The following is a 59605-nucleotide window of genomic DNA, read 5'->3' as shown; positions in this document are numbered from 1 at the left end:
TGCACGAATCGTTTCGGAATATAATGTTCATGTAAGTACGAGGTCGAACCCATGAGAGTTGACTAACATCAAAAGAAACTATTTCAAACAAAGCAAGAATATTCTAACCTAGTTCCAAATATTTGATGAGATTTTGTTTTAAAAAAATAAAACACAAGTAATAAAAAGATTTAAGATTAAATATAAAAATTGTTTTCAAATGAGATATATAAAATAAGATTATTAAGATTTTAGAATCCACAAAATGCAAGTTCAATAGTATTTATAAGTATATTGATTCCCAAGTTTTAATATAGTTGAAATAAATCACACTATATATTTTTTCAAAATATATTTTCTATTCAAGCACAAGTTACTCTTTAAAAAAGGTAGGACTTTTCTTCACTTTTATAAGATATAATTTCTAAGCATTAGTTGTGTTACAACCTAATGAAACTACAAAAAATCAAAGAGATTATGTTTAGGCAAAATATGATACTTATGCTCTAAGAATTAGATGTGAACAATTTAATGAAAAACATTTAATCAAAGAATATCATATTTTTTTTGCATAATGAAGAACTAAGTGTAATATGCTTTAACACTCAATAATAGATGAAAAAATGCATATCATTGATAGAAAAATCCATAAACAATGTTACACAAATGGGAAATCAACATACAATAAAAAATACTATCTAGTTACATTTTGCTTCATCATCATCTTAATAACCTTTGAAAAAGATTAGAAGCTCATAACTAGATAAAAATTACAAAATAACATACTTGACATGCTCTTCAAAAGATGAAAATGGTAGAGATAAACTAGTGAAAAGAAGAGAGAAAAATGTGTAGAAGAGGTTGAAAAATATCAAGAAGAAGAGCTCCCCAAATGGTCTTACAAGACTCTATTTATAGGCAAAATGTGGATATTAAATTAATCAAATTAAAATAAATAAATTGATTAATTTAATTGTGTTGGGAAGTGGTAGGATAAATAGAGTAAGTGTAAGAGTATTGGAAAAATGAAATGTTTGGTTGGGTAAAAGATTAGTGAAAAGCTATGGTAAAAAAAATGAATTAGGAATATTTATTTAGGTGAGAAAAATAGGGAAGAGTGAATTGATATTTAAGTGAAAAATATTGGGAATGAAAAATGTGAATTTTGATCTTAGTTTTATGGCTATTGGTTTGGTTGTCTTGGCATGGGGCTGTGTCTTGGCTAGGCTGAATTGGTGTGGTCTTCGGAAGGCTGCAGAGAAAAGGAGACCGAAAATGGGCCTGGGCTTGAGTGATGTGCTGAAGGGGGATTCAGTTGAGGCTTCAGTGATTAAAGGGCCAGGCAAATCGGGCCCAGGCCTGGGAGTTGGGCCTTGGCTTCATTCGGATTGATGGAGAGGCCCGAGTGGCTGGCGTTGGAGATTTTGGAGGCTGGTGCATATGCTGATGTTGAGGAAAGTGGATGATTCGGCTGAAGCTGACAGCTGGCGAGGAGGTAAGTTGATGCACATGAGTTGGAACCTTGGGCCTGGCTTGGGCTGCACTTGGGCTGGAGCAGTGGCGTGGAGCATCAGGCAGGGAAGGGGCGGACTGGGCTCGGGCCGTGGGCCTGGCAGGTGGCCAGCCGAATTGGGCCTTGGGCAGAGTTGACAAATGCCACTTCTTTGCTTTTCCTTTACAAAAATATCATTTTTTTTCACCAATCTTCTTGTTTTTCAAGAGCAAAAAATTCCCTATAAAACAAACATAAATTAAATTAAAACTAAATATTTTCAATAATGAAATATACAATAAAAGTTCAATGAAAATATTAATTAAAATTTAATTTACTTAAACATTTAAGCTCAAAATTGCATAATTTTTACACCTAACTTAACAATATTAATTTTAAATAATTAAGCCATAACATTTTACAATAATATAACAATAAAAATACACAAAAATCTATAAAATTAAAATAAACCTAATAAATTCAAAATTACTTAAAAACTTAATAAATCAATTAAAAACTCAAGAATTAAGCAACAATTAGCACATAAAAAGTAGTAAAATAACTCTATTTTGTAGAGTTATCAACACACAAATTTATAGAGGTTCGAACTTCCTCCACGATAGTGGAGAGCCTAATCCTCTTTGAACTCCCTTAGGAATTCTCTTTTACTATATCAATGGCAATGTATTACAAATTGTAGACAATTACAGAATTACAGAGATTAAAAATGGTGTCAAACTTCTCTTGGATGAGTCTTGAACTGAAGAAGCACCTTCAAGACAGATCCTCTTCTTTCTTCCTCTTCTTGATTTAGTTCTTCAAAGTTCCTAGAATTTTTCTCCCTCAACCAAGTGATATACCCTCACCATACGATAATCTCTCCTCTCTCTCTATCTATGTTTTTTCTATCTCTGTATCTTATATATTTAGACTTTATATATACATATATATATGGGCTACCACAAATCGGTAAGCCTTTTGCAAATAATAAAAAATATATATATAGTTAATAAACTAACTTGATCAAGTCATTGCTGAAGTGTTCTTGCCCCATTGGTCTTATTTGCCATGTCATTAAAATCAAATTGGTTTTATTTAGGACTGATTTTTCAACATGTTTATATATTCTTTTTCTTTGTTGAGTTGGTCAGTTGTGTTATTGGGATGTTTGTTGAGTTATCAAAATTTTGTGTTTGGATTTTATTTAAATTTTGTAAAATTTTTGTCTATGAACTAATTATTTAACTTGAGTTCATTGCACTATTTCGCACCACAAATAAGTGCAGTGTGGTTTGTAGTTAATGCAAAATAAATGAACTAAGTGGTTAAGATTTTTTCTTCACCGCACTTTATGGGTTAGTGAATTTTTTCACATTTTCACTGCTTATCTACATCGAACTCACCCTTACTTACAACTATAAAATGTTATAAAAATATACTTGTCTCAATTTTCAAAATAAATAAGGGATTTTTTCTGAAATAAACGAAAAGTACTAAAAAATATCATTTTTACTATAGCACGAATTTTTTTACATTTGTACGGAGCAAAACTTCAAAATTACAGAAATAATACTTGCTCTTTCTCTCTCTCGTAGGCTGCAATTTGTCCTCTCTCAGGCGGCACCCACAATGATTTTCGCCTGAAACAACATCCAAACTCAACCTCAAACAACAACAAAACCACTGACCAGACCTCTCTCAGGTGACCCATGACGATTTCGATTTCAAACAATAGCCAAACTCGACATGAAACAACAACAAAACTACATAGCATTTTGATATGAAACAACACCCCAACTACAAACGATCTAGATTGGAAAAGCAACACAACAACGACAACAGATCTCGATATGAAAAAAAAATCACAACTACAACCCAATCTCGATTTGAGAAAGCAACAATGTCAAAACACCATAGCTACCGGCGATCTGGATCTGACGGCAACAACAGAAAATCTAAAACATTGTTGCTTTCGGGTTGTTGTCATGTTGTGTTGACGTTGTTATCAATGATCCTAGCATACAACCTGCACAGATAAGTAGACAATGCAAGATCAATACAAAATCAACATCAAGTAAAAAACGATCTCTAATGGTGATGGTGTTGTTGTTGTGAAAAATTGAAGAAGAATAAGAAGAAGAAAAAATGAAAGAAAGAGATGGAGAGAGAGAGAGAGTGTTTATGTTGCTTTGTGTTGATGTTAGTTTTTTTTTATATATTTTTAATAGTATACTGTGTTGATTCAGTGTTGAGACAGTGTTGCTGAAACTGAAATACGAGACAACACTATCAAAACGTTAGAGAAATGATCAAACAATTCAACATGAATCATAAAACAAGACGTAAGCAATAAAACAAAAACATAAAACGAATCATCAGCATGAGATCAATACGAAAACAATAGGAAAACTGAAAAATAACAAAATAAATCGAATCAAATGCAACAACAATAACAAAAATAAATCAAAAGATGAAAGCATCAACAAAACAACTTATAAACAACTAAAGATCAACATAACCATTAAAGATCTAGAGAAAAATTCATTGAGTCATAACACCCAGATCAACATAAGTAACACCAGAACAACAACAGTCCAACAATAGAAAAGTGAATAAGAAATTAGTCTATCTTTCACCTCTAGATAGTCAATAGTAACACAATAACATAGCACACAACATGAATTAGTTCATGAATATGAAAAACAACACAAGATAAACATTAAGAGAACAAAAGCTAAAATAAAAAAAATGAAAAAGAAACATTAAAAAAAACAATAAACGACACAAAGATATTCGGGATAACAACATGCAACATAAACTTAAAACCAACAAAATGACAACCATATCTTTATTTGCAAATGGAGAATGAAAACAAGAGCATCATTATTGAGCAGTAAGTGTTTGAAGATTATGAGATAACAAAAAAATACATATATTGATCTTAGGAAAAAAGAAATAAGTAGAAGATAAAAAAATGGAGAAGATGAACAACAACTAAAATGATTATTCAGTATAAGGTAATGTTCAAGAAAAGAAATCATTGAGCAGTAACCATCATGAAGAATATGAGATAAAAAATATATTGATTTTCGGAAGAAGAAGAAGAAAAATAACTAAAATGAGTACTAGGTATAGGATAAAATGCAAGAAAAGAAAAGGAAAAAAAATTGATTAAAGGTGTAGAAAAAGAAGATGATGTAGTGACTTCGTCAAAGATAGTGAAGTATTGGGTATAGGTACATCTGGCTTCCATTTACACTAAAACATTATTTTATTAAATTACATTGTACACTTCTACTAATTAATAATAATTAAAAACGATGATGATGATGTGATCGTGTAGAAATAAAAAAAAAATGATGAAAAATAACCATTAAAATAGATGAGTGTAGGAGAGAGAGTGTTTGAAAATAATAAAAAATGAAAAAGAAAGATAAAAATATAAGTAGAGTAGATAAGAAAGAGAAAGAGTGTAACAAAAAAATCTGAAAAAGCCTACAATGAATAAGTATACCGTATTTTTTAAAAATACAAATCAACAAAATGTGTAAAAGAAAAATAAAAATAGTAAAATTGTAAAGTTATCCACTTAAACATAAAAATGTAAAAAATGGTCAAATTTACTCATTTTGGGTAAAAATCTCAACAAATAACCCTAAAACACCCCTATATTTCTGACTGGGATAGGCCCAGCCCACTGTTCCAAAAGCCCATTAATGAGCCCAATTTGATTTCGGGATTCTACACTGCTCTGATTCCAGCCGTATGCTAAGCTGCTTAGCTTTCTCCCCTAAACGAACTCACAATCTCAGTCTCAAACCAATCTAATCTCTCTCCCTCTCACTGTTCGGTAAGCCATTTTTCTAATCAATTTTCCCTCTCTCATTTACTGTTTTCGAATTCGTTTTTTGATCAAACGATTCTCTGAAATCTTGTTCATTAGGGTTCTTAATTTCAATTTCTGAATGCTCGATAGTCAACATATAAATATGTGTATTATTGATTGCTAACATTTTTCACTGATCGACAGAAATGGCGTCGAGGATTGCTGCAAGATTTGTGGCTCGGACTCAGCGGAGCTTCTCAGGCAGTGGCAAAATTCTAAGCGAGGAGGAAAAAGCTGCTGAAAATGTTTATATTAAGGTCATTTTCGATTTTATTTTCATTTTTATCAATGCATTTTCCTTATAATGTCACTTGGCAAATGATTTATAAGAATAATTTTTATGTGAATTTATTGACATTGTTAGTATCGCTCTGAGTTTCTTTACTGTATCAATAGTAATTTTTGGCCAGAGCATTCGTACACATTGGATAGTCTTTTAGTTCATTTGATTGATAAAGGAGAGTTTTCGATGAATAAGGCAAGTGGGTAGATGAGATTTCATATCAGTTAATATGTTCTTGAAATTTATAGGCATATATATATATATATGTGTGTGTGTGTTTCTGGTATTTTTAAACAAATTTTCTCCCTTATTTTGCTAACTAATTTGAACTAGATAAGCTATGAGCTAAGGGGTCTAATGATAAATTAGCATACTTGTTGAGGATTAAGAGCTTTGGAAAATGAAATCTTATGATTGACAGTTTTGATGAATCGTCTCATATGTTGAATTTAATAGTTGGTGATATTTGCCCATCAGAAATGCGTTTTAATTTTTTTTTTTTGTGTGTGTGTTGAAAGAGTGTCTGCGACTTCAAAGTTTAGTTTACTGTAGTTATTGTCTTCTTATTGTTTCTGTATGCTCTTTAAATTTCAGAAAATTGAGAAGGAGAAGCTTGAGAAGCTTGCTCGCAAGGTACGACTAATCTATGGCTTACAATTTACTTGTGTACTTTTTAATGTATCATCTGCCATGTCAAAATTGGATGTAGCTGTTCTAATTTAGGCAATAAGTTTTGTTGGTTGCTGAATGGAGAAAGAAAAAAAGGGTTTATCTAATTGCTTTCACAGTTGAGAGAACATATAGTCTGTTCTGTCTTGACTCTTGGAGGAACTATTTATTTAGTGCTTGTATTTATTGGTGTTCCAGAATTAAACATTGAACATATGACATTCTCCTCTTCTAGAATTTGAATGAAAGATGTGAATGCCAATTATTCTTTTGACACTAATTAAACACCAAATTTTCTTTCGTTTATCCTCGAGGCGTTGTTAAAACCCGATTTTGTGAGGGCAAAGACTAGGAAAAAGAAAGACGAAAATGTTTCTAAAATGTTCTTTGGAAGCTTTTCTCGTATTTAATCTATTTGTAGAAGTTCTCACTACTATAAAATTACATCAAATTGAACTCACTCTTTCTGTAAGAAAATTCTCTTTTTTATTTTTAACCAAACAAGAGAAAGTAAAATCCCTTGGATATAGTTACATAGCCTTAGGTCCTTAGTTGCCTTCTTACTTTTCCTTTCAAGTATATCACTATTGCCCTTGACTTCTTGTGATTTCAAGTCATGCAAAGGTCAAGTTCACTCTTCACACCTCAGTTATTGCTTTTCTTTGAGCTTATGCTAAATGATTCGAATCTTTGCAGGGACCTAAACCAGAAGAAACAGCTACTGCGAGCTCTGAGGCGGCAGCCAAACCTGCTGCCCCGACGACCTCTGCTTCTGGAGAATCAACTCAAAAAGTATCAACCGACAAGAATCGGAACTACGCTGTTGTAGCGGGTGTAGTTACCGCTTGTGCTGCTCTAGGATGGTATCTCAGAGGCAGTGAGAAGAAGAAAGAAGTGCAGGATTGAGAATGATGTGGTCTTGTCTTTTGATTAATTACACAATAACCACTGCAAGTCATCTCTTCTGGTTTTGGAATTGGAAGTGGTAGACTCACAATAAACCTGACTATATCTTTGTTGTTCAATAGATATATTGAGTTGCCAATATATCATGACCTTTTTTTCTTGTCTATTTTTGAAAATATTTTGATTTGAGTTGTTGAGTTCAGATCAGCTAGGGCTAGTGAAGTCAGTTCATACTATAATGAGGTATAAAGCAGCATATGAGAAAAGTAAGAAAGAAAGAAAATGAGGGCAATTTTGGAAATTTTCTTTCTTTATTTAGAGGAATGGATATTAACAAATACAATTAGTGTAGTTAATTTGGTTAAAAAACTCAACTAGGAATTTGCCACGTAAATATCCAAATTTTGCAAAATATAGCATTTAGGATTCAAAACTATTTTTGTACTAAAAAGAATACCTAAAGTTTACAACTTTTATAATTTAATTGGTCTAACTTATTATTTTTAAAATGGTAGGTAATCATTTGGTACCCTGGGTTTTTGCAAAGTATCATTTTGGTATGCTCATATGGTACCTTGTATTTTAAAATCGTACATATTTGGTACTCTAAACTCAAATTTAATTAATAAAATTTTACCAATTTAATCAAACTGTTGTCAATTATGTAAGTTCCAAATTTAAATTTAATTACTTAATTACATATAACAAATGACAGTTTTATCATATTGATAAATTTTATCAATCAAATCTGAGTCTAGGGTATCAAATATGTATAATTTTAAAATACAGGGTACTATATGGGCATTATTGAAAACAAGGGTATCAAATATATATAATTTTAAAATACAGGGTACTATATGGGCATTATTAAAAACAGAAGATAACAAAATGATACTTTGTAAAAACATAGGGTACCAAATGAATAAATTCCCTTTTTAAAATGATAAATGTCAACTAAAGATTATATGAAAAACTATTTGTAAGTCATGGGAAGTAAAATATTTAGTTTAGGAAATGGCTGTGCTTAGGATAAACTAAATTGATGTTTCTTAATATAATTTTACTTCCCATGACTTACAAATAATTTAGTTTAAAATTTAGAAACATAAACTAAATTGATGTTTCTTAATATAATTTAATATTGAAAAATAAAATATTTTAAAAAACAGCCATTTCCTTCTACAATAATCTGAACCCCTCTATACAACTAACAATAATAATTACAAACCATTAGTATTTGTTATTTATATAAAAATGATTTATAAACTAGTAATAATAATAATAACAATTAACCATAAGGCACTAATATTAACAATAATGACAATAATAATTTTTACAAACCATTAAAAAAAAACGGTTTACAAATTAATGATAATAATAATAATTCAACTTGTACCATAACCAATAATAATAAAATTAAAATGCTTTACAAATAATGATTACTAAGCACGAGACATTACTATTAACAATAATGATAATAAATTTTTTTACAAACCGCAATTATGTAAATAAAAACAGTTTACAAACTAATAATAATAATAATTTTTCGTATGTATTTTACTTATTCAAGAGACAAATCAATAAATAAACAAATTATTTAGTTTGGAAAATGATAGTCCAAATGTTCAAATGTATGTTTCTAATTAGTACTTCATAAAGTACAAATTGTACAAACATACAACTTATTAAAATTAATTTTTCATTTTGATTATTTTATATAAATCAATTCCATTCCTAACAATTTCTTTTTTAATCTTTTTTTTAAGAGATAAGTTGAAAATTAGCCAATTTAATGAGTTCTTAACTAAAATTACTTCATAAATATTTTTAGTTTAGTTCTACTCATTTTTATCAGAGACAATTCCAAAAATACTCTTGACCACATGGTTCTCTTCTAAAAATAGTATCCACATATTATAAGGGTATAATAAGTATATTAATTAAAATAGTGAGTATTATAGTAAAACTTAAAAATTGTAGATTAAAAAAAAAAGACTTACCTAAAAATGACTATTGAATCTAATTTCTACTTTTTTTTAACAATGCATGTGTTTACGTTATTGTAACATACATGTCAAGCATAATATTTATAAAAAAAAATGAAGGAATCTTTGGTAATTTTAGTCTTATTCCATAGCCAATTTGTTTATGTATTCCCCACATTAACATAACACTTTTTATTTACTGCAAATTATGATTTATATTATGTCTTTCACTGATCTAAATTGGTATAAATTCGAAGCACTCATATTATAAAAATCATTTTTTTAAAACTATAAAATTAACCATTCAAGCAGGTAAGAAAGCACATGAATATTGAAGTTCATGTCAAATTAAAGACTGTCAATGGTGAAGAATATCCACTATTATAGAGTGAGCAGACAATGCTCATTGGTCAAATCCTTCATAATATGAAACAAAACATAAAACATAGTCATAAATGATTGGTTTCTGGTTTGTTATAATTTAAACAAGTACAAATATATAACAACAAACAATGTCGCTTTTTTTTTTAGAAGGGTTTATACATTTTTAGACTTTGTGTTTTGACTTATTATCTATTTGGACCCTTTGTTTTGAAAAATTATTGTATTTTGTAAAATTGTTCAAATATGCCCCTAAATCTGATTTTGATGAACAAAAAATTGAGTATAACAACACAGTTCTTAGGCAGAATGACTATATTTTTATTCTGAGTTGTTAGTTTGATGAATTATTTGTGATTTTAGTTCAAAAAACTTTGATCAAAATCGGGTTTAGGGGTCTATTTGAACTATTTTAGAAAACACAAGGTCCAAAAAATTATTTGTCAAAACACAAGGTCTAAACAGGTAATGAGACAAAACACAAAATTTAAAAAAATATAAACCTATTTTAGAAATATTGTTTAGGGTTTACCACTATAAATAGTGGCATTTTGATGTAAAGAGGGGTGAAATAGTGTAAACTATCTTCTTTAGGGTTACTTAAAAAATATTGTGTTTATTATTTTTTCTTGATAGAATTTCGTTGACGAAATTTGTCGTCCACGTATTCAAATTCGGGTAACTAAATATGTTATAGATAAATACATTTAAATAAATATCTTCTGTTGTACTTGTTCAACTAAACAATATTAAATGAATTAATAAAGGTTAATTAATTCGAATATAGATTTTGATTCACACTGGTCGAACTTCGAGTACTAATTTAGGAGCTTTTATTATCTACTCGAAATTCACAATGAGTTTGGTTACCAAGCCACATTCGTGTCCAAACTTCTTTTCGATATTGTTCGAGACAATCTTGTGCTCTTTCTCAATCGCTCTTTCTCCACAAATTGGAACAATGCACTAAGTTTTAAGTATAATAATATGCTTATAAGATGTAGTGATTCAAAAAAAAGAAGAAGAAATTATTAGAGGTAAAACTATTTCAAAAAAATATTTGTTTTCTTCCTAAAGCACCTTAAAAATTTAAAATAAAACAACTCTCTTTATTTTTATTCTGTTTTTCGTTACAACAAAATTTCATTGAAAAAATATAACATATTACATGAATATATAAAAATTCCTCCCATTAAATAAGTTTTGTTCATAAAAAAAATGCATAATTAATATATGAAAATTATACCTTAGTGACACCCTTGGAAATTCCAAACTAAAGATTATTTTAAAACAACTATCTTTATTATTAAAGTAAATGACGACTAAAATAATCAATGTTTTCAAAAAATTGTATTTTCGGCAACTATATCAATAAGTGGGATTTACTGATAATAATAATGAAAATAGAAGATTGACACGGGGATTTTACGTGGTTGGGGCGTTAACTAGCCTTAGTCCACGAGTCTATATTATTAGAGCTTGAAGAAGCTTTTACAATGGAGTTTTCTCTCAGTCTCTTGACAGAGTTTCTATCTTTTTCTTGTGAATTCGAGAGCCCGTTTACAGTGCTCTGTAGCTTATATTTATAAGCTGATGGGAATACCAGACCTGGGCTGGATCAGACCCAGGCCCATCGGGGAAACGGGTACCAGCGGCCTTTCTAGTGGAGGCCCAATATAAAAAAATACAAAATACACGAAATTCAAACCAGCTAAGGCCCAATAGGTTGACCTTAGAACTACGTCTCGCCCGACAAAACGACGCTTTAGTTCTGATCACTTCCAGTCACGAGGCTGATTCAGGAGACAAGACCGGTCAGAGTACTTGGCTGCGCAGTCCTGACACATCAACGTGCGATCCCGAGGTGACCTTTTCTGCAGGCGAAAAGTGGGGACAACGCCCACGCGAAATGAGGCGGCTTCAGGGTCCTTGACGCTTGGCCCCTTCGACTGGGGATGAGGTGATCCAGGTTCGTTTACCGTTGTCCCGCTCCATTTACCATAGGCCCGGGCCGTATCCGGGTCCGGGACCAGGGCGCGTAGGCCGCAATGGTCCGAGCGCTCTGGGCATCGCCCGGACCATCCTCGCTGAGGACGAACCCGGAGGCACATCCCGGACCCCTCTAATGGGCCCAGTCTTGAGTCCCCAGTCCATACCCGTCCCCTTGGGTACTCTCCATACCAAGAGACCTTGGGCCGGGCCCACGTACTGAGCTGGCCCTCTGACAGCGGACCCAGACGAAGGCCCCGAGCCCATGCAGGAAGTGGGGATAACAATACTTAATATCTTCAAAATGTTACACTTTTATACTAAAAAAAAAAATTTAGCAGTAAATATACCTAATGTTTTTAAAATGTTGCACTTTTATAACATTTTGAAGACATTGAGTAGTATATTTACCAAATTGAGTATCAAATTGCGATATTTTGAAAGAGTAATGATACATGCACACACAAATTACACACAAACACTACACACACTTATGTGACAAATCATTTTAACAATCATATTTATTTAAGATGACCCCACTAAGTAAAAATGATTTTGCCTTGTGTAGTATTTGTATGTAATTTGTGTGTGCATTTATCATTACTCATTTTGAAAACATCAAGTATAGACATTTACTCTTAATATTATGGGAACGACTACAACGTATCTCATTTTTTTGCAACACCGGTGCATCATTTTTCTATTTTCGGCACCTTGATAAATATAATCCCAAATTTGTTTATATGACAGTGTACATTGTAGGTATTTAGAATATCATGCAAATTTTGAATAGTTTACGAAGCCGAAAACAAAGTTCAAACTATCAAATTTTACACGCGTACACAAAAAACCAGGCACGCGGGCAACAGATAGTTTTAACCTTGTTTTGGTACCATAATTTATTAAGAATTTTTTGAAAATTTGTAGGATGTTCTAGATAGCTATAATGTATACCATCATATAAAAAAATTTGAGATTATAACTATTCAGGTACCGAAATAGAAAAATAATGTACCGGTGTTGTAAAAAAAAGATACGTTGTAGTCGCTCCCATATATATATATAGGCTTCTTGGCAAAATGACCTATTTTTTAAGAGTAATGATATGTGCACCTAAAATATGCACCTAAACATTACACACAGTGACGTGTCACTGCTTTCTAAAACAGTGGGTCTCACTTTTAATAAATGTGATTGGCTAGACTAAATTGTCACATCACTATGTGTAATGTTTGGGTGTATATTGTGGGTGCACATATCATTACTCATTTTTTAAAGTCATTTTGCACTCTAGCCTAATTTTAATAATTCTTTGCAAAATGATATCTCATAATTTAGACAACTAGTCGAAAATTTAGACAGGTGGTCGAAAAATTTAGGCAGCTAATCGAAAATTTTAGACAACTAGTCGAAAAATTGTCGAATTTTAGACAGAGTCCATTTTACAAAAAATTATCAAAAGTACAAAAAATAATCAAAAGTAAGGCAGAGTACAAAACCACTAAAAAAAAAAAAAAAAAAAGAGAGAGGCTATTTTCAACAATTTTCACTTATCCAATTGTCTTGTACCTTTTAACTTATTTTAGTTCCAACTTAAAACAAATAAAGAATAAAATTTTAGATAGAAAAGATAGATAAAATTTTTTTGGTTTGATTTGAGATTTAATCCTAAACCCTACAAATAACACCATATCCCTCTTTCTCTTCTTCTTCTTCTTCTTCCTCACCTCAAGGTCAACCCTGAAGCCACCGCTCACTCCCTCGCTCTCGCCCCTCGCCGTCTACTGGTAAGAGCACCTCTTCAAGCTCTCCTCGTCGTTTCCTTACTCTTCAAACCATTATCGTCTTACACTCACTCACTCACTTATCTACAAGTACAACAAGAATTACTTTTTATTTTTGGGATACAAATTTTCTGGGTTCCTATATCGTTGAATCAATGTTTATTGCGTGGTAGTGATTTTGTGACCCTCGTTGATTCTAAGTTATTTGTTTGTGACATAGTTTGTGATGGTTCTAATGTTGGAACCATAATGATATATACAAGAATCTTTTCTCATGTAATGCTAATTGGTTTTTATTGACCAAAGTTTATATATATATTTTTTTTTTGGGGGGGGGGGGAGACCATTATTGCATAAGTTTAATGAACAAAGAAAGAAACTATGCAAATTCAATGCTTGTATTGATGGCTTTGCTTTTTCTTTCAATTTTGTACACTATTTTTCTACCTGTAATTCATGGATTTTAGCACAGGTACAGATTGCCACCCCTATTCAATTTATGCTCTTAGAGCAAATGCAAATGTTTGAGATTATTTTTATTGGGCTTATTCGTTTTCTTACAAGTACCCACTTAACTTCTCTCAGGTAATTCCAGTCAAACAGAAATTCACAGCTGTGTTGAGACATTTGAGTACCACAAAATCGTGTGGTATGGCAATGGAGGCCGATGGAACAAGTGGCTCTCTTAGTTTGCTGAAGCAAGGAGCTGAAGCTGTGAGTAGTTGTAAATTGATGAAATTACTAAAACTTGTTTGAGGAACTGTGTAAAATGAGGTCCAAATACATGTCATGATGGTTGGCTTCTTTTCTCATGCTTCTGATCTTACCCTTCTGTTTGTTTGCAGAGAATTTTCGAATCAGATTTTGTGGGAAGGAGGTCGATAATCAAGGAGCGCTTCTCAAAGAAGTATAGGCATCCATCTTTGGATTTAAAACTTACTCTTAAGCGCTTGAATGCAGTTAGTTTCTTTTTCTTTTTACTCTCCTTTTCTCTCTTATTATGCTCACTGTTCTAGTCTCTTTAGTGTTGATCTCCACATGTAGTTATTGACAGTTCAATACTTGTTTTGAAAATATTTACTAATTAAAGCTACATTTGGTTGGAAAGTAATAAAAACAGAAGAACAGGAATATATCATTGGTTTACACAATTTACAAACACATTGGTTTTGAATTGGAAATCAAAGAGGCTTTACATGTTCGTGTAGGAAGCTAGGTGCATGACGAAGGCACGCCGACTTGGGGTCTATACGCCATTGTTGTTTTTTGTGGACCCTGTTCTACACACTCTCACATTTGAGTATGTAGAGGGTCCTTCAGTAAAAGATGTATTCCTTGAATTTGGAGCGCATGGTATCCGAAAAGAACAGATGGATGATATTGCGAAGCAAATCGGCGAGGCAATTGCCAAACTACATGATGGTGGCTTGATTCATGGTGATTTAACCACATCAAACATGTTAATTAAAGGTGTTACCAATCAGCTGGTAAGTTTCTTGAGATATCTTTATTTAATTATTAGTTCGAATGAGAAGAAAAATTCTTAATGTTCTTTGATATAAGGCTAAACTTGTTAAAATTTGTACCATAAACACAAAGTTCTTTTTGATAGGTGCTTATTGATTTTGGTTTGAGCTTCACATCAACCCTTCCAGAAGACAAAGCTGTCGATTTATACGTATTGGAACGAGCTTTGCTCTCGATGCATTCTTCGTGTGGGAATGTGGTAAGCCCTGGCTGTTGAAATTTTGTTGATAAATTGTTGCTTGTATGAAAACATGGCCTTTTAAAACTACTTTTATAACAAAAAATACACACATATATATAAAGGGAGCGACTACAGTGCATTACCTTTTTTTGCAACACTGGTGCATCATTTTTCTATTTTCAGCACCTGATAGATATAATTCAAATTTTTTTTATATGACGTTGTACATTGTAGGTATTTAGAATATCCTGCAAATTTTCAAGAAATTCTGAATAGTTTACGAAGCCAGAGTTCAAACTGTCAAATTTTACATGCTTACACAAAAAAACAGGCACACGTGCAACAGACAATTTAGACCCTGTTTCGGTACTATAATTTATTCAGAATTTCTTGAAAATTTGTAGAATGTTCTAAATAGCTATAATGCACACCATCATATAATTTATTTTTTTTGGATTATAACTATTGAAGTGCCGAAATAGAAAAGGATGCACCGGTGTTAAAAAAAAAGATGCGTTATAGTCGCTCTCTATATATATATAACTAAACAAATCGAAAAATGCACTGTGTTTTCCCATACTAGAATTGTTAAAAGTGCAAATTTCTTCTGTAGATGGATCAAATACTCGCCGCATATAGGAAGTCCTCAAAACAGTGGTCATCAACATTGAATAAGTTAGCTCAAGGTGTGACTTTGATCCTTTGACTATATAGAGACTATTAAAATCTCAGTTTCCACTTAATTGGTTTCCTTTACTAATCCACAACTTCATACAGTGAGACAACGAGGTCGAAAGCGCACCATGGTTGGATGAGAAGCTTTGAAAACCATCTCGTGCATGTGGTTTGCTCCCACAAAGTCCGAGGTTCGAGTCCCTCCCGAGCACCTACATATTATTGCTGTAGTATTTTGGTCCCCAAAAATTGTAGGATTAGGCAGGAACTTAGTTAAAAAAAAAAGTTGATGGATCCTGTATTAACTCATTATCTTGAATTTTTTACGAAAGTTTTGTAAATCAACAGAGGACCATTTGGTTATTCTATTATGTGTTTTTTAATCCAAGGTGTGTGTGAGGATCATATTGGAAAAAAAAATGTGTTGTTGTATTATAAATTTGAGAGAATGCCTATGGTTCCCAACTTTAAAAACGAAACCAACAAATAGACTATTAGTATATACTATATAGTGCTGTTTTTATTAGTGCAAATGGAGTTCAACTAGAGAACATCATCAATTATGTTAAACAAACATGTGGAAAAAGGGGTGAATTGATGAAATCTAGTGGCTTTACCAAGCCAAATCTCATCAAGGACTTTGTTGTATACTTGACGTTTGGTTTGAGGTAATGGTAATAGTAATGAGATTTGATTATGAGTATTGATATGTGCACCTAAAATATGCACCTAAAATATGCACCTAATTATTACATACAGTGACATCACTGTTTTTTAAAACAGCGATATATACTTGACGTTTGGTTTGGGGTAATGGTAATGAGGTTTGATTATGAGTAATGATATGTGCACCCAAAATATGCACCTAAATATTACACACAGTGACATCACTGTTTTTTAAAACAGTGGGTCCTATTTTTAATAAATGTGATTAGTTAGGTTAAACTGCTACATAACTATGTGTAATGTTTGAATGTTTATTTTGAGTGCAAATATCATTTCTCATTGATTATAGTGTTTGGTTTGTTGTTGGAATGGATTGGAATCAATGATAATGGACAAAAATAACCCTATTTGGATAAATTATAAATGTATTTAATATATATTAAATATTCCATATATATATTCAATATCATATATATTAAATATTTAATCCTAATATATAATATATATTATTTAATGTATATTTAATATTAAATATATAATATATTATTTATTATATATTATATATATTTCTTAATCTTTAATATATTATTAGTATAAAATATAATAATTAATATATAATATTTAATACTAATTAAATATTATATATCTATGGGCAAAATTGACAAAAATGGTTGAAATGGAGGATTACTAAAGGGGAGATGAGCATTCCATTATAATGGATTCCAACACTCAAAATGCCAAACCAAACAAAACAAAGGAATGAGAACTTTGATTTCATTCCCATTCAACCAAACCAAACATGCCATTAACATTAACAAAGTAATGATTGGGATACACTCTTTTTACCCACTAAAATTAAATTTATTTATGATTGGTCAAGTACTATTATTAGTATAAATAATTCTCAATTAGGTGTTAACTAACTCAACTGTCATCTCGATGTGCCTATCATAAATAAAAGATAAATTTATATTCAGTACCATTTTTTGTATAATTTTGTTAATAATTTCTTTTTTTTGGACTTATATATATATATATATGTGTGGAAATTTTTTTATAAGGGCTTTACTTTAAGTCCTACTGGTAGGGCTCTCAGTGTTTACAACCCGCGAACAGTTTTCGGCGCAATTTTTTTTTATGACCGTGTATATTGTAGCTATTTAGAGCATCCTGCAAATTTTTCAGAAAATTCTGAATAGTTTACAGTACCAAAAACTAGATTAAAAAATTATTATTGTTATAAGAATATTCCGGTAATTTGGTTTTCAAGGATTTGGTGGGGAATTTTCAGAAATGATGCTTTTATTTATTTATTAGAAGTATCTTTTCTCCAAACATGTTGTCATTGATTTATGATTTTAATATGTAATATCAGTGTGAGGTCTATGCCCAAATTAAATATTGATTTGTGGAATTAGGTGGTCCTGACTTGTGTTTTCATGTCCAATTCAATTGGTTTTGTCAAGCCTTACTAACGTATACTCTAATAACTCTATTGCAGATGATTGATGGCTGTGTACCATTTTCACCAAACCAACTGTGAGCAATGAAGAGAAGAAGAGGATTCTTCATTTCGTTATTGTTGGTGGTGGCCCAACTGGTGTGGAGTTTGCTGCAGAGCTTCATGATTTAGGCTGTGTACCATTTCTATAGGCAGGAGGAGGTCATATTCTGGGAATGTAAGTAAAATTTGAAATCTAAAATACTCATTTCATTGAGAAAATAGTTGTCACTGAGATGATCATTCTCATTGTAGATCTATTATAGCACGTCTTTCAAGGCTGTTATATAATTTCCTACCTAAATGATTCTATTTAAGCAGGACCTGCTTCCAATTAGGGAGTGATGAAGCAAAAATTGATTTATAATGTAAAAATTGAAGTTAAAATACTTTATGAGTAAAGCATGTGATATGAATGCTTGAATCTGACAATAGATCTCATGGATTTGCAGGTTTGACAAAAGAATTACAGCTTTTGCTGAACAAAAGTTTCAAAAAACCTTAAACAAGTGTTGCTTCATTGAGCACAGGCTAATAGGCGAGCACGCGAGCACTGGCGACTGATGAATGGCTGCAAGTTGAGGGATGTGACAACGTATATGCCCTTGGTGATTGTGCTACCATCAATCAGCGAAAAGTCATTGTACCTACTCTTGTTTTTTCTTATATATCAAACAATCTGGTTGTTGCATTATTATCTTGAAGAGTTAGTTGTCATATAAGTATTGTCTTCTATAATTGTGTAAATTTCCAACACAATTGTATTATGCTTTTCCTACTCCTATGTTGTTTTTCTTCCATGATGGAAAAACGTAGTATCCTGTATTGATTTTCCTCGAGAAATTTAGTATAATTTAACCATCCTTTAACCGGAAGAAATACATTTGTCCATATTAAAAATATAGGCTTAACGATTAAATTCTGTTAAAACTGTTCCATGTGTTGATTCCATGTGCTCATTTTATTTTATTTGAGTTATGCATGTGAATTACGAATGCAACCACATGCAATCTAAAGCAACATATGGCTAGTCCAAGTGCAACACACTCCAACTCACTGCAACTCTTAATGTGAGTTGTCTATATGAATTACGAATGCAACCTAAAGCAACCAATGGCTAGTCCAAGTGCAACCCACTGCAACTGCAAATGTGAGTTATACATATGAATTACAAATGCAACCACATGCAACCTAAAGCAACCCATGACTAGTCCAAGTGCAACCCACTGCAACTCATAATGCGAGTTATACATATGAATTATGAATGCAACCACATGCAACCTAAAGCAACCAATGGCTAGTCCAAGTGCAACCCACTGCAACTCACAATGCGAGTTATACATATGAATTACGAATGCAACCACATGCAACCTAAAGCAACCAATGGCTAGTCCAAGTGCAACCCACTACAACTGCTAATGTGAGTTATACATATGAATTACGAATGCAACCTAAAGCAACCAATGGCTATGTAGCACCCACATTATTTTGATATAATATAGCCAATAATCATATGATTTCATTGCATTACATATCATACAATATGTATAATTTGAGCATATGCATATTCTTATAAGTGTTTTCATGTATAAGTATAAAAATTGTGTATGTGATGTCTATATGTATGCTCAATATTATTAACCTTGTGGCATTTGAGTTGTCTTTTATGGGTGTTTGATGTGCTCAAGATATAAGAAAGTATGAAAATATGGACAAGGCATGGAATTAAGTGATGAAAGTGAGATATAGAAGGCAAAATAGGTTAAGTAGTGAAAAATAGTACAATGTCGATTACTAGTATTTTGGTGTAAAATTGAGTATTTATGGATTTACCAAATGTAATCGAGGTATGATTAAGGTCTCATTGATGATCTAAAAATGGTTTTAGAACCATTGGATCAATTCTTGATGGGAGGCATACATAATCAGTGGTATTGATGCAAAGTCAAAACGAGCTTAGCATAAGTGCGCTACGCTCGATCGGGTAAGCATAACTATTGGGTATGAAGTCATATGGACCTAAGGTTTGGTGTGAGTGTTTTATACATAAGGATAATAGGCCTAGTAGATGATTAAGTCGAAATTATTGAAGTGATAAGGTTTTCATAAGTCAAAAGGTGAAATGATGAGATGAAATGTGTCAAATTTTGATACAATAAGGCTAAATCATTGAAAATAAGGAATTTTCATCAACCTTATCACTTTGCACGACCATTACTCTGAAAAACAGAGAGAAAAGAAAACCAAAAACCATTTATTGGCTGGTTTGAATAAATTCTAAGGAGATCCAAGTGAAAGCAAAGCCAAAGAAGTAGATTAAGCTTAGTTCTAGCCTTTTTATGGTAAGTTCTTGTACTTGGAAGTTAAACTATGTTTTTGAATTTTTCTGAGAGCTTATATATGGTGTTTTATCCTTTTTAAGATATTTCTTGAGGTTTTCAAGTGGTTTGAGGTTTAGAAAAGCTTGAAGAGATTGTTTTCGCCGAAAAGTTGCTCGGTAAGTGAATTTTTGTGTTTTATGAGGTTTTTGGGGTTCTTGGAGTACAAGATGATTTTTGGTTATTTGATTGAGTTTATAAGAGAGTATATATGTTTATAAATGTTTGAATATATGTGGAGACTCATTTAATTTGGGTGATGATCTAGGAGATAAGAATTTTATCAAAATCGGTATATGATAACTTTATGATGAATCATGTTGGTATTTGGGATATATGGTTATGGCAGGTTATTTGATGTTGATTATTGGTTGATTTTGACATTTGAGGATAGCTAAAATTAAGGGGAAACTCTGTCAAAATTTCTCCAAATGTCTAAGATAAATCTAATGCTCGATCTAGGTGGTTTAAGGCATTTTAGGCATGTTTTGGGTATGAAATTTGATATGATGTTTTATGGGTATTTTTAAATGAGAGTTCAATGTATTACTGCCATCATTATGATGAGAAATCAATGCCATTGTCAGGATAAGCACATCAATACCTAAGACACCACTTGTTACACGGTGAACTGTATTTTGGACAAAAGGTAAGTAAAGTACTCAACTGCAACACAAGAATTATGTGTTATGTGAAAGTATGCATTATATGAATATTTTGTGAGGAAGTGGTATTAACATACAGTGACACTTCATCATAAATTTGTATGCATGACATAATAGTGATATGGTAAATTATTATATGATATAAGATCATGCATGATATTATGATGATTAATTATATGATGCCTTTGCAAGTTTTGTGCAACATAAAAGAAAGTTGTTATAAGAAGTTTAAGTTCAGTGCCACTGTTTTGAAAAGGCAAATGAAAGTGTTAATAAGTGTAAACGGAGGCCTATAGTAGGCTTATAGTGGCTGCCCAATAATTTGGGCTAGGTTTTAGTGAACCAATTATATTGTTGCCATGTTTTCGTTTTTATTTCTCCTCCATATGAGTTATTGTTATATGTATTGACACCACAGTGCGTGGCCGCCTTAACTCTTGAGCCCGACGGGGCAACGATGGAATAAGGTTTTTAATGTGCCCTACTGTGGTGATGGCTAGCCGGAGGAGAACCCATGAGATTTTGTATTATATGTGTAACAAGCCCTGCAGGCATTGACCAATTCAAATAGTGTGCACAATATTAAGGGGCCCAAAATTTAAAAAGAAGTTGTGTATGTGATGGACCCAAAACGGGTATGTTTAAAAATTTATATATCGCAAGCGCACGAATCGTCCATATAGAATAGTGATCGTGTAAGCAAGGATGTCGAACCCAAAGGAGTTGTCTAAAATAAAAAATGAAACTATTTTAAGTCAAAAATAATAAATTATAACCTAGCTCCAAAGATTGATGAGTTTTAATATTATGAACATAAAATAAAAGATTGAAAAATAAAGCTATTTAAGAGAATAAAAATAAAGCAATAATGAGTTGAAAATAAGTGTTAAAAGAAAAGATTATTAAGATACTAGAATCCACAAAATGTAAGTTTAATAATATTTATTAGTATATTGATTCCCAAATTTTAGTGATAGTTAAAATAATTTAAACTATCATTTTCCAAAAATATTTATAATTTTAAGCACAATTTTCTTATAAAAAGATAGGATTTTTCTTTACTTTTCAAAATTATAATTTCAAAGCATTTAGTGTAAATCAATCTAATGAAATAACAAATAAATCAATGAACATTATTTATAAGGCAAAACATAATATTTTTGTTCTAAGCATGGATGTGTACAATTTAATGATACATCTTACACAAAGAATATTATGTATTTGCACTAATGAAAAACAAAGTTTAAATATGTGCTAACAATCCAAAATACATGATATTTAAGATGAAAGAAGATATTTGAAGAAGAAAATTCCATAAACTTTGTTGCACAAAATGGGAAATCAACATACAAAATAAACACTATCTAGTTACAAATTGTTTCATCATCACCTTAATAATCTTAAAAAGATTAGAAACTCATAACTAGAATAGAAAATACAAACAAAAAAATTACAAACATAGATAGGAAAATTTGGAGAAACCCCCAAATTTTTCCTCTAAAAATACATAGAAAAAAATAAAAAGAAGAAGAAGATGAAGAGAATAGAGAGGTTTTGAAATGTGTAGAGTTTTTGGTATAGTAACCTCCCTCCCAAATGGACACCACAAATCCCTTATTTATAGCAAAAAGTGATGATTAAAATAATCAATTCAAATTGATTAAATTAATTGAATTAATTATAATATGGCAAATAGGGGTAAATTATATGGTGTAATTATGATATTTTTGGGTAAAATATGTAGAAAGTGAGATAAAAAAATGGTATTTTTGTCATAGGGGACAAATGTGCTTTTGCACAATTTATGGGCTCAAGATAAATGAAGGGGCTGCTTTGTGGCTTGTGTTCAGGTGGCTGGTGGGTGATGGCCAAATGGTGAGCTTGGTGGAGATAGGCGCAGGAACTAAAGCTGGCAGGTGGCATTTGTGTCTAGGGTCTTCAAGTGGCATTTGATTAAAGCAAATAAATGGTTGAAGCTGGCTGAACGTGGTGGCTGGAATGGGTGCATGGCATTGGGCCTGGGCCATGCTGTTGGGCTGGCTGGATTTTGCTACTTCAGAAATGCCACATTCTTTTGTTATTTTTCACAAAAATGCCACTTTTTTCATCATTTTTCTTGATTTTCAAGAGCATAAATTTCCTACAAAATAAATATAAAATAAATTATAATATAATATTTTCAACTATAAAATAAATCAATTTAATTCTTTGAAAATATTAATTATAACTTAATTTATATTTTATATTTGAGTTCAATAATACAACATTTTTTTTCCACTAACTTAACAATAATAATTTAAATAATTAACTACAACATTTTACAACAAAATAACTATAAAAACACACAAAAGTATATAAAATCATGATAAGACTAATAAATTCAAAATTACTTAAAAACTTAATAAATTACTTAAAAACTCAAGAATTAAGCAACAATTAGCACAAAAAAAGTGGTAGAATAACTCTATTTTGTAGAGTTATCAGTATGTCCATTGATATTGAGTAATCATTAGCATTGCATGCATTACTTTGCTTACTGAGCTTTAGGCTCACAGTTGTCTTGTGTTGCAGGTAGAGAAAGAAATGTGTGAATGACATGAGGAGAACTGAAGCATGGTCCTGACCCTGATTTGTACATATGAACACATCGACTTTTTGTGGGTTATTTCAGTTATCAGTGAGATGTTTGTAATAAAGTGTGAAGTTATGTTTTGAAAATAAATTGGGTTATTTAATACTTATGTATAATATGTTTGAGACACAGTTTATGTTTAATGTAAATAATGTGAAATAAGTTTTCAAGTTTAAAAAAAAAAAAAATGTCCAGACTTCCGCAGTAATAAATTATGATATAATTTTAAAACGTAACACCTCAAATATGGTTTTAACTAAAATAAGTGAGGGTGTTACAGGCTAGTCCAAGTGTAACCCACTGCAACTCATAATGCGAGTTATACATATGAATTACGAATGCAACTACGTGCAACCTAAAGCAACCCATGGCTAGTCCAAGTGCAACCACTGCAACTTCTAATGTGAGTTATACATATGAATTGCGAACTTTAAAGCTCCAAAGTAACTTATATAGCGACCATTTTATGTTTGGAATTTTTTACTAAAATAAGAAGCAACTTAAACAAACTAAGCAACCTGATCTTATGCTACATAACATCTTAAAGAAAACTACAACCCCAAATGATGAAATTCGTGTGTTCTTCATATATGAAAATAGAGAAGAATTATTTTATATGTGACTGCTTTTGTTGCATATAAAAAAGCAGGTAAATTTTGTATATGTACATGATAAAATACGTGTGTTCTTCATATATGATGTATAAACAAAGATCAATATTGATAGGACATCAATATCATGATAAAAATATTCTAATTGAATAGATAGTGTACTAATTAATTTTGTAATTTTTTTTAAAAATGATTAAAGCATATAGACAACTTTATTCACATTCCAAACAAACTTTTTCCAGCACATATCATGGGCAAAGAAAAAATAATATTTTAAATTTGCAAGTTGCATGTAGATAATTTAGTACCATATCTTTGTGTGAGACAGACCGCAATTTTGCAAAAAAAAAAATGAAAGTTATGCATTAATGAATGATATTTGTATACATCGTATAAATGCATTAAATTTTTTTTATATATGTATTAATAAAAAAATCCAAAAAAAAAATTATTTAGTTTTCATTCTTATTATGTTAAATCATTTATATATTAATTTATTACTTGTATTAATAACTCCTAACATTTTTGAATAATTAAATGCAACATTTACAAAAGTAAAAGTATACACGTAAATTTCCTCATTCTTATTATCTTAAATCTTTTACATGTTATGTATTTATTATATTTATAACTCCTATTTTTTTTATACATATTTTTTATTCCTTTATCTTATAATGCTTGTTACAAAATTATACTTAAATAAAAAGCATATACATTTAGAGTAAAATTAATAATATAATGTCAATTATATAATGCTACTTAAATATTTTTTATGTATTGAAATTATTGTTTAAATTGTTTTTTCTTTTTTTTTTTGTAATTATTACATTTGTTGTATTAATATTAATTTTTTTTTTCATGTTAGACATAGTTTTTGAGTTTTGAAAAAACAAAATTAAAAGACCACTTGGTTAAAGTGGTTCAATTTCTAGTTAGTTATAGTTGCAAACATTTTTGTGATTATTACATTATAATTAATTAACATATGATAATATTGAAATAAATAATAAAAAACATAAGAAAATTCTAGGGTGCACCCATGTTTTTGGGAGCACCGGTACACCTTTTTTTTTTTTTTTCTTTCTGTTTTTAGTATTATAATGATTTTCGGCCTTAATTTTTGTTATGATAATGTATATTGTAGTTATTTAGAGCATCTTGTAAATTTTCAGAAAATTTTGAATAATTTACAATATCGAAAATATAGTTCAAACATGTTATCTTCCACGCGCATAAGAAAAATAATCATGAGTGCAACAGACCATTTGAGCATTGTTTTCGGCATTGTAAACTATTTAGAATTTTCCAAAAATTTACAAAATGCTCTAAATAGTTATAATATATATGGTTATAAAAAAAATTGCCAAAAATCATCCCTGTATAAAAAAACAGGGGTGCACCGGTATGCCCATTTTTAGGGAGTGCACCCTAGAAGTACCCAAAAACATGATTTATTTTATAAGAAATTGGTGAAAATGACATATTTTTTTTTTAAGTAATTTTGCACTCTGATCTACTTTTGATAATTTTTTGCAAAATAACATCTTTCTAAAATTCGACCAGTTGTCTAAATTTTTCGACCAGCTGTCTAAAATTTTTGGCTGGCTATTTGAATTTTTCGACTATCTATCTAAATTATAAGAGGTCATTTGGCAAATAATTATTAAAACTAGGCTAGAGTCTAAAATGACTTTAAAAAATAAACCATTTTGACAAAAGACCCTTTATTTTATAGGTCATTTGGCAAAATGATCTATTTTTTAAAGTCATTTTGTACTCTAATTTAGAGAGCTAGTCAAAAATTTAGATAGGTGGTCGAAAAATTCAAACAGTCAATCAAAAATTTTAGACAACTAATTAAAAAATTTAGATAATTAATCAAATTTTATACATATATTATTTTGTAAAAAATTATCAATAGTTTTGATTCGAAAAACCAAAAAAAAAAAAAAAAAAAAACCGTTATTTTCACTGGTTGCACTGTGGAAAATGTGATAATAAATTGTATTAATTAATTCCTTAATATATGAGAGAGGTAAACCTGATTCGCTGGGTTTTACACTCTCAAACTCAGCTACACAGTAGAGAGAGAGAGAGAGAGAGAAAATGGAGAAGGGGAAGAGAGAGGTTGTGGTTTCGGCTCTGCAATTCGCTTGCACCGACGACGTTCCCACCAACGTCGCCACCGCCGAAAGGTACCAATTTCAATTTCATGGGGTTTTTATGTACAAACTATTAAACCAAGCTCTCATGCCTTTGATGAGTCTTACTTGCTTTCCTGTCTTTCCAGACTCCCCAATTAAGTTTTATTTTTATTCTGGGTTGATCAAAAATGGGAGATTTTTTTTTATTGAAACTTAATCCCAGCTGCATCTGATTCTTTTCCACCCAATTCACGAGGTTCTTTCTCATACTCAAGTCATGTTTGATGATCAATTATGCTCTGTAAAGCTCATTTCCCATTCATCTGTAGTCATGTTTGGTTGGGAGGAAAGGAAAGGAAGGAAAATATTTCATTTTCATTTTCATTGCATTCTTTGTTTGGCTACTCTTATTAATAGGTTGGATTAGTAGTCATTTTCCCAATGAAATGACTTTTCCTCACTTCTGAAAAAATGGAAAATGGAAGAACAACCATTTCATTTCATATTAAAAAGTTGTTTTTTAATTTGTTTTTGGTTCTTCAGCTACTTGATGTGATTTTTCTTCAATAGTAAAGTGTGAGTGTTTTGGAGTCAAACTTATTGCCCTTTTCTTCCTTGCAGGCTTGTTAGAGCTGCTCATGCAAAGGGTGCAAACATCATTCTCATACAGGTATAAATTTATAATGTGTGGTTTTCATAAGCTTATTTTGCTCTAGATGTAGCCAATCAATAAAATTTCATCTAATCTATCTATTGCATTGAGTATTTAAGAATGCTTTACATATTTACAGCACCAGTTTGTAGATTTTACTCGCATAATTTGTCATATTCTCTTAGATTATATCGGACTTTATAGCATTATTAACTCTTAGAATTGATTTCATTTCGAATTCTAGGTAGGTTGTCTGTGGAAAGCTAATTAACCTGCTCATAGAAGAGGAGTGAGATTGATTTTAATTAATTTTAATTCTACTCCTTTGTGGTTTGTATTGGACATTGGGTGGAATTTTAATATTATGATATGCAGTGTTACCGCATTAGATATATTATACCCTGTTCACATTGCCCACAAAAATCAACTCTTTTCTTTTGTACATCATATGAACCACTTTCAGGATGATTTTACAATGTTATTATTTGGAAATATTGTGAGCAAACTCCATTAGCATTCGAGGGTCTTACTGATAAATGTTTTATGTTGATATCATAAAGACAACCAAATTCTGAATTCTTTGAGATGCCTGATTTCTTATATAAGGGTTTGGTTTTGCACATTGCTGCTGCTTGCCTAATTCTACTTGCTTAAATTGTGCATATAATTGCTCTGTGATAAATGTCTTTGGCTGTCTTTCTGTGACTTATTAGATATAAATCTCTGTTTGTTTAGTTTTGTAACCTCTACTTTTTGTTTATTGTTAAGGAACTTTTTGAGGGATTTTACTTCTGTCAAGCACAAAGAGAGGACTTCTTTACGCGTGCTAAGCCTTATAAGGGCCATCCAACGATTCTCAGGTAGAATTTACTAGTGATGAATTTCCAATATTTATATTTTTATTTTCTAAATGCTTTTGTTGTGCTATCTATCATATTGTGCTAGTATAATACTTATTCATTGGTGTGCTTTATAGGATGCAGAAACTTGCAAAAGAGCTGGGTGTTGTGATTCCAGTTAGCTTCTTTGAAGAAGCAAACAATGCCCATTACAATTCAATTGCCATAATTGATGCTGATGGGGAAGATCTTGGAATTTATCGAAAGTCTCATATTCCAGATGGACCAGGTACTCAAACGTCATTCATCATATCCTTGTATGTTTTCTATCTAGTTTGCTTACTGCTGGTGATTCTCTCCTACAGGTTATCAAGAAAAGTTTTACTTCAATCCAGGTGACACTGGCTTTAAGGTGGGTGCCAAATACAACTGCAAAGGGCAATAATTCTAATTGTTTTTTTTTTTTTGGTTTTTAGTGATTATGTTATCATGTGGAACTTATAGCATGCTGTTTGGAAACAGGTATTCCAAACAAAGTTTGCAAAAATTGGAGTTGGTAAGAAAATCTAATGTTTAGTTCTTCTTGAGATTTATTCTTTATCAGTATACAGTCTTCTTAAAAAACTAAACTCATAACTTCCAACTTTGAAGGATGCATATCTCCAGTTCTTATTGCATTTTTCACTACAAATATGCAATCTACACATAGCTATTAAAACAGTTGTGGATGGTATTGTTTTGTAGATATGGTTGTTCTTTTGACTCATTTCACCTGCAAAGCTAGTGATATGGGAAACTAACAAAGCTTCTGTATGTTTTGTCAGCAATTTGCTGGGATCAGTGGTTTCCAGAGGCAGCCCGAGCTATGGCTCTTCAAGGTGCAGAGATACTGTTTTACCCTACTGCTATAGGGTCGGAACCTCAAGATCATGAACTTGATTCTCGTGATCACTGGAAGAGGGTTATGCAAGGGCATGCGGGAGCTAATCTGGTAAGTCTTATAGACTGGTAATTTAACATTGGAATCAATTTAATAATTAATTTGTTTGTTTTACTTAGCTGACTTCTGCTCTTGTTTTCATGAGACTTAATTTCAAAGAAGCTTTTTTTTCCTTCTTCTTTTCTTCATCTTTTTCTTCTTCTAATTGTGAGGAATTCCTCGGCCCCAGATTAGCTATTCAATAATTCAAACCATAAAAACTCAAAGAAGGTGGAGAGATTTAACTCAGACATACTTTATGCTATGAATGAATTGCCGCTATTTGTGAATATTGTGCAACATTCTGAAAATATAATTCTAATATTGAGAAGGGAAAACTACATAGTCCCATCTATTTTCTCAAGACCACTCTCAATTTCCCTTTATTAATTTCTTTTTTGCTTTTGATAAAAATCAATATTTCTTACTAATAGAAAGAACATTACAGTAAGGGGACGAGACGTCTCAACCACACATAAATTTTGTAAATGAAGCCTAATTTCTTACCGAATCAGAAAACATTATATCCTGTAATCTTTATCATCCTTCCCATTATCATAAACAAAATTATTTATTCTTTGTAACCATGATTCTTGAAGAACCTTGAATTGGCAGTACTGCCCAATTGTACAAATTCTATATTTTCTTATGACCTTAGCAAAAACAAATTGCACAAGTTGTATGAGCAACTCAACGCAGCTTAAACAGGGACATTAATTTTTTCCATAATCTAGTAGAAAAAAGGACAATAATAAATGATCTGAGCCTTAGCTCTTTATGTATAGTGCACCAGCTTGGTTTCAAGACAAAACAGTAATTTCCGGTGCAAAACTGTGTGTATTTTCCTGAAGTCAATAACAGTACTAATACTAGCATCTTTGATTGTGGATGCCACCAATTAATGAGGGGAAAAAGGGACTTCAGTTCACATACTTGATACTTCTCTTCCATTAAAATAAAAAAAGCTATAATTAGTAAGTGAAATAAAAAGAACTATTTATGAAGTTTGGCTTATGGAATAGTAGTTAGTGTATTATATGATTACTTTTACACGGTCTAGAATTATTATGTATTAATTAAAGCGAAACAGAATCAAGTATTATTTTGACAAAATTATGGCATGTTGGCGTCATTTCTGTTAGAAAAATATGAAGCAAATAGGAATTGATTTGTTGTTAATGACCTCAGGTGCCTCTAGTTGCTTCAAATCGCATAGGCAAGGAGACAATTGAGACAGAGCATGGAAAAAGTGTAATAAAGTTTTATGGAAACTCATTCATAGCAGGTATCATTCATTGGCTTGTTGGCATTTGTAGAGTGGAAACACTTCCATTTAATTGCATTCTTGTGCCTTCTTGTATATTACATATTAACAAGTCTTCATACTTTAACGTCAGGTCCAACTGGAGAAATTGTTGCAACTGCTGATGATAAAGACGAAGCTGTTCTCATAGCACAATTTGATTTGGATCAAATCAAATCAAAGAGACACAGTTGGGGAATATTTCGTGATCGGCGTCCAGAATTATACAAGGTGCTACTGACATTAGATGGCAGCAATGTTTCCTCCTGATGACCATTTCCAATCAGTATGATGCCTATCTTGAAAATGATTAATGAAAGCATATTTTTTAAAGTTATCTTTGTCACATACTGCAGGTATGGGAAAGAGAAATATTTACAGATGCATGTAAGTCATAATGCTTGAAATGAATCATCAATAAACTTATTCTTCTCCCTTGCAATTGAGCTTGAGATCTGCAAGGGAGTTTTTTTTTTAAAAAAAAATTGTGACATTATTTATTTATATATCATGGTTGGTAGCAGTGGCCAAGCCAGAGTTTAAATTCACAAAGGGCGTAGAATCAATAAGCACACAGCATAAAGAATCTGTTATTCAGAATAAGGAATACAAAACCATACTTTTATTTTGGCATAAATAAGCACAGCAAACTCTGAACAAAGCACACCACTAAACAGCCACCTAATTTCCAACCTCAACAGGCTCGAAACCTTTGTCAACCGAAGCCTTGACCGCATCCAGGATCAGCTGTGTTTTCCTACTAATAGTTGGCCAGTGTTTCTCAGGTTTCGAGCCCTTTTTGATAGCTGTTACCAAATTAGAAAATTCTCTTACCATCCTAGTCTCCTGAGGGAGATCAGCAGTAATGATGTGCTTGCTTGGCCTTGGTACCCAACCAGTGACTAACTCATTGAACCCGGTTTCTGTGGCTGCAGAAAAATAGGCCTCGTGCTCTTGGTAAGGGATTACAAAATCATTAAGATGTAACGTACCTTTAGACCCAATAGCAGTGACGTCCATGGCCATGCTTGATAAGAAAGAGCAGTGAAAGGTTGCTACTTTACCATCTTCCCAATGTAAAGAAGCCCCACAAGCCAAAATCACCCCATGGTCATCAAGAACAGCGCCAGGCACAGCTACTACTTTTTTTGGTAGTTCATAATTAGCAGTCCATAGGATTTACCGGACGCAATACCACCCTGTATCCCCAAGAGCACCAAGAGCATCTAGGTCGGGCTTCACACGAATATCGTTCTTTAGAAAATCAGACTTGGCAGCGAATGTAAAAGTTGCATTTACCATCTTGAGCTGACCAAAGCGATTCGAATCGGAGAGGAAGTCTCTCATGGCAGCAGTCCTGGGGTGGTGCATCCACATGGTACCATCCATGAGCTGAACCCCACTAGATTCGCAGGCTTCGACGATAGTGTCGAACTCAGAGGCATTGAGGGCCACAGGCTTCTCAAGCAGAATGTGCTTCTTTTTTCGGGCTGCGAGGACGGCCCAATGGAGGTGGAGGCTGGTGGGGAGTGGGATGTAGACGGCGTCGATGTCAGAGTCATCGAGGAGGGAGTCGTAGGAGCCGTAGATCTTGGCGTGAGGAGGGAAGCCATTGGATGAGGCGAAAGCCTTGGCTTTGTCGAACGAACGGCTGGCGACGGCGTAGAGCTCGGCGTTGGGAGCGAGTGTGATGGCACGGGAGACCTTCCGGGCTATCTCGGCGCAGCCCAGAACACCGAATCGGATGGAGGGTTCGGATGACATTGGTGGTGGGACTGGGACTGGGAGTGGAGGTGGTGATCTGCAAGGGAGTTTTGACAACATTGTTGCTACATTTCAATCCTTAGTAGTACTGATGTGCACCACATTACAGTTCTTTTTCATTAGCTTACCAAACTTCAATTTGAAGTTTATAGAAAGTTACTTCTTGAGTGAATGGTTCCTGATTCATGTCCACTTGACATCCTTTTAATTGGTTAGCATGTCAACTTTGTGCCACTGTTATATGCAGTACATTTTCTCAAGGAACTTACACTGATTGAACTAGGTGGAAAGGAAGGCAATTAAACTGTTTGTCATGTAGTATTAGGTACAGTAGTCCTTAGTCCTATAATAGCGGTTTGTATATTGTTTTACACTTTTTCACTGTGGAAAATACACCACAGGGGTCTACTGGTGTGCTTGTAGCTATCTGAAAATGAGACCCTTTAAGTTAGTCAAACTAAATATATCATATTGAATGGCTGAAGTCAAATTATGCATGCAAGTTAGAGATATAGATCTAGGATTTGACTGTAGTAGTTTTGTTATGGTTCACTCTTTCAACAAAAAATATTCTATAATATAGGCCAGCAGCCTCAAGATGAATATCATTTTTGAATAACCATTGGGAATACGTAGTGCTATTAGCCAGCTCAGGTTTTGATTGGTATACCTATGCTGGAATAGGAGAGCCGCAGGAATGGACAACTCTTCTCATTTGGCATAATTGGCTTCAGTGAACTCCCTTTGTTTCTTGAGATCATGACAAAAATGGTGTGTCAATAAATTCCAACGACTTTGGGACAACTGTTATGTCTTATTGTGCCTTCTAGTGGGAGAAAAAGGAGAGGAAATTCCCTTGGTGCTCACAAAAAATGTCTTTCTACATCACTTAAAAACAAAAGCACATACATTCGTTCACTCACAGAGCATCTTTAAGATTATGATTTTGCTTTCTTCACCGGCCTTTAGGGACCATCATTATATAATTCTCTCTTTATTTTCTTTTAGCTTTTTCAAACGCCCTTTTTCAAACCCCAAAAAGCCACTCCATACAAAATGCATAATTCTTACTTTACCAAGGCATCAATCTAAATCCTTACACTTTCTCAGTGGCTGTTATTGTTGTCACGAAAGACAATGATAGTTGTTTCATTTCAACCCCTTGAGAAATGGTTTCAAGCTAAATTTTTTTTCTTTTGTAATAGGAAGGGAATTTAGTTATAGGGTATTTATTAATAGGGCGTGTTCATAAGATTCTGGCTATATAAATATATACAGGGAGTGACTACGCATCATTTTTTTTTGCAATATCGGTACATCTTTTTTCTATTTCGGCACTTAAATAGTTATAATCTCAAATTTTTTTATATGATGATGTACATTATAGCTATCTAGAACATCTTACAAATTTTCAAAAAATTTTGAATAAATTAGGGTACTGAAACAGGGTCAAAACTGTCTGTTGTAAGCATGTCTGTTTTTTTGTGTAGGCGTGTAAAACTTGACAGTTTGAATTTTATTTTCGATTTCGTAAACTATTTAGAATTTCTTGAAAATTTGCTGGATATTCTAAATACCTACAATGTACACCATAATATAAAAAAATTTGGATTATATTTATTTAGATGCCGAACAAAATAAAAAAAAGGATACACTAGTATTGCAAAAAAAAAAAAAAGGATGTGTTGTAGTAGTTTCTTTATTTATATATATAATTATTTTGATGACTTTGATTGAGATGATCTGACCCTTTATGAAGTATTATTGATACCCTTATCTCAGAACCCTCTAACAGTAGTTTCCATGGCTCTAATAGGTGCCACTTAGTTTCCTAAATCAGATTTTGAGCTGTCTTTTTCTGAGTAGTGATTTTTTAGTGCATAAAGTTGTGTGATTCCAGAACGTTACACGTGGAATCATTATACAGTAGCAGACAGGTGTTGGTTCACGTGTCACCCTCTTATTACCATTAATGTTATATTTTATTAGATTATATAGTACGAAAGTCGGTCTTGATATTGGGGACTGTTGTCACCATCTCAAAACATTATCTTTATCTTAGCTAAACCTTCATTTCTAAACCAAAAACATTGAACATTTCCCCCACAAATTGCTACTTTTTCTTTTAGTTTATATTAGGGTGCCATTTTTATCTATTTCAGCATTTAGTTCCTAAACTTTTGGTCTGATATTTGAAAATAAAACTAAAAAATTAACCACTACCCAATTTTCATTGTTGAAAGCATAATTTTCAGGTTCAATAGAAAAAGAAAACAACAGATTGTATTACCTTACCAGATCCAAACCAAATTAGACATGTCACAGAAAAAAGAAGAAGGGATTTTCACTTTTATTTCCTCTTAATTATTTGAAGAAGAAAACGAACCTTACATGGAAATCTATACTCCACTTACAATCTTTTTTGTACTGAAATATCCTTTTCCTTATTCATCTGTGGTGTGGCCTAATTCAGACCTTACATTCTCACTATCTTCATCAGCAACATCCTTACCACTCTCCTCTTGTTCATCATCATCATCTTCTTCTTCTTCATCTTCTTCTTCTTCGTTTTCGCCATCTTCGTCCTCCACAATTTCGTTTTTTGGCTGAACAAAATGAAGCTTCAGACGACCATCTTCCCTGCATGCATGCAAAAACTCCTGGCTTTGAACTCTCACCTCTTTCAACACAAACCTCCCATCTTGTCTATAAGACTTGAAGCAAATCCAAGGCTTCCCATTACTCTTGCTCAAACAAGATATCGGTGGCGGAAATCTTCCTCCTCCGGTGGCGGTGGCGGTGGTGGTTGTCATCGCCGTCATCCTCCTCGATCTCTGAACCATTTCACTGAAGTTAGTAGAATTCTCTCCAACACTCAATTCTTTCTCCACTGGCTTTTGCCCCTCATCCTTGTTATGATCATCATCATCGTCATCTTCTTCCTTTATAGAATTGTTGTTGTTATTGTTCTTCAACATCAAATCATCAACCTCACCGGAGCTCTCAAAACCAAGTCCCTCTGTACAAAGTTGCAGACTTTCGAAGCTCTTCAAGGAGAAACTGTCACTCTTTTTGTGAGAGCTTGTGTACTTTGATGAGCTTGAGAAAGAGTTTTCAAATGGTGATGAGGTTTTCTTGGATTTCGAGTCTAAATCTATCACAGAAGAGGATGAAGAAGAAGCAGAAGAAGAAGATGATGATGATAATAGAGAACTGCTCTCTTTGAAATGAAGCTCACCAAAGATTTCAGTGAAGGAGGATTGGTCAATGTTTGGCTTATTTACAGGCTTGATTTGGTTCCATGGAGAAAGGGATTCAAGAAGTGTAGGGTTTTCTGGTAATGGTTTTTCAAAGATGTGTTGTAGACTTCCACAGGCAGCCATGAATGGACCTCTCTCTCTCTCTCTCCCTCAAAAATGCTTAAAATTTGTTTGTATGGCTAAGCTAGTATAGCACTGTATATATGTGTAGAGATTATATGCACAAGAAAGTATTATATTTAATAATAATGATAATAAAAAAGATTGACTAGTTCATGGAGGTGGAGAGAAAGAGGCACGAGAAGAGCATGGTTTGAAAAAATCAATATGGTTGATGCTAATAAATGGGGTGAGTTGCTGTTTTTTGGGGTATATATGATGTTATCTATATATATATATAAGTTTATATATATCTCTTGGTTGGACTCCAATAATGATGGATGTATATATGGGTGGTTTTGAGCTACATGTCTAAATTTGGTGGTTGCAATTCCCTCTTAACAATTTTTAGTTTTTATCTAGTAGTATTTCTTTAACAAATATATAGATATATATATATATATATCTACTAGATACGAATGCATGTTTGTTTTGTTTTATTTATAAAATTTATTAATTATTTTTATTAAATTAATATCAATGTCATATAAATTTTAAATAAATATTCTAATTTAATAAAATAATTTATTTATTTTTGTTTAAATTTATGTTTGTTCTAGTTTTTTATAATTTGGGAGTGACAACAAGAGATTATATATAATATAATTCTAATAGGTGAGTTTAAGTTTAATTAAATTTTATTTAATTTGCAAAACTTATGATTTTATTATTTTTAAATAATTATTATTGTAAAATATCTAAAAAATATCATAATTTAATTTGTTTAATTATTTTTTATTTTTAAATAATTATCATTGTAAAATATCTAAAAAATATCTTATTTTAATTTGTTTAATTATTTTTTATTTTTAAATAATTATCATGGTAAAATATCTCAAAAATATTATATTTTAATTTTTTTTAATTATTTGTTTTATTTTATTTAAATTAAGTGTTACAAAGTACTGTTAAATATAAGAATATTATGTTAAATATAGAAATATTCCGTTAAAGTTAACATTAAAAAAAATAAAAAACCGTTAAAACCAAAAAAATTCGTTATCTACACACTTATTATATAGAAGAGATATAAATATATCTAGGGTTACTTAAAAGAGTAGAAAAGTAAACCCTAAAGATGAAAACTACATCATATCTTCAAAGGTGAGCTTTTTTGGACCTCTACTAAAGTGGATGGACAATTTTGATTATATGAATTACAGAAGAATAAAAATAGAATAATAAAGCCTAGTGTGCTAATTGGGATAAGGCAAAAAAAATAAAAAAATAAAAGAGAAGCCTAGTGTTGTGCTAGAGGGCTTATTTTTCTTCCAAAAAAAATACAGAATTATTTGTCTCACTTTCATTGTGGTTGAAAAAAAGTTAAGAGAAATTGGTGAAAATGGTTTATTTTTTAAGTGATTTTATACTCTGTCTTACTTTTGATAATTTTTTACAAAATGACCTCTATCTAAAATTTGATATATTGTATAAATTTTTCGACCGACTGCTTGAATTAATTTTCGACTAACTGTTTAAATTTGAGAGATTATTTTGAAAAGAATTATTAAAATTAAATTAGATTGCAAAATGACTTTAAAAAATTGGCCGCTTTGTCATGATCCAAAAACCAATACTATATGTGGGTTTGGTTTTATTGTTGTTAATGGTACGGTTATGTCTTTAATTTGGACAATTGAAACCATATACAGATATGTAGATTTGAATATTTATTTTAATTAAAGATATTAACCATATACAGTTATGTAGATTTGAATATATATTTTAATTAAAGATATTAACTGTTGTTGATGAAACATAAAAAATAAAAAAATAGCTTTAAGCATGTAACGAAATGGAGATTTTATACATTTTTAGAAAGATGTTGTACTTTTTGGAAGCCTACAATATGTATTACTAATTATACATTTTTAGGAAAATGTTGTTATAGGGAGGTAGTTGGATTTTGTGCATGTCACTTTTTTTATTTCTTTCTATTATTTTAACCCTTTTATGTTTGTTCCTTAACATACTTTTATAAATAGACCATTTTGTAATGGACTTTATATTTTTTTGGATTTTGTATTTTGTCTTATTATCTGTTAGGACTCTGTGTGTTGACAAATCACTTTTTGGACCTTGTGTTTTTTAAAATGGTTAAAATAGATTTCTAAACTTGATTTTGGTCAAAAATTTTAAACTAAAATTACAAATAATTCACCAAACTAACACTTCAGAATAGAAGCACAGTCATAATAATTGTGTTGTTATATTTAATTTTTTATTTCTCAAAATTAAGTTGATGAGTCTATTTGAATCATTTTACAAAACACAAATCGAAAATATAATGGAACAAAATAAATAATCCAAAAAGGTACAAGTCTTTTAAAATTGGAATTTTTGTTAAAATTTCCTTTTAGGGCATGTTTAGAATGCAATTTGGAGAGAAAATTTAAAGAAATTCAAGTTTTTTTTTCTTCTCCTTAATTCATAAAAAATGATTATCATGTGGATTAAGTTTAATTTAATTTTAGTGTTAATAATTTCTCAAATAATTACAACAAATGAAAAATAAAATAAAATTTCAGGGAAACGTTTCCTTTCTTCTTTTCTCGATTTTTCCCTTCAAAATAAAATAAAAATTATTGGCCAAATTTAATTTCCAAACAAATCTTAACAAATGTTACTCATTCCAAAATCAGATGTTTATAATTAAAAAAAACATTATGATGTAATTTAACTAAAAGAAACAACTTTATGTAACACATATCTTTTGGGGGGAAATTTGTCATAGTAGCTTGGCCATATATCCTTTTATAAAACTTTTTTTGTTGTTGGATTAATCATACTTTTCAGATATTTCAATGGATGATACAAATCTAAGATAAAAATGTATAAAGCATTACATTACACAATATTTAGGGTTTTCAAATCTTACACATTACAAAATGCTTTTGTAAATTATGACTAATAGCAAGTATTATAAATTAAGAGGTCAAGCAAATACTCTCTTTAGTTCTTTTTAGGAGATAGTGGCAAAATTGATTTAACACTAGTAAGTATCTATTCTCTAATTTGCCAAAATAAATATTGAAATCACATATATGCTAGTATATAACTTAATGTTAAAAATATATGATTTTAGATTTAGACCAATGTTGAGGTTTCATCTTCTTTTCTCTGTAAAAATCCTTCTTCTTTTTTCTTCTAATTGTTGGCCTCCTAACTTTTACACCCTTTTCTAGTCACTAACTAGAGCTCCACCATCGCACCCCATCGTCTTGGTGTTGCTCGAGTTCAACGGTGTGGTAGGGGTGCCTCAGATTTATGGTTTTAGGTGTTGGTTGTTTTGCAGTCGCAGGATGACGAATTAGTTGTGGTGAAGACACATGTTGTGGTTGGAGGATCAACAGAGGTCGGTGATGGTGATGGATGACGTGTTTCTATATTCAATTTTGGTCAACTTTTTGTGTTGTTTTGTTGTTGTACCCTATTTGTAGTTGTAGTTGTGTTGTGAATATCTCTTTTTCTAATTTTTTTGTATGTTTTATTTTTTGTCTAAGTTTTATCATTAGTGTCAAACATGGTGTTTTGTTCACTTATCATCTGTTCATGAATGGTTTATTATAATTTATTGGTATAATTTGTCAAAGTCCCCATATGAAGTACAACAAAAAAATTTCCACATCAGAGTCTGTACTATTTTTCTTATTAAGAGTTTTTTTTTAATCTTATTTACTGTTTATATATTTATGTTGGTCATCTCTTTTAATAGATCTATATTTGCTCTTTCATTAACATTATGTTTTCAATTTTTAATGTCTCAATTTTCATGAACATTATGTGTTAACTCTTATTATGTTTTTTTTTTTACTTGTGTACATTTAACTATTTATTCTACCTAAGTAAAATAAAATTATGCACATCATTTATTAAAAAATAAAAAATATTTTTTTTAACTTATAAATTTGAATGTTTCTTAATTAAATAAAAAATACATATAAAGATTTAATAAACAAACTTAAATATAAATTTAAGAAAAATTAATTAAAAAGTACAATAAACTTACTTTTATATTATTAGAAAAACTCAATTAAATAAAAAAATAGAAGAAGTTATAATTATTTTGGAAATGAGGTGTACTATCTAAGTCAAAAAATTTATAAATAGATAAAAAAATTATAATTTTAGTCATTTTACTTAAAAATAAATATGATATAATATTTTTTTTTTTAAAATAAAGATATATTTGTATATTTATAAAGTGTAAATACAACTCTCTTTTTATAAAGATGCCCTGTCTATTAATAAAAAAATGTATTAAATCTTAGGCAAAAGATAAATTATATAAATATATATAGATATACATATTATCTTTAAAAGTGATATTCATTCGTGATAAATAAAAAAATTGAAATCAACGTAAAAGAATTTGAGAAAGTGAAAAGGAAAAAAGATAATTTTTAATAAATAAAGTGGGGATAATAATATTTTGGAGTTTGTATTTACTAAATACCCGTTTGGATCTTTGTATTGAAAAATATATTTTTTGACCAAATATTTTGTAAAATGATTCAAAATAACTTCTTGAACTCGATTCAACATTATTTAAAAATAATCTCATAAAGATTAATGTTCGTTGGAGATCTATGTGTTACCCAAGACGATGATTTTGTAAATAAAGTCTAATAACAAAATTATTTTGATCAAAATCAAATTTAGGGAACTATTTTCAATCAATTTACAAAACACGTGATCTAAAAATATATTTTTCGAAATAAATTGTCCAAATGATATATTTAGCAGAATTAGATTATCTCAATACAGTCCAAATATATTTTTTAAATGTAAATATAATAAGTCTAGAAACTAAAACATATTTTTTCCTAGTTTGAATCGGCCTTCCTATAAATATAAAATATTGCTAAAGGATACCATAATTGTCCAATAGCACAATAAAGTGACATATTGTAATTGGTACAATTTATTATTGGATTCCGCACATTTTAATTTAATAAGTATTATGAAATATCATTAACCGACCATAAAGTGTCAAATACTGTAACAACACTCTTATAAATTTGAAAGTATTACATTGCCAATCACATATTGCCAGATGGCCATTATATGGGTGGGCGGTGTCTAAGGGTGAGAAAAGGCATATTTTTTTGTATAGATAGATGTGATTTGCAAGAAAATATGAACCCATGACTATGATATTCAAATCTTCATCTTTCACATCAACCCTTAATAGTATTACTACTTTTCTTTCTTATCCACTCCACTCCCTTTGGGATATGGGTTTGGACTTTGGATTAGAATCAAAGAAAAATGAGTTTTGGCTTTTCATAACAACTCGCCAAGAACATACATACATATATATATATATATATATATAAATGAGAATTTTTTTTTAAAGGGTTTCATTTTAAGTTCTATCGGTAAAGCTATCAGTGTTTACAATCCTTGAATAATTTTTGGCGCGATTTTTTTTTTATATCTGTGTATATTGTAGCTATTTAGAGCATCCTGCAAATTTTCAGAAAATTTTGAATAGTTTACCGTACTGAAAAACTAGGTTAAAACATGTTGTTGCACGCGTGACTAATTTTTTTTATACGCGTGGAAAACAACATGTTTGAACCTAGTTTTCGGTACTGTAAAGTATTCGAAATTTTCTGAAAATTTGCAGGATGCTCTAAATAGCTACAATATACATGGTCATAAAAAAAAGTCGCACCGACAACTGTTCACGGATCGAGAACCACTGAGAGCCCTACCGGTAGGACTTAAAGTGAAGCCCCTATAGAAGAATTGTCATATATATATAAATATAGGCAAATTCTTTAGTCCCTCAAGGGACTTAGTCCAACAAGTGGGACCCAAATAATTTACCAAGTGTCAAGTTTTGAACAATTTGAGTGTTTTTCTTTTTTAAACTTTATGCTTGATTGACTGGTTGTGTAAACCGGATCTAAAAAATTGTGTTGATATTGCTGTGAAAAGTAAGGACAATAAAGTAATTTGTTGTCCAAAAAATGTATAGTCGAGGGCAATAAGGTAAAAAATATATTGTGTTTGAACTTATTTACGATATTGGGTAAGTAATTTTTTGATGCAACTAAATAATTTTTAATGAAATGGTCAGTAATAACATTTGTATCAAAAAGTAAAAAACCTTGAAGTAATTTTATTTGTTTTTTTGCGTATAAGTAACATTTTTATGCTAGTAAGTAATATTTAATTAAGTGGTGAGTAATAATATTATAGCTGAAAGTAAAAAAAACTGAAGTAAATATGGTTTTTATTATTGTAATAATAATAAAAAAAACCAACAATGACTAGAACCCAATGAGCACACCTCATGAGCCTTAGTTGTTTCATGATCATCATAGAAAATTTTATTAGCTGCATTACTCATGTTGACAACATTGCACTAGTAATACATTTTTGACCAAATGATAATTAGATAAATGGTACTCATGTTAACAATATAAGAAATTTACTTGGTTCAAACAAGTATGACCTAAATCGAGTGGATGAGACTAACACTCTTTAGTAAGCACAAATCGAGCTCAGTACAAAGTTATATAATCTGAATACGAACTTTGTTTTTATTTTTCAAACTCTTATAAACATAATACAAGAACTCAGTACAACATTTGTCAATGCTAAATACAAGATGATATCTAAGTTACATATTCTCTTTTTAAAGCTATTAATATAATCTATTGACCAACTTGAGTCTAAAGATCGTTTTCACTCACTAAAACTGCCAAATACTCAAACTGCAGTTATTACTGCTTTCTGTTGTGACAGTTGAACTGTGATTAAGTCCAATTTTAGAAAGTTTGGGAGTAAATAGTAAGTTAAGAGATTTTAACTTTACATGATATTATAATGAAAATTTTAGTCCAATAAGTTGATGTAGAGGAATGCAGACTGCATCTAATTTGCATAATTTGTACATCAAAATTGTTCATTAGTGCACACTCTGGGAAGAGCCAAAAGACAATTTTACAATGTACATAATTTCAAGTCAAGTTAGTTAAACAATATAAAACTCGATGAGAGTAATGATAAAAGTGAAAGGAAAAAAATGATCAATAACAAATGAAACTTAACATGACAAAGAGTATGTGATTATATATTTATGAAACTGCTAATTATTACGGGGGAAACACATCTATACATTGTATAAACACAATAACAAAGATGAGACTATGAGTTAGAGAAGTACAAACCTCATCAACAAACAAATAATGCACTATGAGTTTCACTAATATATATATATATATATTTTTTCTATTAAAGCAGCGAACCGAAATCAATCTGCAAACTTTTATCATCAATCTAAGATATATGCAATCAACTCTATTGGATTTTTGTTTATTTCCTAACAACAAAATATGATTACTTGCACATGCTCTCTCGAAGTCACAACCACAAAAAGCTGGAAACATTGAAATAAATGGCCTGAGATTAGTTACAGCAAAACTCCCCATGATCTATACTTACAATGCAAAAGAAATAAATAAAAGAAGGCCTAAAAGAGTGATTGAAGCACCTTAAGCCTACAACATCACTTATAAAGATTACAAAGCACATAAATAATAGGAATATTAAATAAATGAACATTTTATTTAGCTAATATTTTAAAGAGAGAGGCTTAACTTTTTCTGGCACCATTGCTTCATCACCTCTATTCTCAGCATTCGTGAGATTCCTCTAATGTTTCATATTTATTGTATCAAATCTTTAAATTGGATTAATGCCAAGAACTTGAAAAAAGAAAAAATAATAATAGAAAGAGAACCTAATTATGTATGTGTTCATACATATATATATATACACATAAAACTATTTGTCACTCAATATAAACAATTTATATATTATCACATGTAAAAACCAACCTCATGAAAATAGCAACATAATAGCAGTAAATTTGTGTTACTTTTATTAAGCTTACATTTCCAATAGATTTGCTTCCATAAAAATTATACATAGCTTCCAATAGAGATTTTTTTTTTTACAGAAATATAACAAAAATATCATATAATTTCAAGAAAATAAATAGAGGTATTATTAACTTATTATAATTAATATTACTAAAATTGAACTTAAGGAGTTATTTTTTATACTAATTAATAAAACACATCGTTATTATTGAAACTACAAAGTGTAAATGAGCATTTAAACAAAAATTGGAGGTTGTCATGTGTCCCATAGAGTTAGTTTTAACAATTGTCTTAATGGCAGGGAGTTAAGTGCAAGAAAATTCATTACTTAAGTAGTTTTGCTGTGAAAATTTTTACATGGGTATTTAACTGCAAGAATTTAACTACTTAAGTAATTTTTCCGTCAAATTTTTTACATAGGTATTTAACTGCAAGATTTGTATCTACTTGAGTAGTTTTGCCACTATTATCCCTAATAATAATTAAAATTGAACAAATGACAACATGGGAAAGATATTGTGTGTGTGACAAAACTTAATTAAGAATTTTTTTATTTGTAATTTTGGTAAATTTTATAATTTAATAGATGGCATGTTTCCATTTGATTGGGTAAAACATCGCGGGCATTACCCACATTATCAACAAACATTTTCAACTACAAAAGTTTCATTTTTTGAAGGAGAAAATAATAATAATAATAAGGGTAAATATCATTTTGGACCCTGTGTTTTACAAAAGTTACCAATCAGACCATTTGTTTTGTTAAATGACAATTTAGACCATGCATTTTGAAAAATTGAACAAAATGTTACTAGCGACTGGGGGGGCAGTTAGGGCGGAGGTTGGGGAGACTTCAGGGGGTCAATTTGGTGACTTGGCTCTGGGTTGCGGATTGGAGTGCTCGACAGCAGCTCCATGTGTGCAGATGGAAGCGCTCGACCTTAAATCTAGGGTTATGGACGAAGGTACTAGCAAACGGAGCTTTCGCGACAGATAAGCTTTGAGGAAATGCAAGGCTGGCGATGAAGGCAACAAAGATAGGCTATGAGTTTAGGTTCTCGGTGTATCTAGGTTTGACTTCACGTTCTTGTGTAATTGAGTTTGTTCTTGAGTTTAGATTAAAAAAATCTGTGTTGTAATGTTCTGAGTTTGTTATGGGTTGTAGGTTACGTTCTTCGACCCAACAAGTTTTGATTTATTGATTTGTTTGTTATGGGTTGCAGGTTATTGGATTTGTTGGTTCTGATTTCATAGATATATTCATGTTGTGATTTTGATTTTTGTTGATGATATGAGTTTCTGGGTTTTGTGTTCATGTACTTTGGAGATGAACGTGGAGGAAAATGAAAGAAATTTAAAATTTGTATTTATTTTTGGTTTAGGATTGGTTTTATTTATTTTTTCATTTTGATTAAGATTGAAGATTAATTTTGGTTAGATCAAGGTTTAAAATAGTTTTAATTATTTTTATTTAAGAAAATTACTTTATTTTTAATTTAAAATATATTTTTATTATTTAGTTAATTCATTAATTAATAAAATCTGGGGTATTTTGATCATATTGAAAATTATTTTATCAAAATCGGGCTCAGAATATCATTTTGTTCCATTTTGCAAAATGCATGGTCCAAATTATCATTTAACAAAACAGACGGTCTAATATTTTTGCATAATACAAAGTCCAAATAAGTATTTACCCTAATAATAATTGTGATAATAATTAGACAAATGAGATTTTAAATTCATCGTAGATTTGATAGTGGAATTCATGTGAGATCCTTTTCAACAATGAAATCATGTACAACTCATCCTATATAAACATAAATATATATATATATATAATAAATATTGCCTACTTCACAATCATTGCCATCGTCTATTAGATTCACTTTAAATCTAATCTTATAAGAGCACTCTTATCCGGTGCTCTACTTCAACCTTTAAAATACCTCCCAAAAATACACATTTTTCTATTTTACCTCTAAGTTTTACATTTTACCATACATCAGATTCTCTATTTTTTTCTCTATATCATTTAAATATTAAATTTTCAAACATTTTTTATTCATTTCAAATATTTTTTATAACTATCAATAATATCTTAATATATTTTAATATTATAATATTGGGTTAAAGGATGAATAGTATACACTAAATATAGCTTGGTACTGTAGCTTTATGTAAAAATATTTGTAAAATACATCATCCAATGTATACCCATTTTTGTTAGTTTTAGCTATTTTTTACATATTTTGGTAATATAACTCACCCAATGTGAGTGCTCTAAGGTACAATATTTAAGTTGCCAAACTTGGTATTATTGCTTATTATTATGTTTGGTACAAGGGAAAATATTGTTGTTTGGTACAAGAGAAAATAGAGAAAGAGGAAAGAATCAAAAGGTATATTTTATGTTCCCTTCAAATTGAAAGGGAAAAGAAAAAGAAATGATAAATTTGAAAAATAGTAAAAAAAAAAATTGTAGAATTTTTAAAATACATAATATGAACACTTATTTAATTCATAATAAGAAAACCTTCTTAACTCAGTTATAATTTTTACATAAAATAATACAATTAACATTGTTAAATTAATATATATATATATATTCATTTGTATTTTTATTACTCTTATTTTTTTAGGGTTTATACTTTTTTGAACTCTGTGTTTTGTCCTATTACTTGTTTGGACCCTGTGTTTTGACAAATTATTTTTTGGACCCAATGTTTTGTAAAATGGTTAAAATAGAACCCTAAACTCAATTTTGATGAAGAAAAAATTGAATATAACAACACAGTTTTAAAGCAGAATAATTTTATTTATGTTTTGAATTGTTAGTTTGGTAAATTATTTGTGATTTTAGTTGAGAAAACATTGACCAAAATTGGGGCTAGGGTTCTATTTTAACCATTTTACAAAACATAGGGTCCAAAAAGTAATTTGTCAAAACACAAGGTCTAAACAGGTAATTTGACAAAACACATGGTCCAAAAAAATATAAACCCTATTTTTTATCATCCAATTTTTTTATATACTATTCATGCATACAATGATGTTGCAAATATTTTAAACACAAAATTTATTAAAAATAAGATCATAAGACCCTCTAATAATATTGGCAAATCATTGTGTGCACAAATAACATATAAAAAGAGTGTCTCAATTATTACTCTTTGTTAAATCAACTCCCACCACAAAATTAAGAATAACTAACTTCTAGTTGGAATTTAATTAACTTTACTCTTGATGAGAAAGTTGGGAATTAAGGGTATGTTTAATTCTTCATTTATTTTGTATGAAAAGAATGGGAAAATACCAGTTTTCTCTTCTTTAGTAAAAATTAAAAGTTAAAAGAATGACAATTCCCTCCTACAATCTTCCATGTCAGAAAGATTATTTTATTTATTTATTTATTATTATTATAATAATAATAATTATTATTATTATTATTAAAACTAGGAATCTGAAACTTTTTACTTAATCTCCTCTAAAAAAAAATTAAATAAATAAAAAGAAGAAAAAACATTTTACCTAATCTATTTCTTCAAAAATCCTTAATGAGTACCTAGGCCTAATGGATCTTTTAATTTGATCATATTTTGTGTTTTTCTTATAAATATTCACTCCAACTCTTACCATTCCACCTTAAACTTAAACTAGTCATTAAGGCCAAGCTTAATTTTAATAAAATAATAATATATTCATTTACTCAACTGAAATTACATTTATAATAAAATATTATTTCACTTTTTTAAATAAAACTCCCATTAATTTAAAAAGAAAAAAAAACCCAAATATCAAAGATTTTTTCTTTAAAATATTAGATCCTAACCAAGATGCCATTGGATACAGATCACATTTTTGGTAAAATATTAGCTGTGACAAAGATATTTCTTTTTGTGACAATGACCATTCTTTCATAGCTATACAACATTCACTTGTTTGTATTTAACCATCAAATCACACACTTACAAATCACCAAAAAGTTAGCATTGAAATAATTTAGAAAAAAAAAATTCACTCCAAAAAAAAAAAAACTCTTTACCAAGACAAAAGTTTTATTCTGATAGAACTGGACAAGTGCAAAGAAGGAACATTTTAATTTTTAACACATTTTTGGCAAATTTATGAAAGATCAAATATGAAGTCAAACACAAGAAAAGTATTAAGAGAATGCCAATCATGAAATAAGATCAAGTCAAGCAACCAGAAAGCAAGCATACATGAACAACAAATTCACAAACTTCTTCTCACAAATTACAGAATGTATCAAACTTACAATGCCAACAATGTCATGAAAGTCAGTTAAAGGTCCAACCTTGGATTATTCATGTTAAGCTTTTTTCGATTATCGCCATGCTTCAATGAGCTCCATCCTTGAATTCATGCGACTCAGTTTTCTAATTTCCTTACTCTTCTCGATAACCCCTGCTGCCTGAATTACTTTTCTAGACCCCTTCTTAAAATTCGAATTACTCGATTGTCCGCCGGTCCTGCTCTTTTGCGGGCTTTCTTGAACTTCCCCAGCTTCTGATCCGTTGACCGAGGTGTCAACTGGAGCTGAAGTCTCGCAAGCTCCCGAGCCTGTTGCTAAACTCAAAACCTCTTCGCTGCTCGAGTGGCTATTTTGGTTAGGTTGGAGGGAACTTTTTGGCTCTTTCTCTGTCTCTTCATCTTCTTGGGCAGTAGTACTTTTGATGCAGGTCTGGGAAGAGCTCTGGTGTCCATTCTCATCGTACGGCTCTAAACTGCGAGCAGGAGAGGGATCAACCACCGAATCTTTTCTTTCTCTCAGCGTCCTCGTGATGAGCATCTTGAGGAAATTCATTACTTGGACTGCATACATAAGTGCAGTCAACGGATCAGCCATCTGCGAGAAAAATCAAACACAAACATTTAATCGTTGCTCCAATCATAATATGTAAGTTCCAAAAGAGAAGCTTTATAGACTCACCTGAGTCATGTTTGGTGCAAAAACCATGGCGATATTCCTCGCGTTCATCTTGTTTAGATCTTCGTGTTGGACGACATCAGCCATCAAGTTGATGGCCCAGTCCAACAGAGCAGCCTCAATCGGGGGAAGAAGCCTCACAACCTCTGCACACTCGTCTTCCGTCTGGCATTGAATCACCTGCTCGGGTGATAAAGAATCTAGAACCCCAGTTGGGAGTTCTCTAAACCAAGCCTGAGCGTTCAAAACACAAATTATCTCAATATGTCAATCATGTAAGATAACAAGAAAGAATAGCGAGTAAAAGACTCGGCCAGCTGCACAACTCAATTGCCATGCGCACCATATGCTGCAATTCTGATTTAAAAGAAATTTAGAAAACTTGGGCTCTTTCTTGAACATAACTCACTCAAATTTGAAACTCCAGTACATGTAAACCAATAGTTTACAATCAAAGTATGAAACTTGTTTACCGTGATGCGAAAACACACATCAATGTCCCATAATAAGCAGCCACATATAGTATAATAGATATAAGATATACGATGACACTGATCGCCTTTTATTTTACTTCATCATAATGTTCGTAAGATAAAAATGTAAGATCAGTAAGGACTTTTTGGCACCGAGACATACAAACTGTAAATTTTCTGCTTGAATCAGTTACCTTTAGAGCATTTGGTACTAAACAGAAAACACTTTGAAGGTAGATAATATATACTTTTTGCATAAAGGGAAAATTATTAAAACTTGTGTCTAAACTCACTCTTCCACAAGGAAGTCGTCTTATATGAACAATATGATTCATATGAACAACGGCGATCAGAACAAAGTGATCGATATTATTTACTAAGCTAGATGGGCAACAATGGTTAAAATTGACATCGGTTCAACTTCAAACGCAATGTTGAAGAAGCAGGTTTGAACAACCGAAGAGAAGAAAAATTCAAATATGGCAAAGGTGGTTCTTACAAGACTTTCAGGCTTAGAACACCATAAAAACCTCACATACATGAAATCAAGAAAAAAATAATGGGAAAACCACTGCAAGAAAGTAAATTACCAGACTTATAAACATAAGAAGCAGCTTCGAATTCCTTGCACATGGTAAAAATAGCAAGATGAACCTCTTTAGCTTTTCGAATACTAATATACGATAACAAGGAAACGTTATTACCTTGATAAGCCCTGCCAAGCAGTGTACATCTATGCCTTCGGGTACAACGCCTCTGTTCAATTGATCCCGAACAATCTCCTCTTGACTATTTCCTGCATTGATCCTGAAGATCCCTTCTGCCTAAACATGAGAAAACTGATAATAAGTCCCTACAGATACTAAAATCAGCATAATTTTTCATCCAACCATGAATGTACGAAATGTTTCAAGCGCCTTCTGCGAAGTTCTAAACAAAATTTCGCACGAATCACACTCAAAGATTCGAAATCAGGAATGAAAATTGTTGAGATGAACAAGAGAAGTGGCTTACCCTTAGGCCTCCTTGAGCATATAAGTGGCCTTGCATAAGCAAGAGAATTGTTGGTACACTATTCCCTCTTGAATCATAAGATAGTTGCATAGATTCTGTGGAAACTCCAAACACAGTTGTGCTACATAATAGAAGCTTTATTATATTAGAAAACTAGCATAATTATTGCTCGTTTTTTTATTTAATGATGGAAATTTACTCATTTAGCACTTTTATTTTTGCAAAGTATCATTTTGGTAATCTCTGTTTTCAATAATACTCATACGAAAACACAGAAACACATAGTAGCAAAAGGTTACCGACCCTTTAATGATTGTAATTAAATCAGTAAATCCACAATATGTTCAAGCTAGAAATGTCTTAACCAATTGAGTTTTTAAATCCTAAACTTGCAATCCAACAAATTCATCTCAATTTTTCAACATAACAGTCATGATTGTATTCCATAAACACAGTAAATTCACAATGCAAAAGAAGCAAGAAACCCACCAAGAAAAAATACTCAAAATTAACAAACAGTTTCTGAATTTCAAGAACAGTAAAACCCACATTTGCATTTCGAATCAAAATCTCAACAAAAGCCCTAGAAAAATGGTAGTGACAATGTACCTGGCGCTGGGGGCTCTGCTGGACACCTCAGGCTCGAACTCAACAGGCAAACCCAAGAAGCCATTGAACCTGTCGAAGGTGACATGCGCAACATGGCGCACGTTAGTAGGCCAACCGATCTCCATGGAGCAAAGCTCCCTTCTATCACTCTTACAAGCAATCAAAGATTTTCTGAAAAGGGTCACTAACAATGCCAACAGAGACAACTGGTCACGGCTCTGCTCGTCGTCGTCGTCGTCTTCTTCTTCTTCTTCTTCTTCACCGTCACCGGCAATGTCATTCACTGCCTCATCTGGGTCACAGCCAGTCACCGGAGAATCTCTCTCTCTTTCTCTTTCTCTTTCTCTCTCCTCGTAAGACAAAGAAGGAAGAGAAGGAGAAGGGTTTGCTCTCGAAGGAGAAGAAGACGAAGCGAAATGTGATGGAGAATGAAGGACCTCAGTCATGGCTGGCAACGAAAAAGGCTTTTCCTTTAGCTGAATTTTTTATTTCTTTTTCAGAAAAAGATTAGTTTTTTATTGAAAAAAAAATGAATAAAGAAGAGAAATTTCTGGTTAAACAATGGAAGAAAAACAAACCCTTTGAAGGAGAAAGAAGGAAAGAGTCTTGGAGGGGTTGAGTTGGGTCGAAGAAAAGAAAGAAAGAGAGAAAGAAAGAGTCTTTCGAAGCTTTGTATGTCGTTGAGTTCTTCTGTTGTGGTCGTGAGAATCATTAACTCTTTTTTTTCAGATTTGTTTATTGTTTCTCTGTCTGATTTGATTATTTATCGTTTTGGAGCGTTGAAGAAGCAAACGACATCAACAAACAGACAAACAAACACATAATCTAGGAAGAGAGAGAAAGTTAGAGAGAGAATGTGAAAAAGTGTTGGTGGGATCATTCAATCAATGAACTTCATTAAAAACAAAACAAAAATAGCATAATATCTCTTTAAGTTTTTTTTTTTGCTATTAGGCAATTGTGAATTTGAGAATTAGCAATTGAGTCCTTGAATTTGAGATAATGACAATTAAGTCCTTTTAGTTGATTTTTTTAACCAAATTTTATGTTTTTTTAGTGAATAATTTTGATATTCTTACAAATTATGTTGAATATAAAACTTTAAACTAAGAATTTTGTAATAATAATAATAAAATTTAGAGAAATTGGCGAAAATGACTTTTTTTTTTTGAAGTTATTTTGTACTCTGACCTACTTTTGATCATTTTTCCAAAATGACATTTGTCTAAAATTCGATCAGTTGTCTAAATTTTTCGACCAGCTGTCTAAAATTTCGACCGGCTGTTTGAATTTTCGACCACCTGTCTAAATTTTCGACTAGTTGTCTAAATTATGAGAGGTCATAAATGACTTTTGTCTAAAATTCAACCAGTTGTCTAAATTTTTGGACTGACTATTTGAATTTTTCGACCCCCTGTCTAAATTTTTAACAATCTGTCTAAATTATGAGAGGTAATTTTGTAAAGAATTATTAAAATTATGCTGGAGAACAAAATAATTTTAAAAAATAGACTATTTTGCCAAGGACCCTAAAATTTAATTGGTAATGTTTATAACTTTATAGAGCTCAAGGACTTGATTGCTAAAAACTTAAGTTTAAGGGGTATTTATGCTAAAAAAAATAATAGGTTTTGCGAAGAGATAAGTGTTATGGAAATGGGTGCAAGTTCATGTAGAAGCATTTAATATGGTTTTTAATAGGTGAATCAGCTTGGGATTTGGGTTTTTTATTTATTTAATCATATTTTATTTAATGTGGAAGTTATTTAATTTAATTTAATTTAATGTGGGGGATTAGAAGCACATATTAATGGGTATTTGGTTTTTTATTTTAATTAACATTTTGGCAAATTTTATTTAAGTTTTAAGGAATCTTGTTGTTTCAGTTTTATAAATATATACATTTAATAATTTTAACACTTATTGCTTTAGTTATTATTAAAAATCTAAATGAAGAATCGAACTTAACAACAACGTGGGTCTCACCATTTTTTGTATTTATTTATTTTTTTCTTAAAATAATTATTTAAGAATTGGATTAAATGGATATAGTCCAAAAATGAGACAGTTTTCTGATTTTTCTCAAAAGGACAATTTTTGTTAAAGTTTTCCTAATGAAAATAGGCCTTGGAAATTCTATAAATAAATATAAATATAAGAAAAAATAAATTTTGTTATGACTATTAAGAATATTGAAATATAAAGTATAAATAAAAATAAATAAATAAATAGAGTAATAGAGAGATGCGAAGAAAGAGAGAAACTTTTGTGTATTATTTCAATAAGGAATTAGATATAATCTAAAAAAAAAAAAATACCACAAATATAATAAGAAATTAATGAAGATATTTAAATTTGATAGCCTAATTGTATATTGTTATGATAATTTATATATATAATATTTATAACAAATTTTTATTTTTAATATTTTTTTCTTAGAGAGAAAGAAAAGTAAATAAAACTACCAAAAAGAATCCAATGTGATAATTTATGATTTTTAATCAAAACATTCCAATGTACAATTATTATGGAGCTTTAAATATGCTTCACTTTTAATTAATTAATTAAAAAATTTGAGGGTATTTTGATCATATTGAAAAAAAAAAATTGACTAAAATTGGACTCAGGGTACTATTTTGATCAATTTTGTAAAATATAAGGTCTAAAATGTTATTTAACAAAAAATAAGAAATGATCGAATATTCGGGCAAAACACATGAGTCAAATTAGTATTTTCTTTATATATAATTGACAATAAATGAGATATAAAATTGGATAAAAAAAATTCAGTAGAAATTGGATAATTAAATATATAATGACTATATTTAAAAGATAATATTAATTATTCGTAATATTAAAAATATCTTAAGGCATAGCTTTATATATATATATATATTATCTGTAATTACTATTTGTTATCTTATAAAAGGGAAGATATTAGCATTGAGATATTTATTTATTTAAATAATTAAAAGTCTTCATTGATAAATTTATAAAGATGACGTGTCATTCTAACCCTGACTTTTTCAATTACACAATTATGTATGTAAAGAATCAATGAACAAATCATATGACAATGACACTAATTGTGATTAGTCATTTTATAAGTGAAATTTATTTTATATGTAAAATAAAAAACATATTCCCAATTTATGAACATTTTTATAAGTGTATATTCTATAGTTGTCATTTTTTTTGTTTTTTTATCAATACTATATTCTATGGTATGAAATCACCATTCAACATTGATGGGTGATATTGTAAAGTTTTCAAGGATTTAATTTTTAGTTATCTCAAAAAGAAAAGAAAAATTGGTATGTTATGTATACTATATATATATTCATCATAAATTAAGATCAAATTATCTTGGAATAAGAAGAATATTATACATATAAATAAATATTTTTTTAATGTATCTTATTTATAACTTACAACTAAATAATTATATAATAAATTGTAATTACTAATATAGTTTTCTTCTAATATGAAAAATTCTATATCCAAATTTCTATTCCAAAAATAAAAAAGAGAAAAAAATATATGATTCACCAAGAAAAGACATATATATAAATAGGGAAAATACCAGTTTGATCCTTGTGTCTTTTCCGACTACACGATCGGTCTCTGTGTTTTGTTAAATGACAATTCAGACCCTATGTTTTATAAAATGTATCAAAATAATACTTTATACCCAATTTTGGTAAAAAAAAATTCAAATGTAATATTTCATTCTTAGCTCATCCACTATTTTCTCTGCTTCGTTTAACTCATTGCATCGTTAGGACCCAAAATTTGATCTTATAATTGAAAAATATTTTGACCAAAATCGGGTTTAAGATACTATTTTGATCCATTTTGTAAAACACAGGATCCGAATTATCATTTAACAAAATATAATAGTCGATTGCGTATTCAGTAAAAACACATTCATCAAAATGATATTTTTCCATATAAATCTGGCTTTATACCTTTTTGGACCTTGTGTTTTGTCTCATTACTTGTTTGGATCCTGTGGTGTTTTGACAAATTACTTTTTGGACCCTATGTTTTGTAAAATGGTTAAAATAGAACCATAAACTCAATTTTGATGAAGAAAAAATTAAATATAACAACACCATTTTTAAGCAGAATGATTTTTTTTGTTTTGAATTATTAGTTTGGTAAATTATTTGTGATTTTAGTTGAGAAAGCATTGACCAAAATCGGGTTTAAGGTTCTATTTGAACCATTTTGCAAAATATAGTGTCAAAAAATAATTTATCAAAATACAGGATTCAAACAAGTAATAAGACAAAATACAGAGTCCAAAATAATAACAACCCTATAAATATTAATATTTAAAATTTTAGTGTTTATTTTTTTATGTTATCCATTGCTCATTGGCTTGACGCTCGACACTCAAAGCCAAATAATTCATCAATTAAAAATAACATATAATATTAAAATGATTATTATTATTCTTACTCAATCTAACAATATATATATAGTAATTATATATATATATATATCTTCTTTAATACTTTTGGTGATTTTGTATGGCCATTCTCATCCAATAAACCATTGACCTCTATAATTAGTACTCAAACACACAATCAAAACCACAGAATCCTATAATTCAACTCAACTAATTCCACCATAATTAAGTGCCCTAACTCAAATACAATTATTTTGAAATCTAAATTCATCTTTTTGTTTTTTAATAATTATTTATATATATATACATATAAAAATTGTATCTTACAATGTATGCCAAACCTAAGAAGTGGGCCCAGGATTGGAGTTTGAGGCCCATATACTAGACCTTTCTGGGTATAGGTGGATATACTATTAAGTATGTTTTACTCAAAAGCCCAACAACCTACACAAAGGTTTCCTTGAAAGTTTTAAAAATATAATTTACAAAAAAATTACTTTATAAAAATATAGTTCACCATATTACTAACTTTCTCAAAAAAAAAAAAAAAAAAAAAGTTTAAGAATTCACAACTTAATTAAGTAAAAAAAAAACTATGGCTATTTTTGTTAACTTATACATTTATATGGGAATATTTAAGTTATATATTTGAAAATTTGCAAAAAAAAAGCAATAAAAATATTAACAAATTGAAATTCTCATATAAATAATAAAATGGCAAAAAAATTATAAGGAGTGTGATTTTCACTATAATTAATAAATGTATTTGGATCAACACGACATGAACACACAATACACAATAGGATAAACTCGTAACAATAGGAAATATTTATTCATAAAATATTTTTTAAATCGGAGTTATGAAATAAATTTTAGAGTTAAGAACAAGTTTATTATAATTAATCTTATTTGTACATTTGGTTATATGCTCTTTCACTATAATTAGTGCTTTAAACATGTATTTGGATAATGTCTTGTTTTTTTTTTTGCTCAACTTTTTCTTTTATTTTAAATAGTATATTGAAGTTCAATGCCTCAACTTCTTAAATTTTTTTTTTTTTTTACATTATGTTTTCATAATTAATTTTGTACATTAAATAATATGTATAAAAAATATTTTTAATTATATCAAATAATTAAAATTTAGGGTAATTGGGTCTTGAAAGAAGTAATGTAAAGGTATTGGTTGTTTTGGTTTTTTAATTTTTTAAACACAAAAATGGAAATATTATTTTTATTTTTATTTTTAAAAAATAAAAATATGTTTGGTAACTATTTTTGTTTTTTGTTTTTAAAAACAAAAAATAATAAATGTGTTTGTTAACTTTTATTTTTATTTTTTTGTTTAATAATATAAAATAAGGTGTTGAATTGAAGAAGAGAAGAAAAAAAATAAACAAAAAGTCGAAAACTGTTTAAAAAAATATTGAAAGTTAAAAAAATCTATTTTCAAAATTTAATGAATTTTAATTTAAACTTTTAAAATAATAAACAAAAATAGATTTACCAAACACTATTTTATGTTTAATTGTCAAATTTTTAATTAATTATATAAAAAACTATTTTGTTATTTTAAAAATTGTTTTTAGGTATTTGTATAAAACTATATAAAAAAATAACTTTTTTTTTAATAATTTACATTATCTTCATAAGGAAGAAAAATATTATAAATATACCACAATATTAGATCAAAACCTTAAATAAAGAAAATGCCAAAGGAACTTTATATAACATGTGTCCCAAACTCATAGGTTTATAGAGAGAAATGTACTAAGTTTGGTTCACAAATATAAAAATTGTGTTCATGGAAGTGCTTGTCAATTGTCATTGCGTTGGGGCTACTCTTCAATTGTCATCACTAAACCACACGAACTTCAACAAAGCAATGATTATGTTCAATAAATAAAGGCATAAAGCATAGGAGGAAAAGGGATAAATGTGTAACTATTGGAGATCACTAACTCATTCCAACTAATCTCAATAATACATATTAGCATTAAATTAGCAAAGTCTTACTTTTTGCTTAGAAGAGGTCCATGAGATGAGACTAAAGCCAAGAAAAATATTATAACCACTAATACGTTGGCCTTGAAAAGATGAAGATCAAAGGATCCATGGTTGAAAAATTAACAACATGAGAAATTATTGCTTCGTTGTGTTCGTGAATCAGGTTACACGATTAAATCATTCTTATGCGAAAACTTTCTAGCTAGTGATCACGATTTCATCGAGGAAAATTGAAGTGTTTGCATTGCATATTAGTAATCGAGCATAATGATACAAAAATGAAAAATGCTATTATTCCCGATTGAAAAAAATCACGAGCTTAGGTGGCTATTGTTTTCTATTGATGAGAAAGAAAAAAAAATTAAATAAGCAGAATAAATTAATCAAAGTTAAAAAAATAAGTGCCATGTGCCTATTTTTATAAGCTATTATATGGCCCGTGATTTATTTCCATCGGGATGTATAGCAGCTCTCTACAAATTTTTTGATGAACATGTTGATGTGTTATCTTTCCAGTTGAACGTTGTTATCACGGGCATAATAATTTAGAATCGCCTAATGACATGTACCAGTCGCCTAATGACATGTACCAGTCGTGTCAAGCCTTATTTAGGTCTACAACTGACACAATTATTTTTTTTTTATTTAAAAAAATAATAATAACAATGGAAGTTTGAATTATTGGGCCTCATTCAAGCTATATCCAAGTGCACTTTACACCCAATTATTAAAAGAAAATAGGGATTTTTTCATAAATATAGCTTTTTAGCTATTAATATGCAAAAATATGGTAATTATACTTTTCTTTGTTTGTATGGACAAATTTAATTAAAAAAAAATCAGATTATGAGAAAAAAAATATGGCATAATAATGATTTATTACAAAAATATGACATAATAATGATTTTTTTACAAAAATATGGAAAAAAAAATCCCATAAAAGGGAATACAAGTTTTAAAAAGCCATAAAATAATACTTGTAAAAAAAAAGCCATATTTTTGAAAACTTTATTGAAAATCTCATATAAAATGTAATTTTCACAAGAAAATATAGGTTGAAATTGTTGGGCCTTATTCGGGCCCACACCTAATTGCTTAATTACTAAAAACAATAGGGAAATTCATAAAAATACCTAAGATTTAAAAATAAATATTATCTAGAAAAAATTACAAAAATACAGAATGACATAATCGTAAATACAGAGTTTAATTTTTTAAAGGCAAAGTTTACAAATTTGTAACAATACAGTTTTTTTTTAACTAAAATTTACAAATTTGTAACCATATGTTACAAAACTTTTACAAACTGTAATCCGTATTTTCTTAATTTTTGTAAAACTCCGTATTTTTCAAAGTTTTTTTAAATTTATAGTGCTATCTGTAATTTTTCCAAAATAATAGTTGTGAGTCGTGTTGAGTATTATTCGTGCCATATTGAGGCCTACTTTAGACCGAATTTCTTTATTACTAAAAAAAACAAGAGTAAAGACGGGGGTTTGAACCGTCGAGACTTATTTAGCAAATATTAGGCCCATTTCATTCCTTTACACATATTCTTCTAAAGTATAGACCACGTCGACAATTTGAACATGAGGGGTGTTCCGTGACATATGCCATGCCCTGCCTACTCAGGAGGTCCGAATTCTGAGGCTTCTCACATTCTCGTGTCTTTCGAGAAAGCCTTCGCAACAGGCCTCTCCTAAGAGGACTCTCAGGAGTCATTTGCTGGAACCCGAGAGATAAAAATGTGTATTTTACGGACATGTGGGACCCACGACCAAGCCAACAATGCAATATGTGTGCCCACCTACTTCTGACATGGTGACTCAACTGAAAATCCATATTGTCTGCCCATATTGTGCCTAGGAAGTAGTGGGAGGTTCTCCACCACTTTTTTTTTAATCATTTCCCATGCAAAGCATGACCACTTGACGCCCATAAAAGTTGAAACATGACAACTATTCCTCTTTGCACAGTTTCCTTGCCTAGCTCAAGGGTTTTGTGTATACAATGGCCATGCAACCACTATTGTCATCATGCCCAATCTCACCTAATTGGGGATTAAGGCATAAGTTGGTAGTTTACAATTGTTAATCATCCATTGTTGTCAATAAATAGGGCAGTGGAGTCATTTTAAACAGGAGAACATTTTGAATGCAAATTAAAGCTCTTCCTAGTTGTAAACCTTAAGAGAACTTGAATCTTTGCAAGTTATTCCTCAATACAATGACTTTAGACTATGATTCATGAATAGCTGAACTACGTAAAATACTCTTCATCTCGTTTGTTCTTTGATTTCCCTAACTCTTGTCGTTGACAAAATCTTACATCAACAATATCCAATCGATGTATTACTGAATATCAAGAATTGATGTTTGAACTATTAGACCTTATTTGGCCCTAATCATGAAAAAAAAAATCATGAATTTTTAATACCCTACCACACCTTCTTTCAAATAGTTAAGGAACTATTAGCTAAGGGTGAATGATTTTGTTGACCATACAAAGTACAAGCAAGAACTTGAGGAAAAAGTGTTGTGTATGTTTTAGTACGCCCAAAATGACTGGTCCATCTAAGACTACGAGTAGGAGAACAAGCTTGGTTCAACCAATAGACAACATCTACTTGCTCGATTAAAGACATGGTTGGTCTAAACACCAAAGTCTTACTGAAGTGCTCGAAGCCCATAATACATACTAAATGTGTGTTCGGAGTACGATGGTTACGAATGGGTGCACAAGAAGTGCTAGAGTAAACCGACAAGATTCTTAAAAGATTGAGAATCAATCAAATCGATTATATGACCAATTAAAATTCCAACAATAAACAAATTTGTTATTAGAGTCTGATTGGGCAACTCTAGCTAACTACCCAGAAAAGGAAATCATGGTTGTAAAAAGTCTTCAATAAAAAAAAGAGGGATGAGACTTTTCAATATGCAAAAATTG

At 30.5% G+C, this 59605-nt stretch overlaps 7 protein-coding genes and 1 long non-coding RNA gene across 11 annotated transcripts; 4 read left to right on the top strand and 4 right to left on the bottom strand.

Moving 5' to 3' along the window:
- The first annotated feature begins 5168 nt into the window (after positions 1-5168).
- On the top strand, positions 5169-7402 carry LOC133789257 (uncharacterized protein At2g27730, mitochondrial). The gene is made up of 4 exons (XM_062227025.1): positions 5169-5321; positions 5502-5614; positions 6235-6273; positions 7006-7402. Exons 2-4 carry the CDS (start codon positions 5504-5506, stop codon positions 7213-7215), a joined length of 360 nt encoding a protein of 119 aa, XP_062083009.1. The 5' UTR covers positions 5169-5321; positions 5502-5503; the 3' UTR covers positions 7216-7402.
- Positions 7403-13207: 5805 nt separating this feature from the next.
- LOC133789256 (uncharacterized) lies at positions 13208-15972 on the top strand. The gene is made up of 7 exons (XM_062227024.1): positions 13208-13357; positions 13940-14068; positions 14200-14313; positions 14563-14841; positions 14967-15080; positions 15676-15748; positions 15840-15972. Exons 2-7 carry the CDS (start codon positions 14006-14008, stop codon positions 15875-15877), a joined length of 681 nt encoding a protein of 226 aa, XP_062083008.1. The 5' UTR covers positions 13208-13357; positions 13940-14005; the 3' UTR covers positions 15878-15972.
- Positions 15973-19784: 3812 nt separating this feature from the next.
- On the top strand, positions 19785-23739 carry LOC133789255 (uncharacterized). Of its 3 annotated transcripts, none has more exons than XR_009873520.1 (4): positions 19785-20246; positions 20327-20401; positions 20870-20931; positions 23519-23739. It is a non-coding gene; the product is annotated as an uncharacterized LOC133789255 (long non-coding RNA). The 3 variants fall into 3 exon arrangements; XR_009873519.1 differs by lacking the exon at positions 23519-23739 and adding an exon at positions 22798-23147; XR_009873521.1 differs by lacking the exon at positions 20870-20931.
- A 2477-nt stretch (positions 23740-26216) lies between these two features.
- LOC133789253 (N-carbamoylputrescine amidase) lies at positions 26217-30577 on the top strand. The gene is made up of 9 exons (XM_062227022.1): positions 26217-26385; positions 26956-27004; positions 27755-27846; positions 27963-28114; positions 28191-28237; positions 28348-28381; positions 28650-28816; positions 29993-30089; positions 30202-30577. Exons 1-9 carry the CDS (start codon positions 26297-26299, stop codon positions 30375-30377), a joined length of 903 nt encoding a protein of 300 aa, XP_062083006.1. The 5' UTR covers positions 26217-26296; the 3' UTR covers positions 30378-30577.
- Positions 30578-30645: 68 nt separating this feature from the next.
- Positions 30646-32111, bottom strand: LOC133789254 (uncharacterized oxidoreductase At4g09670-like). The gene has a single exon (XM_062227023.1). The coding sequence runs from the start codon at positions 31929-31931 to the stop codon at positions 31287-31289; it is 645 nt and encodes a 214-aa protein (XP_062083007.1). The 5' UTR covers positions 31932-32111; the 3' UTR covers positions 30646-31286.
- Positions 30653-31133, bottom strand: LOC133792655 (uncharacterized oxidoreductase At4g09670-like). Its single transcript, XM_062230562.1, has 2 exons — positions 30801-31133; positions 30653-30694 (listed from the first exon to the last, which is right to left on the bottom strand). Exons 1-2 carry the CDS (start codon positions 31131-31133, stop codon positions 30653-30655), a joined length of 375 nt encoding a protein of 124 aa, XP_062086546.1.
- A 2021-nt stretch (positions 32112-34132) lies between the features above and the next one.
- Positions 34133-35513, bottom strand: LOC133789252 (protein FANTASTIC FOUR 3). Its single transcript, XM_062227021.1, has one exon. The coding sequence runs from the start codon at positions 35252-35254 to the stop codon at positions 34316-34318; it is 939 nt and encodes a 312-aa protein (XP_062083005.1). The 5' UTR covers positions 35255-35513; the 3' UTR covers positions 34133-34315.
- Positions 35514-47330: 11817 nt separating this feature from the next.
- On the bottom strand, positions 47331-51060 carry LOC133789251 (rho GTPase-activating protein 1). 2 transcript variants are annotated; one of them, XM_062227020.1, is made up of 6 exons: positions 50814-51060; positions 50236-50683; positions 49627-49747; positions 49317-49436; positions 48143-48373; positions 47331-48058 (listed from the first exon to the last, which is right to left on the bottom strand). In XM_062227020.1, exons 2-6 carry the CDS (start codon positions 50679-50681, stop codon positions 47537-47539), a joined length of 1440 nt encoding a protein of 479 aa, XP_062083004.1. In that variant the 5' UTR covers positions 50682-50683; positions 50814-51060; the 3' UTR covers positions 47331-47536. The 2 variants fall into 2 exon arrangements, with proteins under 2 accessions (XP_062083004.1, XP_062083003.1); XM_062227019.1 differs by having other exon boundaries at positions 50236-51060.
- Positions 51061-59605: the final 8545 nt, after the last annotated feature.

Source organism: Humulus lupulus, chromosome 7 (genome assembly GCF_963169125.1).
Source record: "Humulus lupulus chromosome 7, drHumLupu1.1, whole genome shotgun sequence".
NCBI classification, from domain to species: Eukaryota; Viridiplantae; Streptophyta; class Magnoliopsida; order Rosales; family Cannabaceae; genus Humulus; species Humulus lupulus.
Note: the sequence above shows the minus strand (reverse complement) of the source record. Positions and strands in the feature narration are given on the sequence as shown.

Bases quoted from the DNA above. Each gene is read 5' to 3' on its own strand.
- LOC133789257 (XM_062227025.1), top strand. From the start codon at position 5,504: ATGGCGTCGAGGATTGCTGCAAGATTTGTGGCTCGGACTCAGCGGAGC. The intron at 5,615-6,234 runs GTCATTTTCGAT...TTTAAATTTCAG, and splicing joins CTGAAAATGTTTATATTAAG to AAAATTGAGAAGGAGAAGCT. The intron at 6,274-7,005 runs GTACGACTAATC...GAATCTTTGCAG, and splicing joins TTGAGAAGCTTGCTCGCAAG to GGACCTAAACCAGAAGAAAC.
- LOC133789256 (XM_062227024.1), top strand. From the start codon at position 14,006: ATGGCAATGGAGGCCGATGGAACAAGTGGCTCTCTTAGTTTGCTGAAG. The intron at 14,069-14,199 runs GTGAGTAGTTGT...GTTTGTTTGCAG, and splicing joins TGAAGCAAGGAGCTGAAGCT to AGAATTTTCGAATCAGATTT. The intron at 15,749-15,839 runs GTGTGACTTTGA...AACTTCATACAG, and splicing joins ATTGAATAAGTTAGCTCAAG to TGAGACAACGAGGTCGAAAG.
- LOC133789253 (XM_062227022.1), top strand. From the start codon at position 26,297: ATGGAGAAGGGGAAGAGAGAGGTTGTGGTTTCGGCTCTGCAATTCGCT. The intron at 27,005-27,754 runs GTATAAATTTAT...TTTATTGTTAAG, and splicing joins CAAACATCATTCTCATACAG to GAACTTTTTGAGGGATTTTA. The intron at 27,847-27,962 runs GTAGAATTTACT...TGTGCTTTATAG, and splicing joins GGCCATCCAACGATTCTCAG to GATGCAGAAACTTGCAAAAG.
- LOC133792655 (XM_062230562.1), bottom strand. From the start codon at position 31,133: ATGGCCATGGACGTCACTGCTATTGGGTCTAAAGGTACGTTACATCTT. The intron at 30,695-30,800 runs GTTGGAAATTAG...TCTGAATAACAG, and splicing joins AAGGTTTCGAGCCTGTTGAG to ATTCTTTATGCTGTGTGCTT.
- LOC133789254 (XM_062227023.1), bottom strand. From the start codon at position 31,931: ATGTTGTCAAAACTCCCTTGCAGATCACCACCTCCACTCCCAGTCCCA.
- LOC133789252 (XM_062227021.1), bottom strand. From the start codon at position 35,254: ATGGCTGCCTGTGGAAGTCTACAACACATCTTTGAAAAACCATTACCA.
- LOC133789251 (XM_062227019.1), bottom strand. From the start codon at position 50,681: ATGACTGAGGTCCTTCATTCTCCATCACATTTCGCTTCGTCTTCTTCT. The intron at 49,748-50,235 runs GTACATTGTCAC...TCTATTATGTAG, and splicing joins AGCAGAGCCCCCAGCGCCAG to CACAACTGTGTTTGGAGTTT. The intron at 48,059-48,142 runs GTGAGTCTATAA...TTTTTCTCGCAG, and splicing joins TTGCACCAAACATGACTCAG to ATGGCTGATCCGTTGACTGC.